This window comes from Camelina sativa, chromosome 9 (genome assembly GCF_000633955.1).
Source record: "Camelina sativa cultivar DH55 chromosome 9, Cs, whole genome shotgun sequence".
In the NCBI taxonomy this organism is placed as follows: domain Eukaryota; kingdom Viridiplantae; phylum Streptophyta; class Magnoliopsida; order Brassicales; family Brassicaceae; genus Camelina; species Camelina sativa.
The window spans coordinates 2,830,170-2,901,224 of NC_025693.1; the positions used below are offsets into that span (position 1 = coordinate 2,830,170).

General features: G+C 33.8%; 7 protein-coding genes, 2 long non-coding RNA genes and 1 other non-coding gene across 25 annotated transcripts in view; 7 read left to right on the top strand and 3 right to left on the bottom strand.

Moving 5' to 3' along the window:
* TRNAD-GUC lies at positions 418–489 on the bottom strand. The gene has a single exon. It is a non-coding gene; the product is annotated as a tRNA-Asp (tRNA).
* Positions 7,831–9,859, top strand: LOC104710305. The gene is made up of 2 exons (XR_754969.2): positions 7,831–8,251; positions 9,484–9,859. It is a non-coding gene; the product is annotated as an uncharacterized LOC104710305 (long non-coding RNA).
* LOC104710306 lies at positions 11,043–11,804 on the top strand. Its single transcript, XR_754970.1, has 2 exons — positions 11,043–11,178; positions 11,679–11,804. It is a non-coding gene; the product is annotated as an uncharacterized LOC104710306 (long non-coding RNA).
* On the top strand, positions 18,153–23,573 carry LOC104710307 (GDSL esterase/lipase At2g03980-like). The gene is made up of 6 exons (XM_010426886.2): positions 18,153–18,249; positions 18,379–18,441; positions 21,693–22,037; positions 22,233–22,363; positions 22,466–22,696; positions 22,980–23,573. Exons 3-6 carry the CDS (start codon positions 21,755–21,757, stop codon positions 23,445–23,447), a joined length of 1,113 nt encoding a protein of 370 aa, XP_010425188.1. The 5' UTR covers positions 18,153–18,249; positions 18,379–18,441; positions 21,693–21,754; the 3' UTR covers positions 23,448–23,573.
* On the top strand, positions 25,075–26,566 carry LOC104710308 (GDSL esterase/lipase At2g04020-like). The gene is given in 6 exon segments (XM_019230274.1): positions 25,075–25,354; positions 25,487–25,617; positions 25,709–25,735; positions 25,737–25,934; positions 26,104–26,187; positions 26,320–26,566. Coding segments are annotated over 6 exon segments (966 nt in total). The 3' UTR covers position 26,566.
* LOC104710309 (root meristem growth factor 3-like) lies at positions 26,835–28,024 on the bottom strand. Of its 2 annotated transcripts, none has more exons than XM_019230207.1 (3): positions 27,866–28,024; positions 27,535–27,578; positions 26,835–27,257 (listed from the first exon to the last, which is right to left on the bottom strand). In XM_019230207.1, exons 1-3 carry the CDS (start codon positions 27,939–27,941, stop codon positions 27,048–27,050), a joined length of 330 nt encoding a protein of 109 aa, XP_019085752.1. In that variant the 5' UTR covers positions 27,942–28,024; the 3' UTR covers positions 26,835–27,047. The 2 variants fall into 2 exon arrangements, with proteins under 2 accessions (XP_019085752.1, XP_010425189.1); XM_010426887.2 differs by having other exon boundaries at positions 26,836–27,257; positions 27,535–27,581.
* Positions 31,496–35,886, top strand: LOC104710310 (heat shock protein 90-5, chloroplastic). The gene is made up of 19 exons (XM_010426888.2): positions 31,496–31,944; positions 32,083–32,156; positions 32,267–32,392; positions 32,483–32,576; positions 32,669–32,752; positions 32,841–32,984; positions 33,075–33,191; positions 33,275–33,310; positions 33,416–33,496; positions 33,572–33,676; positions 33,767–33,907; positions 34,008–34,100; positions 34,194–34,271; positions 34,353–34,607; positions 34,710–34,812; positions 34,890–35,064; positions 35,142–35,247; positions 35,340–35,429; positions 35,523–35,886. Exons 1-19 carry the CDS (start codon positions 31,684–31,686, stop codon positions 35,709–35,711), a joined length of 2,352 nt encoding a protein of 783 aa, XP_010425190.1. The 5' UTR covers positions 31,496–31,683; the 3' UTR covers positions 35,712–35,886.
* On the top strand, positions 38,504–38,911 carry LOC109126576 (defensin-like protein 293). Its single transcript, XM_019230259.1, has 2 exons — positions 38,504–38,593; positions 38,685–38,911. The coding sequence occupies exons 1-2, from the start codon at positions 38,545–38,547 to the stop codon at positions 38,909–38,911; spliced, it is 276 nt and encodes a 91-aa protein (XP_019085804.1). The 5' UTR covers positions 38,504–38,544.
* LOC104714948 lies at positions 44,280–46,325 on the bottom strand. Its single transcript, XM_010432411.1, has one exon. The coding sequence runs from the start codon at positions 46,323–46,325 to the stop codon at positions 44,280–44,282; it is 2,046 nt and encodes a 681-aa protein (XP_010430713.1).
* LOC104710311 (defensin-like protein 295) overlaps positions 66,833–71,055 on the top strand; it is an 18,039-nt gene continuing 13,816 nt past the window's right edge. For 6 of the 15 annotated variants that reach the window (XR_002033538.1, XR_002033532.1, XR_002033546.1 and 3 more), the window contains exons 1-7: positions 66,833–67,198; positions 67,286–69,307; positions 69,399–69,468; positions 69,662–69,741; positions 69,871–70,574; positions 70,666–70,742; positions 70,881–71,055. The exon at positions 70,881–71,055 is cut by the window's right edge. The gene's annotated coding sequence lies outside the window, so the exon portion shown is untranslated. The remainder of the gene's footprint in view (positions 67,199–67,285; positions 69,308–69,398; positions 69,469–69,661; positions 69,742–69,870; positions 70,575–70,665; positions 70,743–70,880) is intronic. The other 9 variants (XR_002033536.1, XR_002033542.1, XR_002033540.1 and 6 more) reach the window with 7 other exon arrangements.

Sequence of the window (71,055 nt, forward strand, 5' to 3'; positions counted from 1 at the left end):
AAACCTGATTTTATTGCTGATTTATTACCTAGAATTTTACAAAGAGATTTGGATTTTCTGGTTTTAAATTTAGATATTATTTGCAGTGAGAACTGATTTAATTTACAAAAGTGTTTAGAGTTCTAGATCTGTTCTTAATTGTTTGAATCCTAATTTATTTATTTGTTGATTTAATAATTCATAATTACCTGAAAAATTCCCTAGACCTAGCTTTTTGATCTTCTGAATTTACAACAGCTTTTATTTAATATTTTGCATTGCTTTTCTTTATTTAAATCAATTTGTTTAGCATAATTGAAAAACTCTATAATTTATTGTGTAGTCTTGAGTCCTTGTGGAATTCGACCCCTAAGTACTGCAGTGATCTCTTAATTTGAGAGAGTAGCTCTAGGTAAATTTGAGCATATCAAATTTTGACGCCGTTGCCGGGGATCGAACCCGGGTCACCCGCGTGACAGGCGGGAATACTTACCACTATACTACAACGACAAGATATGTTATAAGATATGTTACCACTAATACTATAAGATATGTTATTCTTTATGTGTGTATTTTCAAAAAAAAAAAAAGATAACACCATAAATCTTAAACTTACGTGCCATCCAACTTCAATACTGTTAATATCGTTTGTCTCGTAACTTCCTGAAGAAATCCAAATTTGGGATAAGCTGAACTCGCCTTCTGTTTCTACAGTAGGGTTCCAAACGCTCAAGGTCGCCTTTGCTCCGTACAGTTTTGACGGGGTTTTTGTAGTTACAACGGCATGCTATTATTTTCCAAGTCACAAAAATATAAAGAAGTGAAAAACCCAAAAAAAAACTGAATAAATCAATAAACATATTATTGGCTGTGTGATGTTTCTAGAATAGATATGCTTCACAAATCGTCAAAACGCTAGCAAAAATAAATATATATATTACTAAATGATTTAAGGAAAAACCATAAATACAAAATCAAATTTTATCTTTCAACTTCATACTGTTATATTTACAAAAATAAGTGATTAATACATGAGATTAATACAAAATAACTTTGTATTTTAGGCATGATTAATACATTAATTTACAAAACGAATCTCATAAAATACATTAATCTCATGCCTAAAATACAAAACGAATCTCATGCCTAAAATACAAAATAACTTCATACTGTTATATTTACAAATTTTCGTTTTTTTATAGTAATTAATTTGTATTTTAGGCATGAGATTCAGGGGATAATTTCCAGAACGACATAAGAAGTATAAAATATTCTCAGGCCCAGTCTAAGTGTTAGCCAAAAGTGGCCAAGGCCGAGAAATATTTTAGGAAAGTCCACTAATATTTTCTTTAAAACAAGTCTCAAAACCGTTCCTAAATGGCCCTTTAGTATATTTCTCCATAGATATTGATAAGAGTATAAACGAAAGATTATAATAGTGTATGTATGAAAATAGATCTACTGATTACTTTGCATATTAGTTATTCCTAATTAGTAGGTGGGTAATTAAGTGTATAATCAAATGCTTTTTAAAAACGATAAAATTTGTGATTGAAAATTTTTATCAACTATGTAATGTATGATAATACCTCATGTGGATAAGATAAAACTGAAGTAGATGTAGAACTCGCCATTTCGTAATATCGAACTGGAACCGTATTTGCCGGACACCGAAAAGTGCTTACGTGGGCTTCAAGTGTTTTCCATTTGCTTTTCGTTTGTATTTGGATCGGTTTTGGAATTTCGGATGGTCGTTCCTAGAAAAAGAAATTGACAAAAAAGTTTATTAGCTGGTCTTTCAAAAAATATTATTAAAAGCTTAAATTAACATAATTTTAATAATATATAAAATAGATTACTAAATAAAATGATTTAAAAAATTAAATAAACCTGAATCTTGTGATTTTTTAAAAGATCATGATTAAACGCCGGTTGGTTATATACATCAACACAAACAACATCATCCTCAGCAGATGTCTGTTAAAAAAGAAAAAAAATTATTTTATATTTCATCCTCATATTCTTTTTTCCCTCAACTTCGGAATTTATTAAAAAAAATTAACAGCAGAAATATACGTAAAAGACTATAAATTAAGTTTACCTTAATGACGGCTAAGAAAAATATGATCCATCTAATCAACGACATCCTGATTTTGCTTTCTTCTATTCAACAGTACTGGAGAAATACTGGAAAAGAAAATAAACATTATATTTCCATTTAAGGCAATGCAAAATCAACTACATATCAAAGCCTATGAACACAAGTTACACAATGATACTTAGTTAAGTACTGAACCAATGAGACAAATCGGAAGACGAGTGTTTAAAGAATGTGGTCTTAAAAATTGACATCTTGGCAAAACTATATAGAAAACTCAAGAACACAATATCCAGTAAAAGTGGTTTCTTGCCGTATGGACACATTTTTACGAAAACAAGAATCATCTTTTCTATGAGTAAACGATGACTTAAAAGTTCAAATGCGAACTCTAAACTGAGAATCAAGATTCGTGGTGTTAACTAGTATAAAGACTCTCTAACGCTAAAATCGCAACTTGGTAGAATCGGATCTTGTTTCCACATCAAATTGTTAAAATTGGACTCTTTATATGAAAATATAAAAGTAAAATATTCTGACTCAAAATCAGAAACACTTGATCCTAATGATCCTAACTAATTTTCATCCTCACTTGGCAAAACCCATCTCAGATCAACTACACCAGATTTAACAAAAAAGAATTACCTTTTTAATCACACCATTACACGCAAATGTACTCTTAAATCCTTGTAGATCAATTTCTTCACCTCCTCTGAGAATCCCAAAACTCTCGGTATTTTCACACGCTAGATCCTGTCGATTCGAACCCTTTCCAAACGGAAAGCTATCGTCGGGAAGCAGAGCCGACGGTGTTACGGTGGCGCCTGCTGCATCGGTGGAAGGAGTGATGACGGAGGCGATGAAGCTGATTCAATCGGCGTCACCTACTTGGAAATCCGCACTGGCTAACAATTTTTGAATCGCATGCAAAAAAAGAAAAGAAAGAGGACTCACAGTTTGGTGATGTAGAGTTCACTGATGTGAAGAAGACATAAAATAGTCTTTGGCAACCAAAAAAACAAGAATGTTTTTCGAAATTTGTGACGTTTTTATTATGTTGAGTACACGTACTATAATAGAAATATTCATTCTTTTCATGATTTCGGAACGTATCCAAAAATAGAAACCTGCGGACACTCTGTCTGCAATTATTTGGTGGAGCCTTCATTTATGTGAAAACCATTATTTTATTTCCTTTAATTGAATAGGTTTAATTGGCAAATGCTAAGTTTTGCAAAATAGTAGTAGTATTGTTAGTGAACCTACGTAGCTAAATTAATGTTGCATACAAATATATACACTAGAACTTCTGTAAATTATTTAATATTCTTTAAATTAATAATCGCTATATATTAATAAATTCTTCCGGTCCCAAGTTGGGTCAATGTAAAAAATGACACATTTCGATAAAATAATAAAATAATATTTTTTTGGAAATCTAGTGTAAAAATATAGTTCCGTCAATCATAAATTAATAATCATATAAACTAATATATATATATATATATATATATATATATATATAAGAAAATCTAGTGAAATATATGATTATGTTGTTATTGGCTTATTATTGAATTTGTATTCTTCTTGGAGCTCATCTCTAATTTTTCTGACTGTATCAAAACTTATGGTGTTGTCTTTTAAATCACATCCAAAAATTATAAAGAGTTATGTACGCAATAATTACTTCCTTACGTATAATTAGTTCTAAATGTACGGTAATATCTTTTTGAACTTCATCATGTAGTAGCGATTCTTTCTAAACTACAAACTTTTACATGTATCGTTTTCACCTGAATAATCTAGTAAATTATTGACATCTATCATATTACAATATCCGAGATTATTAATCAAATCATGAAGTTCATGAATGTCAACTTCATAAATTATTAATTTATCGATAAATTAAAACCTCTATAAATTAATAAAAATTCATGGTCCCGACTTTATTAATTTATAGAGGTTTTACTGTATTGTTTTTTTTAAGTTGGTTAATGGTTATGGTACTAGGCATACAGATATTAGTCTGATATCGGTTCAATACTTTTGGTTTTTAAGTGTAATATCCATTCGTTATTTAGATTTTTGGTTCAGTTTTGGTTTGTTGTTTTCCAATTTTGATTTGGTTTTGGATCTTGAACGGAAAACCAATGTAGACCCAAAATATTTTCAGGTATATTTTGGTTTTGATTCTAATTGAAAGAATCAGATATTTCATAAGATTTTAGATATTTTTTTGTTACTTTAAATTGTTGGATACTTTCAGTTCGGTTATACATGTATTTTTTGGTGTTTTGGATATTTTCAAGTTTTTGATACGGTTAACCAGATATCCATTTGGTATTTGGTTCGGTAATTTGTTTTTGGTTCTTAAATTTACTATATATATATTAGTGCACCAATTTTGTTTCGGTGTCGATACCTCTTAGTTTTTCTATGATTTTTGGGAAGTTGATATGATTTATAATAAAATTCTTTTAAATCTCATAGAAATAAATTGACAAAAAAATATAATAATATGAGATTTAGATTTTTTATATAGTTAGCTAAATGCTTTCAAATCTTCTAGTCCTTTGAAACTATTAAAAGTTAAAATTTTAAAATATTTTCGATAACATAGAATTTAAAGTAGATGTTCAAAATCATTAATTCAATGACATTAGGTTTTATTAAAATTTTTAAATTAAATGATTAGATAACTTAAAAAGTTATGAATTTGACACTAATCATTTAAAATATTAATTAGATTCAATACACTCTCTAAAACTTTTCTACGATCCATTGCTAATGACTAAACTTTTCCATGAAAACTAAACATAAACAATGTGTTTATTTAAAATAGGTATCTTTATCAATGTTCGTCTGTATATCCGTAGGATGACACTCTTCCGTAAAAATAGAAAATAATTTTAAAAAACAATACTAAAAGAAATAGTGAGAGAAAAGGTTGAACGAAATGGGAAAAAGGTGGTCCAGAGACAGAGAGTAATTGGCACTGATTCAAAAAATGTGCGAAAAAAGATGGTAGCAACGAAATTAAAATTGAAAGAGACAAGTAACCAATATATTGTTATCTTTTTTCTCCAAAAAACACCTGATGCATAGTACTCCTTTTTTTAATGAGTATATCATTTTCACTTTTACACAATGCAAAGCGACGACCATCGAAACAATTTTAATATATGGTTTCTTTTCATGTGTAAGAAAATAATTGGCTCTTCACAAGGTCAGAAGAAGGAAAAAAGAACCTCCAAAGCATAGAAAGAGAAGAATCAGTAAGGTTAAATGAATGGGAACAGAGACATTGATGACGACTCTGCTAGTAAAAACCATTTGATTTTAATATCTCTCCCAAAATTTATGCAGTCACCAAACTTTTACATTCACATATATTGGTTTTGAGTGAGGCTGACTCGCATATACAACAATAACATTGAATGGTCCCAGACACATCAAACAATAAATATTTTTTATAAATATATAGGCAAAGAGTAGAGGTGAGTGGTCTACTAATAGATGATCAATAATACAAATTTAAGTCTGAAACTTGCAATGACAGCAGAAGAAACACAAACGTAAACGATATCCTGTTATATATAGTTTGAATTTCTTACTTGAATCATTAGCTTTTTGCACTCTTGTTCTTTTTTGAACCAAATTTTTTGAATTAAATGAATAGAATATATAGTTGATTGAGATACTAAAGAGTAAAGAATAGTTTTTACTGCTCTCTTTTACTCTATTCCTTCATAGATAACTAATTACATAAATCGTTATATGTATCACTCAATAGTCCATAGCCAATATATTAACTTTTTTTTTTGTGCAAACAAGTATTTTCATTACTTAAACCTTATGAGAGGGAAGTTCATACAACCAAATGGAAAAACACAGACAAGAAGGATAGATGTAATGGTTACATGAGTTTTCCAAATGGATACAATTTGAAAAATCTTTTGGGACCATTGTGGAATCGATTATGAAGCAGGACTTCGCGAATTCCTTGATCAGCTTGTGATCATTGAAGCCATGCGCAAAATGTGCGACCAGGCTTTTTGAAGGGTGCTCCATGAGGGAGAAAATGATGAGGATACTAGCCAGCATGAGAAGGATCATAAGCAAGAACTCAAGGATCTTTATACTTGTGGACTCATAACTCATGGCATTAGATGAAGCTACAATCAGGAGACGTAAGTAATAGGAAACAATCTGTAACATGGCAGGTGGGTCCTCCCTCACATGAAGCCAAAGGCCATGGAGGTTAAGGAGATCCACACAAAGCATGTAGTCGGTTGTGCCTTGGGAGGGAGATAATAACCCGAGCTTACATCCTTTTGGCGGCTTGGTATGGGTGGTAATGGGGAACTCAACAAGGGTGTAATGACATAGATATATACAACAATGTAACATAGCAGGTGGGTCCTCTCTCACATGAAACCAATGGTCATAGAGGTTAAGGAAATCCACACAAAGCTTGTAATCAGAGTTGCCAAGACATCGACGAACAAACCCAAGGTTCAAAGAGGGATAGATACGGTTCCAGCAAGAGATGTTATTCAAAGGTGATTCTATTGACCGGTTCTCATAAGTATTAATGACCCACAAAGCAACACAGTTTGACTAGATATCAATCGACGTCTTCTATCAACTGATTCTAGAAGAAACAATGTTACGCTAATATGAGGCAAAGGGATAATTCAGAACAGACCTGGTATTTTTGGACGTTTTAATTGTGCAACACCCTGAAGAGGTAATTGGGCCTAGGCCCATATGGCAAAAATTAGGGTCTAACCGAGGGACACCCAAAGCAATTAGGTTAGCACCGTCAATACTTCTCTTTTGTTTCATCGTCGCATCTGTTCGCCGGATTCTACATGCCATCATCGGAGCCATCGTACGCCGGACTTTCCCCATTTGGAGACATCTCGAGAACTTGTTACAAGAATTGGGGGGATTAACTTGGGGCATAGTTAAGAGGGTTCGTAACGCCGGCGTTGAGATACGAAGGTGAGGCGCTTTAGATGCGATCGAGAGCTTACCAGGTTTGTGAGATTTGGATGTGCTACAAGAGTCACTCCCAATTCCGTTAGAAAAAGTCCCGCTGGTAGAATACAGCTCCTTTGGGTTCAGATAGGGAAGGGGAAACGGAGGTAGGGATGGGATTTGTCGAGGGCTAACTCCGGTATGCTTCTCCGGACTCATCCAAGAGTTTTCGCCGTTGGTTAAGGGTACTGATAGAAGGAGGTGAGATGATTGAGTAGACAGCCAAAATAAAACTGAAACAAAACACGACAGATGCATAGACCAAGCAAAGGATTTAAATTCCCGACGGCATTGCCGGCACCGGAGAGGGGGTTTCGAAAGAGTGTCTCGATATTTGGACCTGAGAGAAAAGGGGTTTCTTTAATATTGAAAATTGGTTGGCTAGCACAGAGCCAATATATTAACTAAACAAATTTTTCTATTCTGTTTTAATTGGCATTCGACCAATTAAGTACTATTATACTGCCTTCTTCGTGTGTCTATTTTGATATTTTATAAATAGTTATAAACGGTCTCTTAAGACCATCTTTACTGAGGAGTACTCTTAGGAGTACTCTCACAATTGGGCCCCAAAATTTAATTTAAATACTCATTTCCGAGTCCAAAAATAAGAGTATCGATGCTTTGGGAAGAAATTAAGCAACTCCCTGTCCCTGAGTAACGCGACGTTGTGGATCCCCATTGGTCCATTCATAAATATAAAAGGTTTTTTTTCCTCATTTCTCTTTCATTCTTCCCCCGACTATCTCTCTCTTCTCTCTCGTTTGGAAAGGCGACGGAAACAAGAGAGACGACGGAAGAGACGATTCGTCTGAGAATCTGAAAATTCAACCGATTCACATTGAATCCGCTGAACTTTTAGTCTAAATATAGAGGGTTGATGGTCACCGGAGGCGATGGCTTTATTAATCGGCGTAACCCAAAGATTGACACTTCGGTTCTGTCGACACACGACGGCGGAGGTTTCAGATTGAGCAATGAACAGACGTTTAGGCTCAACTGGGCTCAGTCTGGTGTTGGAGAGAGACGCCCGAGTGAAGGTGCTGCCCGAGATGAATGGTCAATACTGCTCGACCAGGCCTATGCGTATTGGTCCGGCTGTCAATAAGAATCATCTTCCGATGCAACCAGGTATGTTTTTATATATAGGAATTGTGTGCATTGAATATGTTGACTGGTGATTTGAAGATTGCTTGTTTTTAACCTTCTTTGTTGAGCATTGTAATTGAGTGTCTTTTTGGTTGATGTATTTCTTTCTGTTTAGTCAAGTTTATACTCTCAGTTGGTGCTGAAGGATTAAGAGAATTTATCTGTTTGTTGCTGATATATTCTTAAGTTTTGATGCGAATGATTTTTGCAAACATTGTTTAAGTGAGCTTTTGTTGTTCTGCAATATAGGTTCCTTGTAGATATTTCACCATTTTGAATCGTATCGCGTTGGCTTAAGTAAATCTTGTGATTCTATCAGTTTATCTTGTGATTTAGTTAGTTTAGATTTGATCATCGTCTTTTCTGATTCTTGATCATATATATAATAGTTATTTTGATTTTATCATTTTCTTTTTGTGAGTCTTGATCATGTAAAGAAACTGTCGGTGAAATTTTTAGCAATAGGATCCAAAAAGACTCTTTTCAATATATATTTAAGGTCTTTGAGGGTTTTGTTGCTTTATCCGTGATGGGCTTGTGGTAAAATCCTTTACTAAGTAGGATGTATTCACCTTTTGGATTAGAGGGACGTTTCTATGAATCGGTTTTATGTTCACAAGGTTAGTACAATCACTCAATGTGGGCTGAAGTTAGTATACACAACTCTGATGTGTTAATATTTTTTGTATATCTATCAATGAAACTCTTGAATCTTGATGCAGTGCTATCAATGAAACTGATTTCAGCCCATGTTGAATCTTTTCTGATAATGTAATTTGGAAGTCTTGATGCAGTGTTGTCAACTAGATGAGTTAACGAGTAGTCAATGCCATTGCACGGTGTTCTACCTCAGTAGAGTATATACGAACAGTTGTCTATTTTCACACACTTCCATGAAACCAAGAGTCTACAATATGAATTTTATAGTAACAAAACAAAGTAGTATATGTTCTTCTCTTTGTATTTGAACAAGATGCCCAATTAGAATCTGTGAAACAGTTATGTAACACAGTATGGATGTTGTGTGGTGAAGAGGAGAACGAGTAGAGCTTGTTAACAACATGGGAAATATCTACTCTTGTTTTAGTTTTGTACAATTCCCATTCTAGTTTTTATTTTACCTTCACCATCTTCACTATGTTTAAGATTATGCTGTCGATGTTTGCATATCTACATGTAAATCATGTCAGCTTTTTTGTTTCTTGCTCATGCAGTTTGGTTTGGTGCACATATCAACGGAGGATCTCTTGAGGGCAGAGGTTTCAGCCATGACAGATATTGGAAAGAGAGCAAAAGAGGTAGTTTGGTTCCGGATTAGATTTGTTATAGCAGAGGTGAGAGAAAGAGATGCCATTGTTGAATCCTTGGCCGTTGCAGTTGGAGATGATCAATTACAAAAATGACTTGGTGTCTTTGTTATATGAGTCTAGTTTAAGACATGACTGAGAGAGATGGGAGTTTAATCGTTATTTGCTTTGTTTTCAATTTTCAGACATGTTTAAGATAATACTATTTTTATATGGCATTGTTTAGGATTTGAATGTCTGTGTTTTTTTTTATGGTTAATGCAAGTATTGAGAGAATGAACCAGGGATCTACAGTGTCATGGGGTGTGGCACGTGCCCCATACTAACTTAAATTTTATTTAAGGGATTAGTTGTTATTGTGATCCTGTAGCTCGTATGGTTACGTAGTGCCCCACTCTAAGTTTCGGGTGTCTTTTTCGATGCCCAGATTTAGAAATTTTGTCTGCTTTCTTCATTTTTTTATATTTTTTGTCAGATACTTTTATTGTTTTATTTTAGTTATTGTCTGATATTTTTTCTTGTTACATATCCTTTTTAGTGTCTTTTCTAAGTTCTAACATGTTTTTTCCTTTTTTTTTCTGATCGAATTTCCTTATTCCATTTATACTTTATAGTTTCTCAAATAGATGTTAGTTTTATACTTTTACTTTAACCATTGTAATTCCATTTTGGCTTTTGAAACAAAATTATTATTTTGAAACTGTAAAGATTAGATCTGAATTATAAATTTTTTACTAAAATAGGTAACTAAGTAAACATTTTATTATCTCTTTTGTAGTTTTTTCATAGAGTTTGGATTTATGTGATATTTTATAAATGTCGATTATAGTTTTTATAAAAAAAATTACATGTTTGTTATGATTTGTAACTTAGCAAATAAATTATATATACTATATGATATATGTAATTAAGTATATTTAGAAACCAAAATAATTTTGTCTCTCTTCTGATTTTATAATTTTAATATATTAAAAGTAATTAGAAATTATTTTTATTTAATATTTTTTATATAAATTTTAAAATTATTAATTAATAATATGTGCCCCATACCAATTTGTTTTCTGGATCCGCACTGGAATGAACACATAATTTTTTTTAACTTGCAAAGCAGTTTTAGTTTCATGGGTTTCTCTAGTAGAAGATGATTTTGGTTTAAGTTCTTCTTGGGTTACTTTAATTATTTTAATATTATTTATATGAATTAATATGAGAATAACTTAGGAGGGTTGCTCCAAATGATGCTCTAAGGTCATTTCCATCGGTGGTATTTAGATGGAGATAACAAAGTTGCTAAACAATAAAGTGGAATAATTATATATAAAAGTGACTGAAATGGTTAATGGTCGATGTTTACAGAAGGATTTTAAGAATTGTTTAGGAACCTTTGCGTGTCCATTTCTGATTGGGTGATGAAAAAATATATTTTTTTTTCTATTTTTTCTTCTGCCCAAATGGTTAAGGGTTGCTCCACTATTTTTTCTATTATTTTTGCGTCTTCCATTCTTCGTTCCTCTCTTTTGGAATCGGTTGATAAAATCAAATCGGAACAATTATGTTCACTCCAGATTTTTCTCTGATTCACATATTTTCCTCGAATGATCGGTAAGATTCTTCCTATTTCCCCCCCACTGTATCATTCTTNACGCGTCTTCCTTGTTTTTTTTTTTTTTTTTTTTTTTGGATTATTGTTGCCGTGTCGGTTTATTCTTCTCGCTTTGCCGGCAATTCCTAATTCAAAATCATGGGTCTTTCTTGAATTCGATTTTTGTTGAACGCGTTAAGCTGCGAGACCGTCTTTGTATACTTCTTAAAACTCGATTTGGGGGTGTTGGGTTAATTGGTAGTTATTTGGGCGATTCTGTGATACTTCTGTAGCTAGATTTCCCCAATTTCTTCTTTGCTTTGTGTATGAGTTCTTACTTCTTGCTGCTTTCTTGATGTTCACTCCATTGTTGTTAACTTGGCTTTGCTTTTAATATGATTTCAATTCGAGATTTTAATCGTGGGTCTGTTTTTTTAATGTGAAATTTGATTGCTTTTAGTAATTTCCTCACTGTTTTGGTTCCAGATGTTAATTGTATTGGTTCCTTTTTGGAAAGCAGGTTGAGAGAGAGAGAGAGAGAGAGAGAGAGAGGATGGTTTCAGAGACTTGGTTTCGTAATCTGTGGAGGTTTCAAAAAAAACATGATGGTGATAAAGATAAGGCGGTGCTCGAGGTATTAGCGTTTGAGGTTGCGAGTTTGCTGTCCAAGCTTGTTCATTTGTGGCAGTCACTAAGTGATAAGAATGTTGCAAGGCTTATGGAAGAGATTACACATTCCACTGGTATTAAGAAGCTAGTTTCTGAAGACGATGATTTCATCGTCAGGTTAATACGCGATGACTTGATGGAGAGCATTGAGAATGTCGCCAAAGCTGTTGCTAGGCTTGCTAGGAAATAAAATGATCCCAAGCTGAAGAGCTTTGAGACTTGTTTTAGTGAGATGATGAAGACTGGAGCTGACCCTTTATGGGTGGCAATTTGGCTGGAAGAAGATGGATAAAAAAGCAAAGAAAATGGAACGTTTCATCGCATCGATGAGCATCTTGTGGGAGAGATGGGATTGTCTGAAAGCTACGATCTTTTTGATCATGTTGAAGACTATGGCATGTCAGGCTGTTTCATACAAGCTGAGGAAACTTCTAATTATCAGAGAGATCAATGATATGGATTTGGTAGTCAGTCATAAGTAGAGAGATCAATGATGAGAATATATGACACCTATCAAGATTACAATTAATTGTTTTTGTAATGTGTTTTAAATATACTTTTATGTATTGTTTGTTTAAAATCTTATGAAATATATTCATTTTCAAGTTTTTATAAATATATAATATTAAAAATATTAAACAAAATTTATTAAACTTTAATAATTTCCAAAATAAAAATTTTGAATTAAGAACCCCAATTTTAGATACTACCAATGGACCCATAAAAACAGAAAGTTTTTTAAAAAGTTGTTAACTTCACTTTTATTCACTTCTATCCACTTTTATTCAAAATTATTGTTTTTAACAACTTTACTAAGACTCAACCAATGGAGTTGCCCTAAGGACACTAGAATGAGTTATGAATGATTGCGTCGTTTCAAATTATAAGATTTAAAAAAAGAGTAAAATACTCAGTTTCCGACGCCATTTATGAATGCAGAGCATTTCTGACGCCATTTATGCCAGTCGGATGTGTGTCAGGTTTGCAAAGGTGGGATCGAGACTATATTACACATTCTGCGGGATTGTCCAGCCATGTCTGGTGTTTGGGCCCGCATTGTTCCTACGAGGCGACGTAGTCATTTCTTCACCCAATCGTTACTAGAATGGGTGTTTAGCAACCTATCTGATGCGAGTGAATCAGAGGAGTCTTGCTGGGCTACGACTTTTGCAGTGGCAGTTTGGTGGGGATGGAAGTGGAGATGTGCTAATGTGTTCGCCAGTACTGCAAAATGCCGAGATAGAGTACGTTTTATTAAAGACTCAGCGAAGGAGATAACTGCAGTGCACTTAAAAAGTCAGTCGAACAGAGCGTTGCCGCCGAGGGTGGAAAGGATGGTAGGGTGGGGAGCTCCCCAAGACGACTGGGTTAAGTTGAATACTGATGGGGCTTCGAGGGGTAATCCGGGTTTGGCCACAGCAGGGGGAGTGTTACGTAATAGCATGGGTGAGTGTCAAGGAGGCTTTGTGCTTAATATTGGGAGGTGTACAGCGCCCCTAGCTGAACTTTGGGGGGGTGTACTATGGTCTTTGTATTGCTTGGGAGCGTCAAGTGCCTCGCTTGGAGGTGGAGGTGGATTCGCAGCTTGTAGTTGGGTTCCTTACGACAGGGATTAGATCCATTGTCTTCCCTGGTACGGTTGTGCCATGGCTTTCTATCAAAGGACTGGACAGTCCGTATTTCTCATGTGTATAGGGAGGCTACCGTCTTGCAGATGGGTTAGCTAACTATGCGTTCTCTTTGCCTGTTGGTTTCTATTTTTTCGATACAGTGCCGTCTATTGTTAGTTCTCTTTTGAGTGATGATGCGGCTGGGTCTGTCCGGCCACGTCAAGTACGATTGTAAGTTTTTTTTGTTTTAATTTAATAAATGGGAGACTTAGCTCTCCCGTCTTCTACCAAAAAAAAAAAAAATACTCAGTTTAAGTGTAGACAGTAGACACTAACATACTTCAAATGACATTAAGACGACGTCGTTATATGTATTATTTATATAATTAATTAATCTAAACTAGAATATAGATAATTATTTTACTTATGTAAACATGAGAGCATAAATTAATAAAAATATGTACCTTATTAAATAAACTCTTCACATGGTCATATAACCATATATAATACTCCCTCCGTTTCATAATATAGGATGTTTAGAGAAGTATTTTTGTTTCATAATATAGGATGTTTCTAATTTTCTATGCAACTTTTAGATTAAATCTATATTTTATATTATGCAGTCTTATTTCTGATTGGTTAAGCTGTTTAAAAGTAACTTTTTCTTAATATGTGTGTTTTAACTAAAACATTCTATATTTTGAAACGGAGGGAGTATATGTATAAACCATAAGGTCTATCAAATATCACAATAATAATTTATTGGTTAGGACTTGCAGCTAAAACCATGTATTGGATTGGAGCACAAGAAAGCGGATAGCATTACACAAATAGTTTTTTTTTTTTCTAAAATCTTGAAATTAATTTACAAGGGAGAGGCTAAACTTGGGAAATAAGGAAGAACGATACTGTCATTAGGCGGAGAATTATGAGAATAAGAAAAGATGCGATAGCGAATAGAAGTAGGGTTTAGGGATTGATGAACTAGAAGAAGGTTTTCAGAACAGGGTCTTGAGAGCATCACCTTGTCACCGTTCTTGGAAAGTGCCATTACTTCGAGGAGCAAAGAATATTGAGAATCAAACCAAGTGGAAGTAATCTCGTTCAAGTCAAAGGTGAACATCTTGCCCACTATCGATAATGTTCCTCCTGTGTTGTGGTTAGTGAGCTTCCAGACGTGTTGCAAGCCATCTCCATTTGTCTCTGAAATCCACACAAAACGACGCTCATCATCCACGCTCTCCATATGCACATCAACAGATGATGATGATGATGCCTCAATAATGGGGTTTGGAACTATTCGAAACACCTCCATGTGAAGATCAAAAGCAACCAACTTGGTCTTCTCTTGGCAGAACCAATAAAGCCATCCGTTTGTAAAATTTGGTGCTCGTTCCTGCTCTATCCGATTAGGAGGAGGAGGTGGAGTCACCGGCCTCCACAGCTTAGCACCGAAATCAAAAACCTCGCATGATGAGGTCTTGTTAATGTTTTGTAACCAGACTACTTTGTATGTTCCTGTGACGTAGTCTTTTCCAAATCCTGGGCGGTCTTTTCCAAATCCTGAGCGAGGGAAATCTACTTTGTTGTTGTCTGGAGAATGTTCTAGCTGAATCTTGGCAAGAGGGAGTGTCCAAGACCATCTTGTAGCTGGGTTTATCAGCTTAATTGGTCGTATGAAGTCCGTACCGCTACATAAGCAGAAAATACCATCCAGACTCTCGGAAACTAGCAAGATTCTCTCTTCGTGCTCATTACTAATATGATATTCTTCTTCTTCTTCGACCAGACAAGTCGAAGACCATTCCAAACTCATCGTCTTTAGGGCAAAGTTTAGCATAAACCAGCTTTTATCTTCATAGAGACAGAGAAATTTGGGTTCCTTGGTTTTCTGATGCAATGAGTATCTCTCTTTCAAAGACCTTGACGTTATCATACGTCTCCACTGTTTAGAGACGGTTTGGAATCTAATCAGAGTTTTCACGGGAAGCCTCACCATAATTTCTTCTAATATATCGTTGTTGAGTATTTCATTCACCTCTCTTCGTCTTTTCTTGCTTTCTCTTTCAGCTCCCTTCCATGATGCATCATCTCTCCTCTTCTTATTCAGACTNGGAGGAGGTGGAGTCACCGGCCTCCATAGCTTAGCACCGAAATCAAAAACCTCGCATGATGAGGTCTTGTTAATGTTTTGCAACCAGACTACTTTGTATGTTCCTGTGACGTAGTCTTTTCCAAATCCTGGGCGGTCTTTTCCAAATCCTGAGCGAGGGAAATCTACTTTGTTGTTGTCTGGAGAATGTTCTATCTGAATCTTGGCAAGAGGGAGTGTCCAAGACCATCTTGTAGCTGGGTTTATCAGCTTAATTGGTCGTATGAAGTCCGTACCGCTACATAAGCAGAAAATACCATCCAGACTCTCGGAAACTAGCAAGATTCTCTCTTCGTGCTCATTACTAATATGATATTCTTCTTCTTCTTCGACCAGACAAGTCGAAGACCATTCCAAACTCATCGTCTTTAGGGCAAAGTTTAGCATAAACCAGCTTTTATCTTCATAGAGACAGAGAAATTTGGGTTCCTTGGTTTTCTGATGCAATGAGTATCTCTCTTTCAAAGACCTTGACGTTATCATACGTCTCCACTGTTTAGAGACGGTTTGGAATCTAATCAGAGTTTTCACGGGAAGCCTCACCATAATTTCTTCTAATACGTCGTTGTTGAGTATTTCATTCACCTCTCTTCGTCTTTTCTTGCTTTCTCTTTCAGCTCCCTTCCATGATGCATCATCTCTCCTCTTCTTATTCAGACTTTGAAACATTGTCTTTTCCCTTCTTCTTGTTACTTTCTCTATAGAAGACGAAGCAATCTTGCCCTTTTCACTGCTCCTCTTCTCCTCCTCCATTGGTGAATGGATCAGTTATATCTGTGTCTACGTACGTTGGCTTTCGAGAAAGTACTATTGCTTCCTATTTATAGGAACGTTTTTCGAGTTTTGGCCTTTTTTTTAATTATTTAAAAAAGGAAGATTTGCTGTTATCTCCAAATCTCACTTTTATTTGAATAAGGATTTCGATATACATTTAGGCTTATTTTGCGAAATTACGTACGATGAAGGCTTTTTAGGACAGCATGTGTTTGTCAATTACAAACACGAAGCTTCTTATACGTGACGTGGATATAATACGGACCAAGTGAAGTGCCACGTGGAAAAATATTATAATTAAAAGTGTGGAACATGAACTGCATCAAATCTAGTTTGTTTTGTTCTCTAATCAGTTGTTTCTAGCTTTTAATTGGATGGATAACTTCGTATATATTGATACGTTCGTATACTATTAGGATAAGGACTCAAAGTTATGGTGTGTTATTGTTTAGGAGCCTATAGTTTAGGTGTTTGAGTTTATCTTAAATTATGACTCTTTTTGTATAAAATTGGGGATAAGTTCGTAATAATGTGATACGTTTATATATCTATTAGGATTAATGACAGTTCTGTTGTGATTACATTTTTTTACGGTTTCTTTTTTGCTTTTTCTGCTTATTTTCTGATAAGTTTTTAGTTAAAATTATATAGGATAACTGGGAAACAAGGCGTAATCAATAAAGAGAAACCGTAGTAAGACCTGAAGTTAAAAAATGTTATTTGTTCCCGAATACATCCCGTTTCGATATCCAAAATAGACACAACTAAATCGTACAACCAAGTCAAGCCATCGGTTATGTGATTATAGCTAAACAAAAGAGAAACTAAACAATATGCAAAAAGGTTAAGAGTATTGCAGAAGATAGCACTATAAACGATGTATGAGATTATTGTTTACATGAGTTATGGATGGAAGGTGGATTATGTGAAGACACTTGACAACAATCAAAGAGAGAAACTTTTTGGACTAGGTTTATGGAGTTTGCATGCATGGTTTGACAAGGCTTAAGTGGAGATAATTGTGACCATGTCAAATCTCATGGGTTTATCGGGTTGACCGGGTCTTTGCAGTGGTTTGGAAGAAGTTGCCTAAGACTTTTCTTTTTTAAGGGTCAATATAAGACCTTACACGAATAAACGTGAATCGATTGGGCCGAGTATGCATTAAAGCTATAAACGGCGAAAGAAAAAGTTCGGTCTTGTGTTATATAATACAGAGCTTCTCTGTCTATATATAAAAATTGTATAGAGATGTAAAATCGGATTAGCACTTTGGCATCCAAACAATTAAAAATTAAATAAAAATGTTTTAAGAATATCTTGATACATTCATCGAGTACTTGAGATGATGACCATTGACCAGTCGATCTAATGTAGTTGCATGCATTATATGGAACTACAGTGAATAGTTTCACGGGCGATTTACACGACGGCAGTTTTCTCTACAGCAACACAAATCTACCGACAATTTCACATGCATTACATTTATGATAGGTAATTCTTTTTGTGACACAAAATCACGACGGACGATTCTTTTAAAAAAAATTAATGGAAAATTTTAATAAATTATGCATAAAAACACTACAAAAAGTATTAAATAAATTCCAAATTTGATATGTAAGTCTTTAAACATTTTTTTACAAAAAAAAAAACGTCTTTCAACATTTTGATTTTTTGGTCAAGAGGTTCAATTTTTTTTTTATATATCCAAACAAGAGTTGCTTGATTTATTCAATTATGTTTTTTTTATACCATTGTCCTCTCAAACTCATTTATTACTCTTAAATCATTTAATGCTATAAATAGCTCCATCTTCTTTTCTTTCTTTTTATGCATCTCCATCAAAGGTTTTGGCTAGCTTCTTCATTTTTTTTTTTGTTCCATCGGTACTTCCTTATACTTTCTTGTTTCCATGTTCTTAGTGTTCTTCTTAGTTCTTACATCACATTTCTTTTACTAAATACTTTCATGATTCATCATTGTTGTTCATCTACTGCTCTCATTTCCTCACGCAGCTCCTAATCCAACACAAGTGCTTTGTCTTGGACTCTCTTATTTCTACGGGTTCTTGCGATAAGGTAAACATTACTGATTATATTGCTTACAATTCATAAATCTCCCTAAGATTTAATTAGGATTATATTAATCGATTATGAAAAGCTTAATCAATATAGAGGGAAGTAAGTGGGAAGTCAAAAGTTTGTCTAGTTGATGAAAAGTAAATCACATTTAATGTATCACCCATGAAACTACATAACATAACTATATCTCAAATTGACTTTTCTTGTTGCATTTAAATTTTACATCATTAGACAGCGACAAAGAATTAATACTCCCTCTATTTCATGTTAAGTGTCAATTTAGACTGAAAATTTTATTACAAAATAAGTATCATGTTAATGTATTGTCCAATAGAAAAAAAAATAATATATTAATAAGGGGTAAAATAGATAATTTAATGATTTTTCTTAATCTGTGTGAAAAATCCTAAAATAACACTTAATATGAAAGAGAGAGAGTATTAAAGGACCATTAGACCATTTTATTATAGCCCCTATGAACATTCATATCTCAAATACTCCCTCCGATCCCATATAAGTGTCGTTCTGGGACTTTTTTTTTTATTAAGTATCGTTGGTTTTGGAAAATGGAATAACACAACCAAAATTACTAATATACCCTTAATTAAACTAACACAGATTACTAAACGTATATATCTCTTTATTTGTTTCCAGATGTTAAAACAGTCAAATTATTTGTTTTCTTAATCTACTAAAAAAAGTCCAGAACGACACTTATATGAAATCGGAGGGAGTAGTAGATAAGAAGCATTGAATAACTACCTTATATAAAAAAGAATGTATAGCTAAGCACGCAAACTGATAAAACTATACAACAGTCCATTTCTTATTTGTTTGTTTAGATAACGTAAAAATCGTATCCTAAATTTCTTCTATCTGTGTTTTCTAGTAAATGCAAAGAAACCTTTCAGGGGATATATTTTCCACTTTCAAGGTATAAGATTACTTTCACGACTATTTTCACAATCTATACTTGCTTGTCTTGGTGAAGTAATTTAAAGATATTCATCTATATATACATTATTGAAGTACATTTTGGATTCTACCCTTTTATTTGTATTTATTTACAAAGTTAATCCCTACCAAATTTCCAAAAATAACATTACTTCAGATTTTATTTCCTAAATATTTTATATTTTATTCCAACTAAAAAAATTACAGCAAAATTAATATGGAAACATAAATTATGATATATGTAACTACATCTTCTATTGTGTTTTGAAAATATTCTATCTTTGAATCATTTACAAATAAAGAAAACAACAATTTGATTCTCATTTTGTTTTCCAATACATATGAGCTTTGATTCTTAAAGTAAGAAGAACTTCAATTCACATTTATTTAAATATTATAATTAATATATATATATATACTTAATAAATTTTTAAAATATTACAAATATGTAAACTTAAAAAAATTTAAAATGCTATATTGCTATATAATATGGTTATATAATAGATGAGCTATAAAGAGAGCATGTTGAAATTAATAAAATATCATTAAATTTGTGCTAACACGGGTTAAATCTTTATTGTATTATTTTTCAACACTAATAATATTAGAATATTTGACATATAAAATCAAGTTGATTTAAATTGTTTAAAATAATTAAATAATTAGGAACAGTGTGACTTAATCATAGTGTATAAATGACTTCTATGTATTTAGATCCCTTATTTTTTTGTTATAATAATTAAAAATCAAAATAGAATCTCAAACTCTAAACAAAACAAACTAAATATAACAAACAAATGGTTATGAAGTATATTGCGGGTTAAAAAATTAATATAAACATTTAGCTGTACAAACAGCCGGAAAATTTAGCTATTCCTTTATTTACAAAACATTCAATATTTAACAAACTAATACAATATAAAATGTAAAAAATAATAAAAAAACTATATGCATGCGGTATACGCGGGTTAAAATCTATATATACATTTTTGAAGTACATTTTAGGTTCTACCTTTTTATTTGTACTTATTTACAAAGTTAATCCCTACCAAATTTCCAAAAATAACATTACTTCAGATTTTGTTTCCTAAATATTTTATATTTCATTCCAACTAAAAAAATTACAGCAAAATCAATATGGAAACATAAATTATGATATATGTAACTACATCTTCTATTGTGTTTTGAAGATATTCTATCTTTGAATCATTTACAAATAAAGAAAACAACAATTTGATTCTCATTTTGTTTTCCAATACCTGTGAGCTTTGATTCTTAAATTAAGAAGAACTTCAATTCACTTTTATTTAAATATTATAATTAATATATATATATATATACTTAATAAATTTTTTAAATATTACAAATATGTAAACTTAAAAAAATTTAAAATGCTATGTTGCTATATAATATGGTTATATAATAGATGAGTTATAAAGAGGACATGTTGGAATTAATAAAATATCATTAAATTTGTGCTAACACGGTAAGTATTATTTTATTATTTTATTAGAATATTTGACATATAAAATCAAGTTGATTTAACTTAAATTGTATAAAATAATTAAATAATTAGGAACAGTGTGACTTAATCATAATGTATAAATGACTTCTATGTATTTAGATCCCTTATTTTTTTTGTTATAATAATTAAAAATCAAAATAGAATCTCAAACAATAAACAGAACAAACTAAATATAACAAACAAATGGTTATGAAGTATATTGCGGGTTTAAAAATTAATATAAACATTTAGCCGTACAAACAGCCGGAAAATTTAGCTATTCCTTTACTTACAAAATATTAAATATTTAACAAACTAATACAATATAAAATATAAAAAATAATAAAACTTATATGCACGCGGTGTACCGCGGGTTAAAGTCTAGTTATATATTAATATATTATAGTTTAAAAAATGCCATTTGAAAAAACGAATATGTGTTCTTTTTTAAATAGAAAATTCACCAATGGTCATATTATCCAAGTTGTTATTTATGGACAATAGAGTTAACTATTTTTATTACGTATCTCTCCAACACCGAATATTTAGATTTTAGGATTTTAGTAGTAGAGTTTTACAACGCAATGTTGGGTAACAAACTACTAGAATAAACTCATAAACACTTTCTTTATACAAAAACCGTTGTCAAATTTTTTTTATAGGTTAGGTTACAATAATTAGTTTTTCTGCATGGGGTATTATTAGTATTTTAGTATGTGTGAAAGCTGTGTGATGCTTTCCAAATCGATTATAATTGACTTTTCCATCACCGTGATTTTTCAATTCGCAGGGTAGCTTCTTCATTTCTCTTTTTTTTTCTCTAAACCGGAAAAACATAGAGAAAAAAAGAGAATGGGGTTCCCTTCGTTTCCAAACTCATGCTTTCTCTTGATTCTCCTCTGTCTTGTCAACATTTCCACCATTTGCTCAACGGAACCATTGAAACAGGAAGCAGTGCTTTTTGGAGGGAACTTCCCGGCTTTGTATGTTATTGGAGATTCATTGGTAGATGCAGGAAACAATAACAATCTTGAGACGAGTGTCAAATCGAATTATCCACCTTATGGCTCTGATTTTGAAGGTGGCAAAGCCACCGGACGTTTTAGCAATGGCAAAACAATTGCTGATTACATTGGTAAGACCAAATATAATTATATTTCTAACTTTAATTTATGCTGTATGTCGTGTGATATTAAATATATGAGAACATGATGATATTGGAATAGAGTTTGTTTATATACTTTTCTTATGAATGTTTAAATATAACTAAATTTAAATTAAGTTATTGAAAGTTCTCACTGTTGTCTTGTTATGTTTTTATTTGATTCAGCTATGTATTACGGGCTTCCTCTGGTTCCTGCTTATATGGGATTATCTGAAGAACAAAAGAATAATATCTCAACTGGTATTAACTATGCTTCTGCTAGCTGTGGGATTCTTTTAAACACAGGAAAGATAGCGGTAAGTCTATAAGTAATATTCTACACAAAAAAAACAAAGAATTTGCCATTTCCGTTTCGAAAAATACCTAATGGGTTTTATTTGTTTCTTTTGTATGAACAGGGAAAATGTCTCCCGTTAAGTGTCCAAGTCGATCTATTTCAGGAGACTATCGAGAAGAACCTGAAGACGAAGTTCAAGAACCCATCAGAGCTCAGTGAACACTTGGCTCAATCGTTGTTTATGATCGCGATTGGGGCTAACGATTATGCATTCATTTTTAGAGTGAACCCCAATTTTAATGCGACTGAGTATGCCGACAAGCTTCTTCAAGATTACTTGATACAAATAGAGGTAAAAGAGTTATCATTTTTTTTTCTTTGCTCACCACAATATTTTTTATGTTGGTAATAACGTTTAATCGAATGCTTGTTAAATGCTAAAAGAATTATTTGTATAAAAGTAAATATATAAGCTACGCTAACAATCATAATGGGAAAAACCTAAGGAAAAAATATGATTGAATGCTTCTAATTTTATCGATTATAGTCTCAGTATATTGTAATGTTAATCATGACATTTTACATAAGATTTTGGGTTTTTTTTTTTTTTTTTTTTTTTTTTTTTTTTTTTGCAGAGATTGCACACGCTAGGAGCAAAAAAGTTCTTCATCAACAACGTTAAACCATTAGGATGTTACCCAAATATGATAGTTACGTCCGAGCCACGTGGAAGCTGCAAGGAACCATTAAACCTTGCCATTGGCCTTTTCAACACTAAGCTCAGAAACAGCCTGTCTCAGATGAAGCAGAAATTCACCGACACGGCCTTTTTATACTCCGATTACTACAACTTCATGTTGGGACTAAGAGGAGGAACTTCAAGCAATCAAGCTGGTTCGAGTCCATTGAACTCGACAGCCCCATGTTGTCCTGAAGTTTATGATGGAGCTCCAACCACAACTTGCTCACCCAGTTCGATCGCGTGTAAGGAACCAGACACTCATATTTTCTTTGACCCGTATCATCCCACTCAATTGGCGAATTACAAGTACTCGATTGCGTGTTTCAACGAGAGAAGTATCTGCCATGTTGTGAATAATTAAGTCATTTTACTTTTGTGAGCAACAATCTCTTTTTTTTCAAAGACATCAATTTAGTTGTTGTTTCTTTCCTTCATCACCAGATCTTTCTATAAAAAATTTCCGATATAAACTTTTACATTTTCCACTTTGGCCTACTCAGGGATTAATCGTTCCATTTCTTTTTTGCTTGTTCTGTTGTATTTTCTTATTCCATACTCTTCCTTTGTATCAGAAAAAAACCCTCACAAGTGTAAATTCAAAGCTAAATAACTGGAAACCATGATAAAAAATGCATTTGACTAGTTTGTTCCATGTCTCTACCCGAACATCGTCATGGCGCTATCTTCATGGTGGCCCTATAAGGCTCTAACGGGACGAAATTAGAAAACCTGACCATAAATATATTAGGCGAACCAAAAGTTAGAAAAAAATCTTAAACCTTGGTAGTATAGTGCTATATCCTCGTTTATATACGCGGATTGTAAATTTGGCTCCTAGCTAGTTCTATACTATATGAAAGACCATGTGTCCAATGGTATGTAGGTATTTGTAACTCAATCACTCTCTTGTTTGGTATCCAAAACAAGAGTTGTTGAAATATTCAGACACACTAACTATTCGGCTCCGGGTTCTATCAAGATCCAAGGTATGTGGTATTGAACTCGGTCACTAATTCTACTTTTTTGTTAATGCTATAAATAGCTTTTATCTTCTCCATCTTTCTTTTATTTAAAGATTTTGGGTTTTTACTTTTGCTTTCACTTCTATTCCACTGGTAACTCCTTAGTCTTTATTGCTTTCATTTTCTATTATTTTTCTTTGTTTTTAGTGTTCTTTCATTAGATTTCTGTTTGATACTCTCATAATATATTCATCTTTGTTGTTTATCTAGCTATCATTTCCTCACGTAGCGCCAAATTCAAACACAAGTGCTTTCTCTTAGTAGACTGTATCGATCGTGCGATAAGGTAACGTTACAGAATATTTTGAAACATAAATTTCTATAAGATTCTTTTCGGCGGACTAAAACCTTAAATGATACTCTCTTTGTATCAAAATAGATGATTTTTTAGGAGTTTCACACAAATTAAGAAAAACATTGAATGTTTAGGTACAAATGTATTTTTATTTATAAAAATATATTGTTATAACTATCAACCAATAGTAATTCATTAAAATTTAAATGCTCAATCAATGATTCTTGAAAACTACAATTTCTTAGCATTAATTAATAAAAAATTACAGAAAATCAATCTTTGTGATACAAATTTTTTTTCTAGAAAATTATCTATTATGATACAGAGAAAATACTACTAGAAGTATGTATGTTAAAAAATTTGTTGTCCTTTGTAATTTTCAATGCATATGTTTGGTAAAAATACAAATTTTATTCCAACTGTTTTACTGTCTTAACCAATAAAAAATTAAAAAATATATTAAAGAATGGTCAAATATAAAATTTAGTTAGTTGTTTTCTTAATCTGACAACTAATTTAAACTGGAGGGAGTAGTTAATTTTTGCATGATGTATTTCTGTTATTTAGTTTGTTTGATGCTTTATAAATCCTTCACAACTAACTTTTCATCGTCGTGATTTTCATTTCGCAGGGTTTGTTTCTTTTAAACTTGGGAGAAAAAAAATAAAGAAATGGGTTTGCCTTCTTCTCAAAAGTCATATATTCTTTTGCTCCTCCTCTCTTTTCTCAATGTCTCCACCATTTACTCACGGAAGCAATCAAAAGAAGACGTGCTTTTTGGCGGGAACTTTCCGGCTATTTATGTTATTGGAGATTCATTGGTCGATCCAGGAAACAATAACCATCTTCCGACGTTGATCAAAGCGAATTATCCACCTTACGGTTCTGACTTTGAAGGAGGCATAGCTACCGGACGTTTTAGCAATGGCAAAACAATTGCTGACTACATTGGTATAATTAAGAACAAAATGTTTTGTATCTCTAATTCTTTCTTTTAGGAGGATTATATTTTATAAAATTTGAACTATCTAAAGTTTTATAATTTTTTTTGTTATTTATTTATTTTTTATTTTTTGTATACAGCTATTTATTATAAGCTTCCTTTGGTTCCTGCTATTTTGGGATTATCTGACAGCCGGAAAGACATTATCTCAACTGGTTTTAATTATGCTTCTGCTGGCTGTGGGATTCTTCATTTCACAGGAAAGATTGCGGTAAGTTTTAATATTCTACAAAAAGATATTCGCAGTTTCGGTTTCAAAAATTATAACTAATGGATTTTATTTTGATTCATTACATGAACAGGGAAGATGTCTCTCGTTGAGAACCCAAAGTTGATATGTTCGACGAGACCATCGAAAATAATCTGAAGACGAATTTTAAAGCGCCATTTGCGCTGAGAGAACACTTGGAGCAATCTTTGTTCTTGATCGTGATTGGGGTTAACGACTATGCAAACTTCTATACTAGGTTAACCGATGCAAATGATTTCGCGGACAAGCTTCTACATAAGTTCTTGGAACAAATAGAGGTAAAAGGGTGTTCACATTCCTTGAGCATTACATTATTTGGTTAATAATAATTTAATCTAATTCAGTTCAAGCGAAATAAACGGATCCGAACCATACATATAAACCAATATTCCAACCGAGAAAAAGTTAATACATTAATTCTACTAAATATTTTAGTTATTGTTGCAGAAATTGCATGAATTAGGAGCAAGAAAGTTCTTCGTCAACAACATTAAACCATTAGGATGTTACCCGAATATGATAGCAAAGACCGTGCCACGTGGAAGCTGCAACGAACGTGTAAACCTTGCGATCAACATTTACAACGAGAAGCTTAGAAATAGCCTGCTTGTTATGAAGAAAAAATTAAACAACACTTCTTTTTTGTACTCCGATTACTTCAAGTTCATGTTGGGGTTAAGAGGACCGTCAAAAAACCAAGTTAGTTCGAATCTATTGAACACGACAGGCCCGTGTTGTCCTTTAGATTACGATGGAAGTTTAACCTCAAGTTGCAAGCGCAGTTCGGTTTCGTGTAAGGCACCAGACACTACTCATATTTTCTTTGATCCGCGTCATCCGACTCAGTTGGCGAATCTCATGTACTCCATTGCGTGTTTCGACGAGAGAACTATTTGCCATGTGGTGTGATTGAGCAATCTTTAGAACATCACCAATGTTGGTTGTTGTTTATTTCTTTTATCATCAATTCTTGAAACATTTTGTTACCAAGTCTTGACGTGTTTCTCAATATTCAACTCAACGTAATTACTTTTTAATTGATTTCTAGGATCGAGGTGATCCTATCAATGTTCTAAAGAATCCGGACCCTCCGATTTTAACCCGGTTTGGAAATCGATCAAGGTTACGTTCTATATATTTATTTAATTCGTTTCGATAAGAACAAAAAAAAGTCATAATTCATATACATACGAAAGCTTAAAAGGTTCAAAATTTTGGTTTACATGTAAACCATTAAGTAAGCCGTTACAACGTACGTAAGGACAAAAAAATACAAAAGCAAATTAAACACACCATAAAACAAACATATTGACTTTAAACTATAAGGTTATATATCTAGAAAGATATTTTTATATGTAGAAGCCGGCATGTTTATTATTATTATTCTAGAATTAGTTGTTCTTGGGAGGATGATGCTTAGCTCTCCAATAATCAGCAGTGTAAGCAACGAGACCATCCTCTTCAACACTTTTGCTCGAGTTTCTCTCTGTCTCTCCAGCTCCTCTCTTCAGTGTTGTTTCTTCCTCTTCTTCTCCATTTGTCATCATCATCAGTTTTCTTCCTCCTATAATCTTCTTCATTACATCACCATATTCTGTCGCCTGCTTTAATAGTTATCCAACGGGTTTAGGGAATAACTTGTTTGTTTATAGGAAGAAAACAACATAGAAACTTACTTTGATAATGCGAGAAATAGTAAAAGTGTAAAATTTATCGAATGAAAGTTTTTTTTTAAGATGCGTTATGGAATGGAAGATATGATCATAGAAAGAAAACAAAATTAACGGCGTAATAAAAATAATATATTAATTTTCAATGGAAAAATAAAATTGCATGATTGATAAGAAAAACATTCGATATGAAACTACTATTATATACCTTAGCAGTTGAAACGAAGTCACCGCTTGATTGTTGATTCCCATCTTCTAATGATGAAGAAAACAAAGAACAAATTAGGTTACTATTTGAATTTGACTAAGTGATTCTAGCTAGCAAGACTACAATTTTCATGCATGCATGTGTATATAATTATGCATGCAAAGTAAAAGTAAAATAAATCTTAACGAAATTTGTTTTCCTTTTTTTGTGATGCTTTATTGGTTTGAGTAACGAAAGTAAAAGGCTATATATATAGGCTTTACGATTTTTGTTCTATTATGCAAATTCGAGAAGATAGTGTGAGGAGAGAGAGAGAGAGAGAGACACTAACCATGAAGTGAATATCGAAAGGAGAAACATAAAAGAAGAATGATCAACACACATAGAATCTTTGACAAAGTAGTCATGAGTCTTTTCTATTCGCTCTTCACCTCCCTTCAAAACTAGGTATCTTCCTTTAGTTTTCTGATAATATATCCTTTTAATTTAATTTAAGCAGGAGGTCGAATTATAAAAAGAAAGAGATGAGTCTCTATATATAGGAGATTGTTGACCATGTGTTTTAAGTTCGTGTCCATAACCATGTGTCTCAATTAACGTGTAAAGTATAGATTCCTACGATAAAAATTGTACTTGTACATATTTACGATGTCTGCCATAACGTCCATATTCAAACCACTTGAATTTTTATATATTGACACACACACATTACACGTACGTACATATATCTTAGTACATAGTTTTTAAATAAACTTGTATCGGTAATAAAGTCAAAGAATATTAATTTTCAAAAGTTTTTAGAGTTTTTTTTCTACCGTTTAATTTCTATTTTGATCAAATAAATCTTATAATATAGACTGTATAGTAATATTTGTAAATGTTAGGACCTAGGAGGTCAATAGGACTCAAAACCTATGTCAAAAAATATATTCTTTCCCCACGTCAAATATAAATATACTCTCGCAAATTTAGACAAACAAAGGGACGAGTCTGCATGAATGCTCGAGTCTGCACATGCTTTTCTATTTAGTGAAAAGCAATTTCTCAATCTCAATGCCTTAACTTCTATTCATGCTTGATAGTTCATAGTAGTATCTCATCATTTCTTTATCCGAAAGAAAACTGAAATAAATGGTAATTATTGTACGGACAACATAGAAGAATAATAAACTGAAATAAATTCCCTTTTTCTCTGACACTATGAACTTATACATGCATGTATACAAAACAATAAAAACATATATTCATCTCTCATATTTTTTACCAGAAACTATTACATCTAGTTTGTAAGAGTTCCATCTTTAGAAAGATGGCCGTGTTACATACACTATCAGAATTAATTTTAATGTTACTTCTAATAAACATTGAATTCTAATTAGTAACACTGAATTCTAAATATTCATCAACATATTTTTTTAGAAAATAGTGAAATAAACTTGTTTATAAGTAGATATATATAACAACTTAACAAGTACGTACCAAAGCTATTCATGTTGTTATACGAACTTAATTACCATTACCACCAAGAAAAACTTTCATGGCCAATATATAATTTACATAAAGGTTATAAATACAGATAATCAATAATTTAAAAAGAACCTTCCCTATTTTCTTATTATAAGAAGACATATTAAAAAAAATATAGAAAAACTTCGATAAACAAGAAGTTGCTTTGAAAAGTCCCTATTAAACATCGAAGAACGGAGAGTAAAAATTGTGGTCCGTTGAATTAAGATTTGAAACAAGAAAACAACATTGGCGTAAACTGTAATTCATGAATTTGCGTGCTTTGTGCTTGTTGTCTACCTCTATATCGGTTTACGATGAACCACTAAAAACATTCAAGATTTATACTCATTTCTATATTTATATTTTTGTGTTACTAAACTTACTATATATAGATATTATATATTATACACAATACAAAGCCCATAGAGTTATCTAAATAAAGTGGTTTTTCATTTACCAATATAAAATTTGTAGATATCTTACATGGTTTTATTTTCAAACAATTCCAAAACTTTTACACCTTGTTCTGATAATACTTTTGACCAATAGACCATTCATAAATTCCAAATTTGGATACAAAAATAAGACAAATTAGCACCATTTACATAATTTTGTCATTCTTAAAAGAAAATCGCAATTTTTGTTTTTTTTTTCTTTCTTTTATATGCAGAACCACATATTATAGTCAGGAAAAAGGTAAGAATTGCAAAATAAGTAGAGGACGGTGAGAAGTCGGTAACTATATATGTTTTAGTTAAATTAGCTAATTGGTATGGAGTGTATATAACCTATGATTTGGATTTTTCCAATAATTGGCAATCGTGTAGCTTCATTAGACTTAGGCCTGGACAAAATATCCGAGATATCTGTATTGGAACCAAACCGAAAAATTCTGGTTCGGATCGGATATGGATTCTTACAAATATATTAGTTGGATCTTAATTGTAAATACTTTTGGGTATCGGGTATTATCCGATCCGAACCGATACCCAATTGGTACTCATGTATATCCGAACCTATGTTTAGAGCCAGCCCCAAGCACAGGCTGATGAAGCATGTGCTTGCGGCCGTGAAATAATATTTTGTTTTTCGGCCCTTAATTTGCTATAAATCTAGAGTTTGTCTTCCAGAGTTTGATGGTGAAATTAACTCAAGCTAGATTCATAATCAGATATAAGGTAATTTCATGGTCTTTTGTTGCTTGTTACTTGTTACTTGTTAGTAACAATCTGATCTGCTTTTGAAACAGGGAAACAGTGAAGACGCCTACAATGCTTCACCACATTGAAGATGCCTACAATGCTTTACCATATGCAATCGATCTCGTCTTTGATTCTTGTTGTTTCTTTCAGATTTTTCAATACCTACTTCTAGCTTTTATAAGACTTTTGAATTTGATTTTGGATGTTACTACTCTACTACTTGTTTATGTTTTGGATTAGACTTTTGGATTATGTTTTCTCTTGCTTGTTTGCTTGTCTTTAGTTTCTAACTTTTGTTTAGTTATTTTGGTAAAAAAATTTTAGTTATAATTTCATGAAATTTGATATAATTATTCAATATATATAGGGTATTTTAGTTATATATGGGTATTTTGGTTCTAAATGGGTAAAAAATATTTATACCGAACCGAATCCAAAACATATCAGATATATTTCGGTATTCCAAAAAACTACTCAAACCGATCTGAACCCGAAAAAGTCCAAACCGAAATTTCCATAATACCTATATGATTCTATAAATTATAAACACGAATTATCCAAAATCTAAATTACCCGAACCGAACCCAAACCGATACCCGAATGCCCACCACTAGTTAGACTCAACATTGTAGTAGTTTATTTAGTCCACATGAGACCCCTTCCACCAAAAGACCTTCACATCACTTCAAAATTCTAAACAGTTTTATTTTGTCTTGGTGTATGCATCTGAGTTTAATATATGGTATCTTGAACCCAATTATTGTTCACGCTCAGTATAGGCCTCTTTCATCCTCAAATCTCTAGTTAAATTATTACGGGCCGTAACATATAGGCCCAATAAGCTTATACGTATGAATTTTTTGAGTAATTAAATAAATTCGCACCCCTGAGCGCGTGAGTTCAGACATATATGTTTTTTAGGTGTGATTTCTGTAAACAACCAGTTGAAAAGCCTTTGGTTTTGGTTTTGGTTTTGTTAATGTACCATAAATTTGAAACTAATTAAAGTTAAAGCTATCTGTAATTACGGTTTATTTTCGTAATTTTTTAAAATATAAAGTTGTAATTGTAATTGATTCCGATTTCAATTGACGTCATTACATTGACTGACTCTTAACAAAAACCAATCGGTTTAGAGTTGTTTGGTTTGGTATTGTTTTAATTTTTCCGTCCACCCTGAAAGAGGCGCGTGTGAAACAAACGGATAATCCTACGGTTTTGATGAAATGGCTTATCGTAGACCTCAAAAACATCTCTTCCTCTCTACGACGCCTTCTTCTAGAAACCTCTACTACTACTCTGCCCACTCTCCTTAAACCTTTTAATAGGGTTTTTAGGTTACTCTTTGTTCAACTACTCACTCTTTTTCTTATTCTCTCTTTTAAGAGATAGAGAGAGGATTCTGAAATCTCAAATCTTTTTCCCTGTTTCGAATCTAATGGCTCCTGCTTTGAGTAGAAGTCTATACACGAATCCTTTGACTTCAGTTCCAATCACTCCTCTCTCTTCTTCTTCTTCTCGTCTCTCTCATCTCAGAACCTCGTTTCTTCCTCGTGGCGGCGCTCTTAGAACCGGCGTTTCCTGTTCCTGGAATCTCGAGAAGAGATGTGAACGATTCGCTGTGAAGTGTGACGCCGCCGTGGCTGAGAAAGAGACGACTGAAGAAGGCTCCGGTGAGAAGTTTGAGTACCAAGCTGAGGTTGGCTTCTCTCTGTTCATTTCTATAAAGTTTCAATCTTTATTTTGTGGGCATCTCTCAGTTTAATTGTACAAATCGAATTCTCCCGAATTGAATATAAAGATTTAAGATTTGATTGTTGAAATCTCAATTTTGCAGGTTAGTAGATTGTTGGATTTGATTGTTCATAGCTTATACAGTCACAAGGAGGTGTTTCTCAGGGAACTTGTAAGGTGAGTTCAATTTTGTGATATACTAATGGATTTGTTTTTTTGAATTGATTTGTGTGTGTGTTTTGAATTAGAATTGAATCTGATTTTGGATGTGTTTTGTATGTACCCAGTAATGCAAGTGATGCTTTGGATAAGTTGAGGTTCATGAGTGTAACAGAGCCTGCTTTGCTTGGAGATGGTGGAGAGCTTGAGATTAGGATTAAGCCTGATCCTGATAACGGCACCATTACCATAACGTATGGAGTGAATTCTTATCTTTTATTTTCATTTTGTGTTTTAGTATTAACAATTATATTGAACTGAGGAGGTTTGATGCGAATATGCAGTGATACTGGTATTGGTATGACAAAGGAAGAGCTTATAGACTGCCTTGGAACTATTGCTCAAAGTGGTACTTCGAAATTCTTGAAGGCTCTTAAGGTTATATATAATATCCATCTCTTTGAATATTTGTTGCTAGCAATTTCAGAGTTTTATTGACTCGTTATACTAATATTTCTATCTTTATTCAGGAAAACAAGGACCTCGGTGCTGACAATGGTTTGATAGGACAGTTTGGTGTTGGATTTTACTCTGCTTTCTTAGTTGCGGAAAGGGTGAAGACTTTAAACTTTTGTTTTGTTAGTGTCTTCTGGTTAGTGTATTTGTTATGAGGAGTGGGCTTATAGTTGTCTCTTCTTTCAGATTGTTGTGTCCACCAAAAGCCCCAAATCTGACAAGCAATATGTTTGGGAATCGGTAGCTGATAGTAGCTCATATGTGATCAGAGAAGAAACAGACCCTGAAAACATTCTACGACGTGGAACGCAGATCACCTTGTATCTGAGGGTACTATTCTCTATTCAATCATTCTTCCCATTGATGTGTTGGATATTGAGATCGCTTATAGTTTATTTGACTGTTTATTCCTGGCTGCAGGACGATGACAAGTACGAATTTGCGGAGTCTACGAGAATCAAGAACCTTGTGAAGAATTACTCTCAGTTCGTTGGGTTTCCCATCTATACATGGCAGGAAAAATCTAGGACTATAGAGGTGAGGATGGTAGTTTTGTTTTCATAACTGTAACAGTGTTTTCACGTTACTAATGTGTATTGAAAAATTGTAACTTGGTGTAGGTGGAAGAGGAAGAACCAGTGAAGGAAGGCGAAGAGGTAAAAAATCATTATGTTTTTGATTGTCTGTATAAGCTGTCCATAACCAGGTACTGTCCTAGACTTTTGTTTGCTGAGTTGATTTTGTTACTTGTTTGTTTCCAGGGTGAGCCAAAGAAGAAGAAGACAACTAAAACTGAGAAGTACTGGGATTGGGAACTAGCCAACGAGACAAAACCGCTATGGGTAAGCCTGGTAGCTTTAACATGTGTTTTGTTTTCGTTTAAAATGTTTGCTGATTAGTTTGTGTCTTTTAAATAGATGCGCAATTCAAAGGAAGTGGAAAAGGAAGAGTACAATGAGTTCTACAAAAAGGCTTTCAATGAGTTCTTGGATCCACTTGCTAACACACACTTCACAACTGAGGTCCTTGTCCTTAATAGACTATTTACATATATGTCAATTTATGAATTCAACGACTGGTGCTTACTAATTATATTCTCTTGATTCTCAAAGGGTGAGGTTGAGTTCAGGAGCATTTTGTACATTCCTGGGATGGGTCCTCTTAACAACGAGGATGTGACAAACCCTAAGACAAAGAACATTCGTCTCTACGTGAAGCGTGTGTTTATCTCTGACGATTTTGATGGAGAACTTGTGAGTCTTATGTATATATTAGTTCTTTCTTTTCTAGAACTCTCTTCAGATTTCCCCTGGTTTCATTTTTGTCTGACCATTTTTCGTAATCTGTTTGCAGTTCCCGAGATATTTGAGCTTTGTGAAGGGTGTGGTGGACTCAGATGATCTTCCTCTTAACGTTTCCCGTGAAATTCTCCAAGAAAGCAGGATTGTAAGTAATCAACAGTTAGTAATACAAATGTTGATTAGATTATATTAAGAATCTCACCTCGTAACTAAACTATTTTCTTGATAATATTCACAGGTAAGAATCATGAGAAAGAGGCTCATTAGGAAAACATTTGACATGATACAAGAAATCTCAGAAAGTGAAAACAAAGAGGTACATATCTTTCTAATCCAATTTTGTTCACTTAAGCTCTTTCGAAGATCAGAGATATGAATGTGGTACAAATGATTCCAGGATTACAAGAAATTCTGGGAGAACTTCGGTAGATTCCTTAAATTGGGTTGTATCGAAGACACTGGTAACCACAAGCGTATTACACCGCTTCTTAGATTCTTCAGTTCCAAAAATGAAGAGGAATTGACAAGCTTGGATGAATATATCGAGAACATGGGAGAGAACCAGAAGGCCATCTACTACCTTGCAACCGATAGTCTTAAGAGTGCCAAGTCCGCCCCTTTCTTGGAGAAACTAATCCAAAAAGACATTGAGGTATATATGCTTCAAGCTTAGGTTTTCATCTTCCAAAGATATTGTCTTGGTGCATGATTCTGGTTTGATTTGCTTTCTTACCGCTGGTTTTTTTAATGATAGGTTTTGTACTTGGTTGAACCAATTGATGAGGTTGCAATTCAGAATTTACAAACCTACAAAGAAAAGAAATTTGTTGATATCAGCAAAGAAGATTTGGAACTCGGTAATTATTGTTTTCATCAAATCTCGTGCATTTCTCTTGAACATTTGTTTGTAACAAAATTCTGTCTATTCTCGCAGGAGATGAAGATGAAGTAAAGGAGAGGGAAGCTAAACAAGAGTTTAATCTTCTCTGTGACTGGATTAAACAGCAGCTCGGTGAAAAAGTTGCTAAAGTCCAAGTCTCAAATCGTTTGAGCTCTTCTCCTTGTGTGCTTGTCTCAGGCAAATTCGGATGGTCAGCGAATATGGAAAGGTTAGTACTTTAGCAAAGGCTATATTAAAAACGAAAATTGACATCATCAAACTTATTGTGGCTGTTTATGGTGACAGATTAATGAAGGCACAAGCTCTTGGAGACACTTCAAGCTTGGAGTTCATGAGAGGTAGGAGAATCCTAGAGATCAATCCAGATCATCCCATCATCAAAGACTTGAATGTAAGTGCATGCTATATATTCATTCCTTAAGGAATCTCTCGTCTCAGAGATCTCTAAAAATGCGATTAATATTTGTAAATCTTTTGGTGTAGGCTGCTTGTAAGAATGCACCAGAGAGCGCTGAAGCAACAAGAGTGGTTGACCTCTTATATGACACTGCTATAATCTCAAGTGGATTTACTGTAAGAAATCCAATAGCTCTTTAGCTTTGATGTGTTTCCAAGTATAATCTGAAGTGGATCTTTTGACTCACTTTTGATGTGTTTGTTGAACAGCCTGATAGCCCGGCTGAGCTAGGGAACAAGATATATGAGATGATGGCAATGGCGGTTGGAGGAAGATGGGGTAGAGTTGAAGAAGAAGAAGAAAGCTCGACTGTGAATGAAGGAGACGACAAAAGTGGAGAAGCAGAAGTAATTGAACCATCTGAAGTTAGGGCAGAGAGTGATCCTTGGCAAGATTGATCCTCTTTATTATTTACCTTCTCTTGTCTGCCGGTGAAATTTTTGACACAACGCTTTATTTTTCCATTAGCAGTATCATGGGCCTATGAAAGCCCATTACTAAATCAAACGTGAACAAGATCTATCCAGTATTTGTAGTTTGTTTTTTTTAATAGCTAAAATAATTTGGGAGGAATTACCGAATTACACATAAAGAAGTTTCTCAACAAAGTATCATCTTAGTCTTACTCTGAATTTTGTGTAAAACTACAAATGTCACATATTTACAAATCCAACAATAGGTCATCATCAGCATATGTATCTTTAGATATGGTCGGTAGTAGCATTATTTTCCTCTTCTAGATATTACGCAGCGTTAATACTAATGTTAATTATGTTGTAAACAATCTCCTCTGTTGATGTCCGTATCGCACATCAGCAAAACGTTCTGATTAACCCCCGACCGGCGACGGTGCATAAGAAATTGATTTTCTTAGAAAATTTATTTCTCTCTTTGTATTATTAATTGAAAAGGAGTTTTACCCCCTCTATTTCTATCTTTTCTTAACATTCGTAGGTTTGATGAATTAATTGAATTAAAGACTGGTTTGAAATATGTTTTAGAAAATATGTTTTAGAAAATATGTTTTAGAAAATATGTTTTACTTGAATGGTGCTGAATCTTTTACCTATAGTAAATTGGAATAAAATACATAATTATTTATAAGGAAAAATGAGTTTTAAAAGTTCCAAAATTTTGCTATCTGGAAATGCTTTTATCCTCAAAAATTTTACAATCTTAAAAATAAATTCACATTTTTAAAAGTCTCCAATGTTTGCTTTCGACGTTACCATCAATGGTTTATTTCCACCCAAACCTCATATCATACCTTTTTTGTTTTTGTCATTACTGAATCGATCAACCCCGATCTATATCCAATCCTTGCTACGGAGGATAACGCGACTTAGTGGAATCGAATTCTGATAGAATCAGTTGCAGATCTGATGCTATAACTACTTGACTAAAGACAATTCCAATATCATACTTTTTAATATGGAAGATTGTAAGAAAAAAATATGACTCATCAATTTAGTGAGGAACAATCAGAGCAAATATATTTACAAAATATAAAGAAAATATCTATAAAATTAATTTCAAAATCTAAATATTTTCTGAACAATAAGTTGTATAAATAATAATCTATTATATTTATATAAATTTCTTAAGAAGGTTATAAACAAAATTTTATTTTAAAATAAAATTAAAATAGATACTATAATTTCATTATGAATGAAATTAATAAAAAATTTAATTTTTTAAATATATTTCTATATGAAATAAAATTTAGGAGTTTTAAGTGATATAATTACATAAGTATTGCATATTGATTTAAATTAAATACTATACATTTCTATTTGAATAATTTTTATAAAAAGGTAAACTATAATATCCAAATTAGTATGAAATCGTTTTAGATGCCATTCTCATATTTTATTATAATCTAGAAAAGAAATTCATTACCATTCTTACTGTTCATTCCTAACTAAATTTTATTTTATTCCTTTTATTCCTTAATTAAATAATTTATATATGTTTCCTTTCAAAATTTTTATATTTTCACTCATATTTATTAGTCTTATCTTGTTAAACCATCAATTACCCTCACCAAATCAAATGGCATCTAAAACGATTTCACTCATGCTCGTTTCGCTAATTCTTACATGTAAGTCTATATTATTTCATGAAACTTTGATTCACATGCTAAATGTACTGAATAAATTTGGTTTGCAATCACTAATGAAATCGATGTCTCAATATTAGGCATCATCTTAGTGACCATACCTGTAGCTGAAGCTCAAGTCAAATATCATAGCTGCTCGACCGTAGATGATTGCCAAGATGTTCATTGTTTAATCGCATCGGTAAAATGTATAGATTCTCATTGTAAATGTTTGCCAATTTCACCACCTTCAAGCAGAAAAAATCTTAATCTACTACCAGCTGAGACTCCATTACCGTGCAAGATAGCAAGTGATTGTGAGGATAAGCTTACTTGTGTTTTTGGAAAATTTATTTGCAAAAATTCACAATGTCATTGCTTAGATAAATGGTTAGTGAACTTACAAAACTGAAAAATCTATGTTATTGTGTGATGTTTTTGATAATAAATAAAATAAATTTAATAGAGAAGGTTTTTTTTGGTTTTGGATTTGTATGAAACTGCCAATATTTTTTTTCCAATATAGTAATAGTAATTAAAAACTTATGAAATTGAGGGAGTATTATAAGTTAAGGATTTTCACCGTCAACATGTATTCTTTACGAAAAAACTTAAATAATCATCACCATATTCAAATTATTTCATAAGTATAAATCTTGAGAAATATATATCTATATTTGGTGGAAAAATAAATATCTACCATAAATGAAACATATATCTATATTTGGTTGAAAAATTAATATCTACCATAAATGAAACATGAGACTTATCCATCCTATTGCTTGATAAGTAACTTTCAATTTGATTTCTAAGTGAAAGGAAAAAAATTTCTTAGAATAATTTTGTTCTGATTCACTTCAAAAAGTGGTGTTGCCACTAGTCACCTTTGCATGACTTTCATTTTTTTCTGCTAATATTTAAAACTTGGAAGGACATGTTGACCAAAACAATAATCAATGAGAAAACAATAAAAACATTTCAAAGACCACAATAAATGTTTGAACAGTCAAACACTGAAAATACGCTTCAAAGAACACAATAAAAAAGTTACAATATATAGTCATCTAAATCATTCCTCTAAACATACAAAATCTGAAGAGAAAAACAAAACTTTTCCATCTTCTATTCTATCAATGGCGTCTAGACTAACATCACTTTTCCTCTTCTTCTTTCTCATCTCTTGTAAGTTTCCCTCTTTAAATTTCTATTACATGCATCTATAACAACATCAATTTTGCAACATGTTTAAAAAATTCGTTTGAATATCATGTAGGTACATTTTTGTTACATGAAACCAATGCATTAAGAAAAATGGGTAGAAGCTATATTCCACTGTGCGGATCAAGAAATGATTGTGATGGCATATGGTGTAAAGGAAAAGCAGGAAAGACTGGACAGTGTAACATGTGGACTTGTGACTTTGATGAATATTGTCGTAAGATTGTTCGTTGCGAAAACTTGCCAGGACCATATTGTATGGAAGGAATATGTACTTGTTAAAAAAATGCTTTGTTTTAAAAAATGCATAGTGCATTACTAAAATAAAGTAGTTTATTAGGTAATTCGTTTTCCTGCTGTTACGTTGTAGTCACTATATAAACACAATAACAACCAAAATTTTGTTGCAATAAAGATTCAAACATAGAAGCATCATATTTACTATTAATCTATTATATATGTTAGCAATTTTTGCTGATTTTAATTTAGAGGGGTTTTATGAAATTTACTACTTGTGAGCAGTCAAGAATTTTAAACGTCTTCTCTTATGTGACGATAATCGTTATTTATATAACCAAGTCTTTAGATATCATGCATTCACCTTTTGATAAGGTAATAGTGATTTATGTTTTATTTTATTTTATTTTATCTTGTTTTGATGCTTGGTCCATTGCAATCGCTAGACACATTTATATAATCATCAAAATGTAAGGACCACGTTTTGTCAAAATGTAAGGATAACCAATTAATCTTTTATTAATATCCTTTATCATAAAAAGCATAAGTCACATGACTAGTCAAAATCTGACACATAGATTTTTATTTTATAAATTAATTTTTAAAAAACATATTAAACAAAATAAGGGATTGTGTAAAAAAAGTAGGAAAAAAAACAAACAAAAAATTATGTCCTATTTTAACGGAGACAAAAAGATAGAAACGGCAATTGTAACCATATTATCAAGCCCATAAATGAATAATCCTAGACCAAATATTTATTTATTGTTTTTATTGTCTTCTTGCTCATCGAGAATTCAAATATTTATTTATCGTTCAATCTGACTTATAACTGATTCATCTTTTATTTAATTCAGGAGAATTTGTTAAAAATGCTCCTTTTGATATACCCCTTTTTAAAAATACCCTATTTTTTGGCCATTTTTATTTTTGCTCTCTTTTAATTTTTAATGATCATTTTACCCTTAGATGAAAATTATTTTATTCGAATAAAAAGAAAAACAAAATTTTCCCGCCAAAAAATTTCCGACATATTTTCCCGCCAAAAATTTTTCGAAAAAATTTTCCCGCCAAAAAATTTTTGATAAAAAATTTCGACAAAAAAATTTTCCTGCCAAAATTTTTCCCGCCAAAAAAAATTTACAAGGTTTTATAAGGTTTCTACCTTATAAAAGCTATAAACACCTTGTAAAGGCTTTTACAAGATTTTTTAAAGAGTTTTAAAAGGTTTTTTAAACAACTTGTAAACGCTTTTACAAGATTTTTAAAAGGTTTTTAAAAGTTTTTCAAATGGTTTTTAAAAAGATTTTAAAAGGTTTTTAAACACATTGTAAACGCTTTTACAATGTTTTTAAAAACCTTGTAAAATTTTTTATAAGATTTTTAAAAGGGTTTTAAAAGGTTTTTAAGCACCTTGTAAATGCTTTTAAAAAGTTTTTAAAAGCGTTTACAAGGTGTTTAAAAACCTTTTAAAAGCATTTACAAGCTTTTTAAAAGCATTCACAAGGTTTTTAAAAGCGTTTACAATGTGTTTAAAAACATTTTAAAAACATTGTAAACGCTTTTTAAATTTTTAAAAGCGTTTACAATGTTTTTAAAATGTACAAATTTCAATATTTTTGGCGGGAAAAATTTTCGATTTTGGCGGGAAAAAATAATTTTTCGGGAAAAATTTTCGATTTTGGCGGGAAATTTTTTTGGCAGGAAAATATTTTTGATTTTGATGACTGTACATTCTTGCTGTCACTCAAAAAGGGTATTTTGGTCATTTTGTATATAAAGAGGGGTAGTTTTAAAAATAGTCAACATGAAGGGGTATTTTTAAAAAGGGATATGGAAAAAGGGGCATTTTTGAGAATGCCCCTTAATTCAAATTAGTTCGATTTCTTTTCTGTTTCTCTATTTTTTTATTCTCCATTTCTTTATAAACCTACAGTTAAAATTCTCAGAAAGATAAATGTTTAATTTTTTTTCTTCATATTCATTCATTTTCTCTACTCATATTAATTCGAATGATCTCATGTTTCACATCTAAATTCTTTAGAAAAAGAATGGAATATCACATATCTAATATCCCTGACAATGATATGTATTGTTTTAGTCAAAAGGTCAACCTGGAATAATTCTCGGCATCGAATTTATTATTGCAGATGAAAGGTACATAAACATTTGGGTGTGTTTACATTTGTTTCCCGCACATTTTCATTGGTATGTTTTATTTCTGTATTTTTACATTTCATTTTACACTGAAATTATTTATAAAGGATAACTGAAGGGGTAATGTGTAATTTTTTTTTTTGTTCAGATATTATTGGAGAAATTGTTGGTGTGAGTGAGACTACTGAAAAAGATTGTTCAGGAAATATGTCGAAGTTGTTGGTATTCAACTTAAAGGTCTCAGGTTAGTCATATTATAACTATTATGATAAAATAGTTATCTCAAATTACTAAATATTTTATTCTTTAATTTCTCTCGCAGTCGAACTATCCTTGAACTTGTTAAGGTCGAACCCTTAACCTGATTTAGAACAGTGAAGAAAGAGAGTGAGAAGAGAGTAATGCGCCTATTACGGCGGAGAGTTAAGAGAGAAGATAGAAATGTTATTTGATTATTAATGTCATAAGGATAACCTAACTAAGCCTCCTGTATTTATTACAAATCCCTTACTAGGGCTACTGATAAAACGACGCAGCATTGGTTAAACAATACCAAGCTCTTTTATTTGAATAATAAACCTTCTACTGGATTCCAAATGTTTGACCTCTCTAGCCACTTTTGACCTTCTCCATTTGTCTTGCTCTTCTCCCTTTTGTCCTCAATTTCCTCTTCATGAAAGCTACTGGAACTCTTAGTCTATCAATACTCCCCCGCAGAAGACTGATCTTGTCCTCAAGATCAAAATCAGGAAACTGCTCCATTAAAGTTGTAAGTGATTCCCAAGTAGCTTCTATCACTGGCAACCCTTTCCATTGTACCAAGACCTCCGTTTCTGTACCTTGAGCTGACCTGCGAATGTCCAACAATGTAACTGGTTCTGTAGCCCACTCGAGGTCAGGTGTTAAGATCGGTGGCAACGCTTGAGCTTGATACGGAGCTGGAATTGCCGACTTCAGTTGAGAAACATGGAAGACTGGGTGGATATTGCTGTGAGCAGGTAGATCCAGCTTATAAGCTACTCGCCCAATTTTCTGCAATATCTTATAAGGACCAAAGAATCTCTGAGACAGCTTCTCATTCCTCCTTTGTACCAGAGAACTCTGTCTGTAGGGTCTTAGCTTCAGATAAACCCAGTCACCCACTGCCAACTCTACTGACCTGCGATGCTTATTTGCTTCTTTCTGCATACGAGTCTGAGCCAGTTCCATGTTCTCTCGCAACTCGACCAGAAGACTGTCACGATCCTTCAGCAACTCTTCGACATTTGCATTCGGAGTAGGGGTGTCACCATAACGAATGAGCCTTGGTGGTTCACGGCCGTAAACTGCAAAGAAGGGTGTGTTCTGAATAGCAGAGTGGTACGAGGTATTGTACCAGAATTCTGCCCACGGTAGCCACTGAGCCCAACCTGAAGGTCGCCTACTTGTGAAACAACGCAGGTAAGTCTCTAGGCATCGATTGACTACTTCAGTCTGGCCATCAGACTGAGGGTGGTACGCAGTGCTGTGGTTCAGAGAAACTCCTTGCAGTTTGAACAATTCGGACCAGAAACTACTGAGAAAAATACGATCCCTATCCGACACCAACCTCTCAGGGAACCCGTGCAGTTTCACCACTTCTCGTATGAAGGCCTCGGCTACTGTCTTCGCAGTAAATGGATGCTTTAAGGAAATGAAGTGTCCATATTTGCTTAAGCGGTCCACTACCACCAATATTGAGTTAAACCTTTTTGACTTTGGCAAACCTTCCACAAAATCAAGGCTCACGTCTGTCCAAATTTGTGTAGGCACTGGTAGAGGAGAGAGTAACCCTGCCGGCGACAAGGTCGAGTACTTTTTTTCTTGGCAAGTCTGGCATTTTCGAATATAGTTCACTACATCCTTCCTCATACCCCTCCAGTGAACTTCCTGAGTGAGCCGCTTGAATGTTTTTAAAGCTCCCTCATGTCCCCCTATCGAACTCGCATGGAACTGCTCCAACAATTTTGGAATGAAGGGAGATCCCGCTGGAATGACCAGACAACCATTCTTGTACAACATACCTCTCTCTCGAGACTGTATCTTGGATGATCTAGTGATTTGTTTTCCAGTGCTGCGAATATGGTTCCCAGTTCTTGGTCTTGTTTAATTTCTTTCAACAGTTCCTCCTTATCCAAGTTTAAAGGAGAGTTCAGGGTTAGCTGTTGTAGTTTCTCCAACACTGGAATCCTCGACAAAGCATCTGCAACTCTGTTTTCCACACCCGGCTTATATTCTATGCGGTAGTTGAGTCCAATGAGTTTGGCTGTCAACCTTTGCTGAACAGAAGAAACTGCTTTCTGTTCAAGCAGATGCTTGAGGCTTCGCTGATCTGTCTTAATCACAAATTCTGGTCCCGTCAAGTAATGTTTCCATTTACTGACTGCTATCACGATTGCTAACAGCTCCCGCTCATACACAGATTTGACTCTTCCCTTTGACGAGAATGCTTGGCTGAGGAAAGAGATGGGTCTCTTATTTTGTGAGAGCACGGCACCAATTCCAATACTCGAAGCATCTGTTTCGATTGTGAACTCCTGACTGAAATCCGGTAAAGCTAGAACCGGTAAACTGGTGACCGCCTGTTTCAAGCTATGGAAAGCCCTTGTTGCCTCTTCAGACCACTCAAAACCTCCCTTCTTGAGTAGTTCAGTTAAGGGGCGTGCCATTAGTCCGTAGCTCCTGACGAAACGACGGTAGTACCCTGTCAAACCCAAAAATCCCCTCAATTCCGTGATGTTCTTGGGAGTGGGCCATTGCAGCATTGCCTCCACTTTGTCAGGATCCACAGCTACTCCTTCAGCTGAGATCTTGTGACCCAGATACGAGACCTCTGCATTCCCAAAAGAACACTTCTTGGAATTCGCATAAAACTTATTCTGCTGCATCAAGTCGAGAACCACCTTGAGATGTTGCAGATGCTCTTGAAGGCTGGCGCTATACACGAGGATGTCGTCGAAAAAGACTAAAACAAACCGTCGTAGATAGGGCCGGAAGAGATCATTCATTATGCTTTAGAATGTAGAAGGGGCATTTGTCAAACCAAAAGGCATGACCAAGAACTCATAATGCCCTTGGTGAGTTTTGAAAGCCGTTTTCTCCACATCACTGCTTCTCATACGGATTTGATGGTATCCGGACTTAAGGTCGAGTTTAGAAAACACCTTCGCTCCTTGCAACTCGTCTAGAAGCTCTTCTATCACAGGAATGGGGTACCTATCCGGTATAGTTGCTTTGTTTAGTGCTCGGTAATCAACACAAACCGCCATCCCCCGTCCTTCTTCTTCACCAACAGGACATGACTTGAGTAAGGACTAACGCTTGGCCTGATCACTTGAGCGTCGAGCATTTCCTGCACCAGTTTTTCAATTTTATTCTTCTGAACAAATGAATAGCGATAAGGGCGCAGGTTGATTGGGGAGGTCCCGGTTTGTAAGTTGATTGCATGCTCTCTGTTTCGCGGTGGGGGAAAGGTAAGAGGCATCTTGAAGACCGACTGGTACTCCTTGATCAACGTCTGTACTGCTGCAACTTCAGGGATCTTTTTGTCCAATGGCTTCTTTCCATCGAACATAGTGGTAAGCTCTAGCAAGTACGCTTCTCCTTCATGATGAATAACCCTCTCCATGGAACGTAATGATATTGGTTCCTTGCTGAGAGCTGGATCACCCACAATTGTCACCCAACGAGGACCAATCTTCCAACTTAAGGTTCTGTTGAGCCAGTTAATTTTAGTATCCCCCAATGTAGCTAACCAGGAATATCCCAGCACTACATCCGTACTCCCGAGCTCTATCACCAGCAACTCTTCCATGATCTCTACACCTTGTATGCCCAACAGTGTACCTGATACGCAACCTTTTCCTTTCAGTATCCGGCCACCTCCCACTGGAACACCAAAGGGTCTTGTAGTTGATATGGTTAACCCTAACTCTTGTACCAGACCATAATCTACGAAACTTCTTGTCGCGCCGGAATCTATCAGGACTACCACATCCCTATCCACAAGCTTACCCATCATGCGCATAGACTTCTCATCAGTGAGTCCTGAGATGGAGCTAAGGGACAGAACCTCATACTCCTGTAGTTCCTCAGCCTCATCCTCTAACACTTCTTGTTGCTGCTGAACTTCAACCGCATCACAGTATTGTTTCTCCTCCTCAGCCACTTCCAGACACTTTAGCTTCGGCTGAGTTTTACAGCGATGACCAGGAAACCATCTGTCACCACAATGCCTACACGGATTGGAGTTTCGACCTTCTTGACCCCCTTGGTTTTTCCTGAACTCTCTATTGTTCTCCACAGGACGCTTGCCCTGGGAATGATCCACTGGTCGAGAAGAGCTCACTACCTGACCATGTGTAGGTGAGTAAAAAGATCTCACTGTCTGTCTCGGTTGCAGACTAGTGTTCTCACTCTCCTGGTGCTCAATTAGCTTCGCCGTATCAACAATCTCCGCCAAATCAAAAGGTCTGCAACGAACCACTTGGTCCCTGATACTCTTCCTCAAACCCTGCAGAAAAGCAGACTCCAAAACATCATCAGAGACGTGAGGCAACTCCACTGCTAACTCCTCAAACTGCTCACGATACTCCTCGACACTTCCTCTTTGGTGAATACTCATCAGTTGATCCAAAACCGATAACCCTCTACTTGGTTTGAATCGTACCTTGAACCTTTCCATAAAATCTTTCCAACTACCAATCCGTTGTCTACCATAAGCCATTCTCCACCAAGTAACAGATGACCCAGTAAGACAAGAGATTGCCAGATCTATCTTAGCATATTCCGGTGTTCCTCTACTCGCAAAGCATTTCTCTAACCGAAAAAGCCAATCTTCAGGACTCTTACCTTCGAACATAGGCAGCTCCATGGGACGGTTAGGGTATTCCGACACACAACCTTGAGTGACCGCTTGCTGCTCTGGCGGTGGAGCCGAAAATCTCAAAGTCGACGGCTTGAGGTGAGATTCTTGTTCCAGGTTTGGTAGAATCCCCACTGTCGGTTGACTAGTTGACCCATTCATCGGCGTCGTAACCAGCTGAGTCTGAACCGCCGGTGGTGGGCTGTTAAACCCTGGAGGAATAGACGACTCAGTGATAACCCCAAGCGTTTGGTTGCGAAGGATCTTGTGGAGCATATCCTTGATGAACTCGATGTCAGCATCGTGTTTGTTGACTCGTTGTTCAAGCGAAGGAGACGACGGTGAGGTTTGGGAGGATAACTCGAGCTCGCTAGTTTCGATTGAAATGTTTTTCCCGGTATCCTTTTGTTGAGGAGCCATGGAAATCTCTCAATGAAAGCACCACTTGTTAAGGTCGAACCCTTAACCTGATTTAGAACAGTGAAGAAAGAGAGTGAGAAGAGAGTAATGCGCCTATTACGGCGGAGAGTTAAGAGAGAAGATAGAAATGTTATTTGATTATTAATGTCATAAGGATAACCTAACTAAGGCTCCTGTATTTATTACAAATCCCTTACTAGGGCTACTGATAAAACGACGCAGCATTGGTTAAACAATACCAAGCTCTTTTATTTGAATAATAAACCTTCTACTGGATTCCAAATGTTTGACCTCTCTAGCCACTTTTGACCTTCTCCATTTGTCTTGCTCTTCTCCCTTTTGTCCTCAATTTCCTCTTCATGAAAGCTACTGGAACTTTTAGTCTATCAGAATGTTGTACCTTTTTCATGATGAAGATGTCTTATGTATATAAAAATAATAGTGCAGGGCCAATAATTTTCTTAGGATTCTTATGAAGACCAAGAAATATAATGGTAACAAAGTCCATCGTATAACTAATTTATCATATCTCTTTTGTTTGTCACCATGTAACAAAACATCTTTTTTTATAGGTAAATTATCTGTGCAAAAACTCCAATGGTAACAAAGTCCATCGTATAACTAATTTATCATATCTCTTTTGTTTGTCACCATGTAACAAAACATCTTTTTTTATAGGTAAATTATCTGTGCAAAAACTCCATATTTATGAAATTAAAAAGCAGTGAGCATATTCTTTGTTAGATAACTATAATTGTTATGAATATATTTACTTACTCTTAAAATGTTGCAGGATGCTCCATAGTGATTCTAACGATGCTTTTTGAGTTTCTCAATATATGACACCTAATCTGAGCCAAAAAGTAAAAGATTCATTCCCATTAAGCAGCTGGAAATCTATTGATCAGATTACTACAATCTGAGGTATTAATTTGTATATATATTCATCTCTGTTTTATATAAAGGGGCGATATACTTATCTTATTTTTATTTCACAACACTAGGAAAGTACTTGCCTTACTTTTGCAAGAAATTTGACACATAGTGTTTCATGCGACACTTGCAACAATCAAGAAACATCGACAAGTAAGCTATCATTCGCCTTAACAATTTTATCAAGCTAAGTATGAGACTTTAAGAATGATGTTTCTTTCTCTTGATCAACATGTACAAAATACATGTTAAAGTAGTTGATCATACAATAGATAAAAAAGTTGGAAGACCAAAGTCTGGCTGGTGCCTGGTGAGTCCGTTGTTTTTTTTTTCTTTTTCCTTTTTGCAACAATAAACATGGAAAAATTAGTTATTTTATACAGTCTAATGGCATCGGCTTAATTATAAATATATTTATCTTTGTTAATAAAATTATAATATTTTACTTCATCTAAGTTTATAGTAGATATTTTAAATTTTAAATTAATGCCAACAGTAACCATGCGTAGTAACAAAAAAAAATGATTGAAGTTTAACTGCAAAATTTTGCTTGCTATGTCACAAATGTGTCAAAGAATTTACTATATAGTAAAATAGCACACAATTAAGAATTTATTATATAAGTTCAGCAGTTTAAATTTCGTGCTTATGCACGGGTCAAATACTAGTATTGTATAACTAAACACACGTTTTTAGTGAATAAAATAAAATTAGATTATGTAACCGAATGAGTTTGATGTCAAATGAATTCGGTATCTTCACAATATATGAGTGATAAGAACAAAATATCAAAATATATGAATGTCTAACAGTTATGGTATTATAATCAGCCAGAAAAAGAGTAATATAATAAATTAAGTTTAAGTAATATGTTTATATGTGTTATAAGAAACACCTTAATCATTAAATCTTGATAAATGCTAGATGGATATAGTTACTCTTTTTAATAACCCATATGATAATTAAGGTCCATCCAGTATTAAAGAAAAAAAATCAGTGTTCTTTTACCCAAAAAGATGTACAATATAAATTGCAAGACCCAAGTCATAAATCTTTTAAAAATATTATGATATTATACTCAAATCATAAAAAAAATGACATCAAAAGTAGTATTTCTCTTCCTCCTTTTACTGTTGACACCTTCTAAGTCTCTAAATCTCTCACAAGTCTTTTAGCTAAATATTTGTTGGATTTTTACATATAGCATATCTTATTGTGGACTGATACATTTCACAGTTGCTCAAACATTTGCCCCTTGCAAGACCAGGGAAGAATGCAATGCTGCCGCCAATTGCACAAGCAGGAAAGCTCTATGCATAAGGGAAAAATGCCATTGTATGAGTTCATCAACTCATTTTGGGAAGCTTAACAAACTTAAGATGATGAAAGATTTAAAGCCGTACAAGGCGAAAAACTGATAGTGATTATCTATATGATATCAAATGTGTTCGGGCTAGCTAGCCTCTCGATCATTTGTGTTTTGATAAAAAATTTTATTCATAATAGAACATATGTAAAGCTTGGTGCAATTATAGAAAATTCCAATTGCAAATGCGTTTTGTTTTGACGGGTGAAAGACTTTGCATAATTAATAATTGATCTTTCTTTTATTAAACCAAGTGATTTATATGCTCAATGACAACGTCATCATGTAATAGTAGTTAATTAATAAAAGTGGATATACAATATGATTGTAGGGAATGTTTATAACTTAACTATACTTATAAACATTTTTAATATGTTTAATTTACCTTAAACTTAGATCTTTTGGATTTCCAACAACAAAGATTGTACTTTTCTTATTGCTTAGATGATTTCACAACCTTTTTTTCTTGCAAATATCTAGATAATTCTATGTGTTTATTTTTATATATAGCAAAATTCTGAATAATTGCATAATAACTAAATTTTTTAATTGAAACGAAATATGTTTTATCCAAAAAAAAGGAGGTGGGCGTAATATAATAACTCCTATTGTGGCTAACGTTGTCGTTTAATGTCTTTTTATTATAGCCGTTGGATTAAGATTCTAAGAATTAGAAAGAAAGTTAACGGTTTTTGAATTTGGGTTTAATGGAAGACATTGTTTTTTGAGTAAAAAAATAGAGCCTAGTTTACCTTGGTTAGATAACGAACTGATGCAACAGATATATCACTATTCGAAAACTGAAAACCTTGAATGCATCGGTTGTTCTCTAAAGTAGCTGACTCAACATTCCTAGAATCAATAGGCAGCTACATAAAAAAAAAAACATCAAATATAGGAAAGACATACTAATGCAGTAAGAAAACTACAGTGTATTCACTTACTGTTACACATAAACGATTCAACTCAGGGTCATCTTGAAACCTCCTGAAAAACGTCTCTACTTGACGATCATTTCGCAAATACATTGGTGGAGAATCTTCTACCATCAAATTCATCCTTGAAGAAAGCCTACAGCTAAGTTTGATATTATTCACTAAACAATCAAGTCCAAAATCTTCAATTATCATCTCAGCTAAAACTTTATATGTGATATTCTCATCTACTTCACTAAGAGATCCTCCTTTTTTAGAATCAATTGCAAAATCCCAGACTCCTCTATCGTTTTGTTTCCACTCTCCACAAACAGAGTATAACTCAATCATAGTCACTAATCAGGTTAGAGATCACCTTGCGATCGAGGCTAGATCTCGATCTGAATCGAGAAGAACCACTACCAAATTAAACTTGTGAATCGAGAGGAACCACTACAAAATTGAGCAGGATCGATCACTAAACTGACATCAGAGCTAGACAAATTGACACATATAGCCGGAAATGATGAAACACAACAACGGAGCTAATCGTTACCGTAAGATCTCAATGGAAAAGTTGGTGCCATCGTATATTGTTGTAAGATTGTTCGTTGCGAAAACTTGTCAGGACCATATTGTATGGAAGGAATATGTACTTGTTAAAATATACTTTGTTTTAAAAAATGCATAGTGCATTACTAAAATAGAGTAGTTTATTAGGTAATGCGTTTTCCTGCTGTTACGTTGTAGTCACTATATAAACACAATAACAACCAAAATTTTGTCGCAATAGGGATTCAAACATAGAAGCACCATGTTTAGTATTATATATGTTAGCAAATTTTGCTGATTTTAATTTAGAGGGGTTTTATGAACTTTGCTACTTGTGAGCAGTCAAGAATTTTAAACGTCTTCTCTTATGTGACGATAATCGTTATTTATATAACCAAGTCTTTAGATATCATGCATTCACCTTTTGATAAGGTAATAGTGATTTATGTTTTATTTTATTTTGTTTCGATGCTTGGTCCATTGCAATCGCTATGACACATTAATATAATCATCAAAATGTAAGGATAACCAATTAACCTTTTATTAATAAATTGTATAACTAAACACACGTTTTTAGTGAATAAAATAAAATTAGATCATGTAAGCGAGTGAGTTTGATGTCAAATGAATTCGGTATCTTCACAATATATGAGCGAAAAGAATAAAATATCAAAATATATGAATGTCTAACAGTTGAGGTATTATAATCAGCCAGAAAAAGAGTAATATAATAAATTGAGTTTAAGTAAAATTTTTATATGTGTTATAAAAAATATCTTAATCATTAAATTTTGATAAATGTTAGATGGATATAGTTACTCTTTTTAATAACCCATATGATAATTAAGGTCCATCCAGTATTAAAGAAAAAAAATCAATGTTCTTTTACCCAAAAAGATGTACAATATAAATTGCAAGACCGAAGTCATAATTCTTTTAAAAATATTATGATATTATACTCAAATCATAAAAAAATGACATCAAAAGTAGTATTTTTCTTCCTCCTCTTACTCTTGATACCTTGTAAGTTTCTAAATCTCTCACAAGTTTTTTAGCTAAATATTTGTTAGATTTTTACATATAGCATATCTTAGTGTGGACTGATATATTTCACAGTTGCTCAAACGTTTGCCCCTTGCAAGACCAGAGAAGAATGCAATGCTGCCGCCAATTGCAGAAGTAGGGAAGCTCTATGCAAAAGGGGAAAATGCCATTGTATGAGTTCATCAACTCATTTTGGGAAGCTTAACAAACTTAAGATGGTGAAAGATTTAAAGTCTTCTTATATGATATCAAAATGTGTCCGGGCTAGCTAGCCTCTCGATCATTTGTGTTTTGATAGAATTTGTTCTTCATAATATAACATACGTAAAAGCTTGGTGCAGTTATAAAAAATAGTTTCAATTGCAAATGCGTTTTGTTTTGATGGATGAAAGACTTTGCATCTATAATAATTGATCTTTATTTATTAAACCAAGTGATTTATATGCTCAATAACAATGTCATCATGTAATACTAGTTAATTAATAAAAGTGGATATACAATATGATTGTAGTGAAATGTTTATAACTTAACTATATTAAACATGTTTAACATGTTTAATTTACCTTAAATTTAAACCTTTTGGATTTCCAACAACAAATATTGTACTTTCCGTATTACGATGATTTTACAACCTTTGTTTCTTGCAAATATCTAGATAATTCCATGTTTTTTTTTGTATAGCAAAATTCTGAATAATTGCACAACAGCTAGATTTTTTAATTTAAACGAAATATGTTTTATCCAAGAAAAAGGAAAAGGAGGAGGTGGGCGTAATCTAATGTTGGCTAACGTTGTTGTTTAGTGTCGTCTTTTTATTATAGCCGTTGGATTAAGATTCTAAGAATTAGAAAGAAAGTTAACGGTTTTGAATTTGGGTTTAATGGAAGACTGGTGTGGTTAAAAAATGTAAGTTTTGTTGTATAGTTGAATTGACCGACACGTCACTCTTCTAAACGGTCACAAATTGTGGACGTGAAACTTCATTTAAATCTGAAAAAGTAATCAATTTCGAAGCAAATGGAGAAAGAGAGAGATTAAGCAATTTTGTGACCGTTGTTTGGGTTCTCAATTGATAAACTCAGAAGAGACTTCTCAATCAATCTTGTGACCGTTGTTTGGGTTCTCAATTGATAAACCCAGAAGAGACTTCTCAATCAATCTTGTGACCGTTGTTTGGATTCTCGTCTTCCTTCTCTAAAAGTCCGAGAGAGAGAGAGAGAGAGAGAGAGAGAGCCATCTCCGATCAGGTCCTATGTTATCATCTCTCTGAATCCTTCAATTTTACCAATCTCTCTGTCACTCTATGATTCTCATATATATTTCTCCTATTCTAGGGCTCCGTCATCGAAATTGTCAGCGCGATCAGGTTATGTTATCTTCTTCTCTCTCTCTCTCTCTCTCTCTCTCTCTCTCTCTTTCAATTTCATCTCTCTCACGCTCCGCCATTGATGATTCTCATATATGTTGGTACAACAAGATCGATCGTTTGTGTGACTACTGTTTTTGTGTCATAGGTAATCAAGGACGACGATTCTCCTAAAGAACGAAGATGATTGTCGTATCCTTCAATTTAAATTGTTTTGAGATTTGATTCTGATTTGTTGGCTCTTCGGCTCTGTTTTGATGAAAGGATTTGCTTGTTTTGTTTCCAACGGGACTTTGATGGCACATCGCACAAAGACACGCATAGTAGTAGTCTCGTCTCTTCTATGGTATTATTGTATCTTCTTTTATATTTCTTCAACTTGATCGAATTTGATCGCATACTGTCTTGTTTTGTCTACTGGATCGTATACCTTTGGGTCCTTGGTTATAATACCGGATTGTTTCTTTTTTAATATCTCAGGTTTCTCACGGGTCGAAATTTAAGGGGAGCACTATGTCTCAGGTTCCCTTTTTACTTTCATGTTAAATGATTTTGAATTTTTTTGATGGTTAACTTCCTGTGATCCCTGTGATGCTGTGCATATTTGATTAAGATTCTATCTCTGCTATGGCACGTGTATAAGGTCTCTGTCACTTGAGTACATCAGAGAATTGTTTTACCATAACTGCAATTATGGACACAATTTGGTCTTAATCTCCAGGTAAAACTTTGTTTCTATGTCTATATGCTGCTGCTGGTTGCCAGCAAGTTTAACAAATGATCCATTCTTCCTTAGAAGAATATCTCATGGCTAAGTGAGTTTGTCGATATTTTGACTTTCTTATATCCAAAACAATAATTATGGTTTGTCATTTTATGATGCATATGAGCTGATGGAATAGTACTTTTATGCGGTTATTTATCTTCACTTAATTTACTCTCATAACTGACTCATCCTTGTTTTTCGCAGCAAAGTTAAGATGCGTTTTCGGGAGATGAGACTGCATATGGTTTTTTTGTGTGGAATATACGCCTTGCAGGATTCAAGTTAGGAACTACAATGAATCTGCTGCGTTCCTGCAAAATAGCCAAGTCTCCATCTCTTTATATAGGTCATGGTGTTTTTTCATCTGTAGTATCTCATTTAGATTCCAAGCTACATAAATTAACTTGGTCAATCATTGGGTATTTGTCAGGTCGAAAGTGAGTGAAGATTCAAACAAAATTGCAAAAACCGGAATGAAGAAAGCTTGTTTCATGCCAGGATTATAGGTAATACATATATATTATATTAGGTTCGTGTATCTCTTTCTTTATTTTGATTAGGAGTCTTTCAGTAACATTGTTAAGTTCGTGATTTATCTCGACAGAGTAGTTTGTAAGTTTCTGTTCTTCTCTTGCAAGATCCCTTTGCAAGTTTCAAGCTCCGCTCTTATGTTTAAAATTTTGAGCTATATAGAGCCAGATTAAACAGAAACCTTAATTTTGTTAAATTTTCAGCAGAGAACGACATGATTTAGTTAGAGAAATGTGAGTGAATAATGGTATTATAAATTTGATGCCCTTGTGTTTTTGGTTTGCAGTTTTTCGCAGACTATAGAGGAAAAACTGCTCTTCAGGAAAACGCCAAAGTTCTGGTTAGAGTTTACAGAGACCTCGAGACTCGAGCTGAGATGATAATGTCCACATAAATTTGTAATATATCTATCTTTTTCACTCGCGAACTGTTTTTATAGTGTGAATAAGCAAGAAAACTGACAGCATTCTCATTTTTTAGGAAACTAAAGGATCCCTTGAAGCCTACAAAACACATATCTGCCTACATAATTACGAGAGGAGTGCTGCTTTACGAGAATTTGAGATAAGTAATGTAAAATGCAAGTATTATAGTCGTGTTGTTTTTACTGTGTTCTTTAAGTTCTTAAAGCTAAGTTGTGCGGATGAATTGCAGAGATGAATCAAAGAAGAGTGGAAGAACTTGTCTACAAAACGAAAGGGTCTCTAAGAAAAGGTATTCTCCCATTTTTTGTGTGAAATGTTCAAAGAAACAAAATTTCTTGACCTATTTGTCTATTATTGAACAAGGAGATGTATATGGAAGAAGCATGAGCGAGAAGAAAAGGATAAAGAAGCTTTCCAAATTCTCAAGGAATGGAAACCAACAATGCCACTAAGGTTAGTTACTTATTCCACGTGCTGGCAAGGGCTTCTGCCAGTCAATAACAACAAGACATGTCTATAGACAAAGGTAGAGCTCAATATCTGATGGAATTGATGACAATCTTGGTAAAACGTGTTTCTAGTCATGTAGGTTTGCACATGGACATGATTTCTTGTCATGTAGGTTTGCACATGGACATGAACAAATTAATGTCATTTTGGTTTTCAGGTAAAATTACTATCCAATGTTTGTGTCTTGGTTTTGATGGTTTATTGTGTTCTCTAATCAACATCATATAATATAATGACGCATTCCTCTTAGACACTGTTATCCTTATTTCAGGTCTATTGCAACGGACCTCTCCAATGGTTGTGCTTTTTATCTTCTCCCCAAGTATGTTATCTTCTCCTTTCTTCTTATGCAGTAGAAGATTAAATACTCTTAAGTGATCGTGTGAATCTAAAAGTGAAAAATGGTTTTTATGGCGAAGGGTCAATTTATGAAACATCATTTGGCTTGTTTCACTTTTAGTGGTTCTGCCTAGTGATGTTTGCTTTCTTTTTTTGTTCTAACTTAGTAGCTGGAGAAGGATAAAAGTACTAGTCTTTAAGCATTTTGCATTAATTTTTTCACTTTTAATTTTTTGTTGGTAAAGATTCTTTTTACCAACAAACAAGGTAGTGTTTTTGTAATTCTTTGTTCTAGATTATGTTAATCGCTCTCTATGGTATAATATTTATCACTTTTCTTTGTCAGGCTGGAAACATTTTAGGTTTTCTTGTCTCCACTAGAAGCAGATTACAAGAGATGATTTCTTCAGGCTCAGTGAAAGAGCAATGTTCGTAGTGTGATAATTTTACCACTAGAAAATGTGATAAATCCAAATGGCAAGTGCTGCAGGTTTGGCGATTATTAAGTTCAGGACAAGCAGTGGAGTATAGAATCTTGGTGATGAGCTATAAAGGGAAACTTGTAAGTATTGAGTGTTGGTGTCTATGTTTTCAGCTATCATATAACTTTATTCCTTTTGTTTTGGTAAGGTTATTTATCTTTACTTAATTTACACTCTTAATTTGGCTCATCCTTGTTATCTCATATGTAGTATCCCATTTAGATTACATATATTAACTTGGTGAAAGGGTAATTAATGATCATTGGATTTTGTTCAAGCTACTCATAACATAAGTCTCGTATATTCTATATCCTTAACTTTTTTGGTTGCTTATATTCTTTCTTATTTCCTTGATGACCTTCTAGCTTCCTTGCATACATGTTTAATTTCTTTCTTAATTCCTTAATGACCTTCTTAATTCCTTCTGTTTTGATGAAAGAATTTGTTTCCAACGGGACTTGATGGTACATCGCACGAAGACACGCATAGTAGTCTCATCTCTTCTATGGTATCATATCTTCTTTTATGTTTCTTTTGTGTTCTGAATCTTTGTCCGGGATCGAATTTGATCGCATACTGTTCTGTTTTGCCTACTGATTCGTATACCTTTGGTCCTTGGTTATAATACCGGATTGTTTCTTTGTTAATATCTCAGGTTTCTCACGGGTCAAAATTTAAGGGGAGCAATATGTCTCAGATTCCTTTGTTACTTACATATTCATGATTTTAGTCTGCAGATTCAGTTTTCTGCCCAAGAAATGAAATAAACTCCATAGTTCTAATGGTCCATAAGATATAGAATAGAGAGGCATGTATGTAACGGTTCCTTTGGTCTGTCATCTTTCACTTTTAACATCAGTAGTGTTGGGTGTCAACAAAATATTCTATCACTAGTAAAGCTGGATATCATCAAAACTGTTGAAGATTAGTTACTACTTGGCAGACACTATTTCCAAGTTAAGAGGACAAGGAGAGACTCTATATGCGATTGGAACAACTAAGTAAGGTAACAAAATCCCTCACTGTTAATAAGATGGCAACATGACTCAACTTGACACCTTCCTTTTGTAATATAACATGTACGGAAAAGGAGAAGACAATGATATCAGGGGAGGTTCTACACAGAAGAGCTTTCTCCATGAGAATAATAACTGGAAAAAAAGGCAGGTAAGTAATAGCCTTTCTTTCAACATTACTCAACTTGGCTAGTTTCACTTTCGCTGGTTCTAACTAGAGTTTTTTGCTTTTTTTTTTTGTTGTTGCAGCCATTCGAGTCCGACGTCAAAAGCTAGTTGCACTTAAAAAAATGCGTTCTAAATACAACATTTTCACAAAATAAATCTTCTGTTTTTTTTTTCCTTGAAACTGCAAAAGTGAGAATGTAGTCGAATATATTTCTTGCCCCCTCTGACCGCGAAATTTTTATTTTGAAGGTCTAGTCATTTCCAATCTCTTTCACCCTCTCACAATCCAAGAGAAGAATATCTATGGTTCCCGCTTTTGGAACAATTTTCACCGTCCAGGTTTCCACTTTCAACTTTATCATTCTTAGAAATCTTTGTGTTACTATAAGATGATGAATTTCTGTTGTTTCCATTAAATTTTGTTAGTAAGTGTTCATGGTTTGGCAACCAATACAACATTTTCAGTAGAGAACGACATGATTTAGTAAGAGAAATATGAGTGAATGAAGGTATTGTAATTTTGATGCTCTTGTTTTTTATAGTATCAGATATTATCTGTGTCTTGACTTTAGTTGATAAATGTGCATTTTCAACAGGGGAACTATAGAAGAGAGTTTTCATCAAGTTCATGATCATTGATCAGAACATATGGAAGGAAATAAAAGGCGGAAGGTAGAAGAAGCCATGAGCGAGGGAACAGAACAAAAAAGCTCTCAATAAAGGGAAAATCGTAAATGTCACCGAGGTTAGTATCTTTCACATGTTTTTAGCGAGTAGTAGAAGATCATATTGGGGTCAGCCAGTCAATAACAAAGACACATCTTTCTTGCATAAGAATGTGACGAGATAGGCAAAGGTAGCTCAATATCAGATCCAATGACGAATCAATCTAAATCTTTTGCAGTTCTTTGTTTTTGGGTATAAAAATACGTCAACGTTACATGATCTGTTGTCTGTTCTTTGTTGCTTTTTCAGTTCAGAGATATAGACAATCTGTCTTGGAGACTGAGGACGTGAATAAACATGCCTAACCTTATCAGAAACTTGATGCACTTATATCACTCCCTCTTATGAAAAGCCTTTCTCTTGGCACAGGGAGAGAGATTGACAACCATTCAGAGACATGAATATAACTAGCAGTGGAAGTTGTGGAGCATGAATTGAAGGTCTAGTAATTTCCAATCTCTTTCACCCTCTCACAATCCAAGAGAAGAATATCTATGGTTCTCGCTTTTGGAACAATTTTCACCGTCCAGGTTTCCACTTTCAACTTGATTATTCTTAGAAATCTTTATGCTACTATAAGATGATGAATTTCTTATTTTCCGTTAAATTTTGTTAGTAAGTGTGCATGGTTAGGCAACCCATACAACATGTCAGCAGAGAACGACATGATTTGGTAGTGAATGAATCAAGGTATTGTAAATTTAAATGTGCATTTTCAACAGTGGAACAATATAAGAGAGTTTTCAACAAGTTCATGACCATTTGATCATAACATATGCAGTTTCAGGTATTTTTTCCACTGCAGTTGTAGAATTGATGGTCACGACATGAACATATTAATGTCATTTTGGTTTTCATATTAAGTGCAGGACAAGAAGTGGAGCATAGTGTCGGTGATGAGACTATAAAGGGATACTTGTAATTAAGTGTTGGTGTCTATGTTTTTTTTTTTGTTGACTTGCAGGGTTCAATTAAGGAACTACAATGAGTCTGATGCGTTCCTTGTTGAGAGAGATTATCATTTGGTAGTGGTATCTTTCTAGAGGTCATGGTCTTTTCTTCTCTGTAGTATCTCATTCAGATTTCAATGTAAGATAGAAACCGCGAACTGGATGTGAGTCAAAAGAAAGGATAGGGCCTTCGTTTCGATCTCCTGAGTTATCTTTTAGTTTTTAAATGTAATTATCCTCCCAGTCCCAGGTATGTTTCATTTTTCTCTTCAGTTTAGAATTTTAAACTCGAAATTACCTTCTCTTTTGTTCTTATGTAGTAACATATTTTATAGCTAACATACTTTCAGAATTCTATAAAGATTGAACAGGTTATAGACGGAAACACGGAGAATAATAATGTTATGGTCCTTGGTTCCTCTAATAACATGATCTAGGTCGATCTCTTATATCTCTTAGCACATAGCATACATTTATGTTTAGTTTCTTGCATTCATGCATTTTTGCTTCCTTGATTTACAGCTTGATTCTTTACTTGCATCACAAACCGTCACTTCCTTGCTTAACTTCTGTTTGATTGTTTCTTTCACTAGTTGCATTCATGCATGGGTTGCTTCCTTTGATTCATTGCTTGGTTATTTACTTGCATCATTCATCGTCACTTCCTTGCTTAACTTGCGTTTGCTTGTTTCTTTCACTAGTTGCATTTATACATGGTTACTTCCTTGATTCTTTACTTGCATGATTAACTGTCACTTCCTTGCTTAACTTGCGTTTGCTTGTTTCTTTCACTAGTTGCTTTCATGCTAGCTTAACTCATTTACTTGATGCTTTCTTTGTTTCTTGGTTGCTCATTTTCTCAGTTCATTTATTAACTTGTTTGCGTGCTTGCCTTTTGATTATTTGTTTCCTTACTTCCTCCTTTCGTTATTTCGCTACATGCTTATCCTGTGGAATGTATGCCTTGCAGGATTCAAGTTAGGAACTACAATGCATCTGCTGCGTTCCTGCAAAATGGCCAAGTCTCCATCTCTTTATAGAGGTCATGGTAATTTTTCATATGTAGTATCTCATTTAGATTCCAAGATACTTAAATTAATTTGGTGAATCATTAGGTATTTTGTCATGTCGAAAGTGAGGATTCAAACAAAATTGCAAAACCCATAATGAAGAAAGCTTGTTTCATGCCAGGATTATAGGTAATACATATATATTATATTAGGTTCATGTATCTCTTTCTTTATTTCGTTTAGGAGTCTTTCAGTAACATTGTTAACTTCGTGATTTTATCTCGATAGAGTAGTTTGTAAGTTTCTGTTCTTTTCTTGCAGGAAACCTTTGCAAGTTTCAAACTCCTCTCTTAAGTTATGTTGATCTCTCGAATTACTTTGTTGATCTCAAAAAGTGGAGTATAGAAAGGGTAATTAATGATCATTGGGTATTTGTCAGGTCGAAAGTGAGGATTACTCATTCAAACAAAAGCACAAAAACCGTTATGAATAAAGCTTGTTTCATGTCAGGATGATAGGTAAGCTTATTATACTAGGTTCTTTAATTTCTTTCTTTATTTTGATTAGGAGGCTTTCAGTAACATTGTTGAGTTCATGATTATACCTTGATAGAGAAGTTTGTTTTGCTGGTCTCCTCTCGCAGGTTGCAAAAATGAATGAAGAAGAATAGAAGAACTTGTCTGTAGAACAAAAGGATCGCCGTAAGAAGTTGCTGGCAAAAACCTGAATAGAGGCATGTATGTAACGATATATTTCTCTTCGTCTATATATACAGTTCTGATTGATTTTGTTCTCAAAAAGTGGAGTATAGAGAGTACTGGTGATGATGAGAGTACAAATGGAAACTTTGATTTATTAAGTGGTGGTGCCTAATTGCTTCTTATAAAAAGTGCTGCCTTGCGAGAGGTTAAACGATTTTTGAGGTAAGTAACGTAAAATACAATTATTATGGTCTCTTTTCTTATTGTTATTTAAACTCTTAAAGCTAATTTGTGCGGATAAATTGTTAGTGCAGGTTGCAGAGATGAATCGGAGAAGAGTGGAAGAACTTTTCTGCTGAACAAAAGAAAAGGTCTTGTCCCATATCAACTGTGTGAATCAATGAAATGTTCAAAAAAAAACAAAAATTCTAACCTGTTTGCATATTATTGAACAAGGAGATATACACGGAAGGCAATGAAAGGCTGAAGGTAGAAGAAGCCTTGAGCGAGACGAAGAGAACAAAGAAGAGACGAGATAGGCAAAGGTAGCTCAATATCAGATCTCAATATCAGATTCAGTGACGAGTCCATCTAAAATCTTTTGCAGTTCTTTGTTTTTTTTTTATAAAAATAATTAAGTCAACGTTACATGATCTTTTGTTATCGTTTGCTTTAGTTCAGAGATATAGACAATGTGGGTTGCTAATATAATTATCTTTGATTCAGATATGTCCGGGTGCCTTATCAGAAACTTGATGCTTCTAGTATGTACATCACTCCCTCTCATGAAAGCCTTTCTCTTGGGACAGAGAGAGAGATTGACAACTGTTCAGAGTCATGAATCTAACTAGCAGTCGAAGTTGTGGAGTCAGAACAGTTGAGAGAAGCTTGTTACTGATCAAAAATTAAGAATGAAAGGTTGTTGCAGGGTGAGTGTAATGGGAGAAGGATGCCAACAACTTCTAGCTTCCTTGCATACATGTTAAATTTATTTCTTAATTCCTTAATGACCTTACTTCCTTACATACATGTTTAATTTCTCTACTTATTTACGGAGTTTTTTATTATTTGCTCCTTACTTTCTATCCTTAACTTGCTTGCTAGAATCAATTTACATGCAGACCAATCGACCTCAGCTGAAGAACGGTATTTTATAGAACCAGAGGATTTAGATCTTAAATCTTTTGTTATCTCTGTCTATTTCTATTATTAAGTTCTTGTATCGACTAGTATGATTTTGGCTATTATTGTTCTTCAGAGAGAAAATTATTTGAGGATTGTGAGCACATTTCTGGTTACGAACTGCATGGTTCTCATGCTCCCTGATTTTTTGTTCAGTCTTTGTTTAGCTTTTTGGGAGTCTATTCACTGAGGTAAACTCAAAGATCCATGAGTTGAAGTTAAAACTTGAGAAAGAAAAGTTGGCTATGTTGCTTGAATGGATTTCTGATCTCCCATGCTTAGTAGTCAGTAAATGGTTTTCTCACAAGATAAGATACAAGACTATAAGGAGCTGACATGATCCATTTCTGCAGTGTGAGAATATCTTGAAGAATGAAGGTTCCATGTTTGACGAGCTTCATCAAAATCCATGAAAGATAAGTTTAAAAGGTATTCTTTTGAATGCCCTTTGGTTTTGTCATCTTTCACTTTTAATATCAGTAGTGTTGGGTGTCAACAAAATATTATATCATCAAAACTGTTGAAGATTAATTACTACTTTTCAGACACTATTTCCAAGTTAGGAGGACAAGGAGAGAAGTAAGGAACAAAATCCCTTATGAGACCACTGTTAATAATATGGCAACATGACTCAACTTGACACCTTCCTTTTGTAATATAACAGGTACGGAAAAGGAGAAGACAATGATATCAGGGAAGGTTCTACACAGAAGAGCTTTCTCCATGAGAATAACACTGGAAAAAATAGGCAGGTAAGTAATAGCCTTTCTTTCAACATTACTCAACGTGGCTAGTTTCACTTTCGCTGGTTCTAACTAGAGATTTTTGCTTTTTTTTTTTTTTTTTTTGCAGGCATTTGAGTCCGACGTCAAAAGCTAGTTGCAGCACTAAAAAAACGCGTTCTAAAACAACATTTTCACAAAATAATATCTTCTGTTTTTTTTTTGTTTCTTGAAACTGCAAAAGTGAGAATATACTCGAATATATTTCTTGCCCTCTCTGACCGCGAAATTTTTATTTTGAAGGTCTAGTCATTTCCAATCTCTTTCACCCTCTCACAAGAATATCTATGGTTCCCGCTTTTGGAATAATTTTCACCGTCCAGGTTTCCACTTTCAACTTTATCATTCTTAGAAATCTTTGTGATACTATAAGACGATGAATTTCTGTTCCATTAAATTTTGTTAGTAAGTGTTCATGGTTTGGCAACCAATACAACATTTCAGTAGAGAACGACATGATTTAGTAAGAGAAATATGAGTGAATGAAGGTATTGTAATTTTGATGCTCTTGTTTTTTATAGTATCAGATATTATCTGTGTCTCGACTTTAGTTGATAAATGTGCATTTTCAACAGGGGAACTATAGAAGAGAGTTTTCATCTTCATGATCATTGATCAGAACATATGGAAGGAAATGAAAGGCTGAAGGTAGAAGAAGCCATGAGCGAGGGGAAGAGAACAAAGAAGCTATCAATAAAGGGAGAACAAAGAAGCTCTCAATAAAGGGAAAATCGTAAATGTCACCGAGGTTAGTATCTACCTCACATGTATTTAGCGAGTAGTAGAAAATCATATTGGGGTCAGCCAGTCCATAACGAAGACACATCTTTCATGCATAAGAATGAGACGAGATAGGCAAAGGTAGCTCAATATCAGATCCAATGACGAATCAATCTAAAATCTTTTGCAGTTCTTTGTTTTTGGGTATTAAAATAAGTCAACGTTACATGATCTTTTGTCAAGTCTTTGTTACTTTTTTAGTTGTCTTGGATACTGAGCACGTGAATAGACATGCCTAACCTTATCAGAAACTTGATGCCTCTAGTGCTTATATCACTCCCTCTTATGAAAAGCCTTTCTCTTGGGACAGGGAGAAAAATTGACAACCGTTCAGAGACATGAATCTAACTAGCAGTCGAAGCAGGGATTAATTAAAACAGCTGGGAGAAGGATGTCAACAACTTGATAATAAGATAAGCTTGAGTGACACTCAAATCACGGATGCTGCTCCAGAAAATTGTAAAGCTTCAATAAGCGAGTAAAACAGACAAGCAAGTTTATCGCTAAGTAAGTTTTAATTTACTCAATTCAACCAGAATAAGGTTTTAATTTACTCAATTCAACCAGAATATGCTTAGGTAAATCACCTAATACAAGACTACTTAAACACAATCTCGCCTTAATCTCCAGGTAAATTTTCATTGTAAGCTTAAGTTCATTATGGTTCATGCTCTGAAACACTTGTGTTTTCGGTTTGCAGTTTTTCGCAGACTATAGATGAAGAACTGCTCTTCAGGACAACGCCAAAGTTCTGGTTAGAGTTTACAGAGACCTCGAGACACGAGCTGAGATGATGATGTCCACATCAATTTGTAATATATGTATATTTTTCACTCGCGAACTGTTTTTATAGTCTGAATAAGCAAGAAAACTGACAACATTCTCATTTTTTAGGAAACTAAAGGATCCCTTGAAGCCTAAACAACATATATCTGCCTACATAATTACGAGAGGAGTGCTGCTTTACGAGAATTTGAGATAAGTAATGTAATATGCAAGTATTATAGTCGTGTTTTTTACTATTCTTTAAGCTCTTAAAGCTAAGTTGTGCGGTTGAATTGCAGAGATGAATCAAAGAAGAGTGGAAGAACTTGTCTGCAAAACGAAAGGGTCTCTAAGAAAAGGTATTCTCCCATATTAATTGTGTGAAATGTTCAAAGAAACAAAATTTCTTGACCTGTTTGTCTATTATTGAACAAGGAGATATATATGGAAGAAGCATGAGCGAGAAGAAAAGGATAAAGAAGCTTTCCAAATTCTCAAGGAAGGGAAACCAACAATACCACTAAGGTTAGTTACTTATTCCACGTGCTGGCAAGGGCTTCTGCCAGTCAATAACAACAAGACATGTCTATAGACAAAGGTAGAGCTCAATATCTGATGGAATTGATGACAATCTTGGTAAAACGTGTTTCTAGTCATGTAGGTTTGCACATGGACATGATTTCTAGTCATGTAGGTTTGCACATGAACATGAACATCTTAATGTCATTTTGGTTTTCAGGTAAAATTAATATTTATATCCAAAGTTTGTGTCTTTGTTTTGAAGGTTTATTGTGTTCTCTAATCAGAATCATATAATATTATGACGCATATCTCTTAGACACTGTTATCCTTATTTCAGGTCTATTGCAACGGACCTCTCCAATGGTTGTGCTTTTTATCTTCTCCCCAAGTATGTTATCTTCTCCTTTCTTCTTATGCAGTAGAAGATTAAATACTCTTAAGTGATCGTGTGAATCTAAAAGTGAAAAATGGTTTATATGGCGAAGGGTCAATTTATGAAACATCATTTGGCTTGTTTCACTTTTAGTGGTTCTGCCTAGTGATGTTTGCTTTCTTTTTTTGCTCTAACTTAGTAGCTGGAGAAGGATAAAAGTACTAGTCTCTAAGCATTTTGCATTAATTTTTTTCGTGTCAACGGGATTGTTTTTATTAACAAACAAGGTAGTGTTTCTGTAATTCTTTGTTCTAGATTATGTTAATCGCTCTCTATGGTATAATATTTATCACTTTTCTTTGTCAGACTGGAAACATTTTTAGGTTTTCTTGTCTCCACTAGAAGCAGTTTACTAGAGATGATTTCTTCAGGCTCAGTGAAAGAGCAATGTTCGTAGTGTGATAATTTTACCACTAGAAAATGTGATAAATCCAAATGGCAAGTGCTGCAGGTTTGGCGATTATTAAGTGCAGGACAAGCAGTGGAGTATAGAATGTTGGTGATGAGGCTATAAAGGGAAACTTGTAAGTATTGAGTGTTGGTGTCTATGTTTTTCAGCTATCATATAACTTTATTCCTTTTGTTTTGACAAGGTTATATATCTTTACTTAATTTACACTCTTAGTTTCGCTCATCCTTGTTATCTCATCTGTAGTATCCCATTTAGATTACATAAATTAACTTGGTGAAAGGGTAATTAATGATCATTGGATTTTGTTCAAGCTACTCATAACGTAAGTCTCGTATATTCTATATCCTTAACTTTTTTGGTTGCTTATATTCTTTCTTAATTCCTTGATGACCTTCTAGCTTCCTTGCATACATGTTTAATTTCTTTCTTAATTCCTTAATGAACTTCTTAATTCCTTCTGTTTTGATGAAAGGATTTTCTTGTTTTGTTTTCAACGAGACTTGATGGTATATCGCACGAAGACACGCATAGTAGTCTCGTCTCTTCTATGGTATCATATCTTCTTTTATGTTTCTTTTGTGTTCTGAATCTTTGTCCGGAATCGAATTTGATCGCATACTGTTCTGTTTTGTCTACTGATTCGTATACCTTTGGTCCTTTGTTATAATACCGGATTGTTTCTTTGTTAATATCTCAGGTTTCTCACGGGTCAAAATTTAAGGGGAGCAATACGTCCCAGGTTCCTTTGTTACTTACATATTCATGATTTTAATCTGCAGATTCAGTTTTCTGCCCAAGAAATGAAATAAACTCCATAGTTCTAATGCTCCATAGGATATAGAATAGAGAGGCATGTATGTAACGGTTCCTTTGGTTTGTCATCTTTCACTTTTAACATCAGTTAGGTAACAAAATCCCTTATGAGACCACTGTTAATAAGATGGCAATATGACTCAACTTGACACCTTCCTTTTGTAATATAACATGTACGGAAAAGGAGAAGACAATGATATCAGGGAAGGTTCTACACAGAAGAGCTTTCTCCATGAGAATTACAGTGGAAAAAAAGGCAGGTAAGTAATAGCCTTTCTTTCAACATTACTCAACTTGGTTAGTTTCACTTCCGCTGGTTCTAACTAGAGATTTTTGCTTCTTTTTTTTTTGTTTTGTTGCAGCCATTTGAGTCGGACGTCAAAAGCTAGTTTCAGCACTAAAAAATGCGTTCTAAAAATAATATCTTCTGTTTTTTTTTTTGTTTCTTGCAACTGCAAAAGTGAGAATATACTTAATAATTTTCTTGCCTTCTTTGACCGTGAAATTTTTATTTTGAAGGTCTAGTCATTTCCTCTCATAATCCAAGAGAAGAATATCTATGGTTCCCGCTTTTGGAACAATTTTCACCGTCCAGGTTTCCACTTTCAACTTTATCATTCTTAGAAATCTTTGTGCTACTATAAGATGATGAATTTCTGCTTTTTCCATTAAATTTTGTTAGTAAGTGTTCATGGTTTGGCAACCAATACAACATTTTCAGTAGAGAACGACATGATTTAGTAAGAGAAATATGAGTGGACAAGGTATTGTAAATTTGATGCTCTTGTTTTTTATATTATCAGATATTATCTCTGTCTCGACTTTAGTTGATAAATGTGCATTTTCAACAGGGGAACTATAGAAGAGAGTTTTCAACAAGTTTATGATCATTGATCTGAACATATGCAGTTTCAGGTATTTTTTATGGTAAAACATGGTTTTTGTCATGTAGGTTTGCACATGGACATGAATATATTAATGTCATTTTGGTTTTCAGGAAAAATTAATGCAGGACAAGAAGTTGAGAATAGATAGTATTGGTGATGAGGCTTACAAAGAGAACTTTGATTTATTAAGTGTTGGTGCCTAATAAGAAATGCTGCCTTGCGAGAGGTTAAACAATTTTTGAGGTCTTAAAGCTAATTTGTGCGGATAAATTGTTAGTACAGGTGGAAGAACTTTTCTGCTGATAATCGGAGAAGAGTGGAAGAACTTTTCTGCTGAACAAAAGAAAAGGTCTTGTCCCATATCAACTGTGTGAATCAATGAAACATTTAAAAAAATTGTAACCTATTTGCATATTATTGAACAAGGAGATATATATGGAAAGCAATGAAAGGCTGAAGGTAAAAGAAAAGCTTGCTCAACTGAAAGAATCACTCAAGGTAAGTAATACATACTTTATCTTTTCTTTGTATTCAAATTTTCGGGGCGTAGGATCCACTACAAGTTAGCTAATATCTATTTTCTAGATCATGTGAGCAGTGGTAGAAGTTTATGGAAGAACTTAATCTTGGAGTAAAATAAGACGATCAACCAGCCACGCACGAAATCCACTTGTAAGTTGTCTTTAGTTTTTAAATGTAACTATCCTCCCATTCCCAGGTATGTTTCATCTTTCTCTTCAGTTTAGAATTTCAAATTTTTTTCTCTTATAACTCGAAATTACCATCTCTTTTGTTTTTATGTAGTAACATATTTTATAGCTAATATACTTTCAGAATTCTATAGAGATTGAACAGGTGATAGACGGAAACACGGAGAATAATAATGTTATGGTCCTTGGTTCCTATAATAACATGATCTAGGTCGATCTCTTATATCTCTTAGCACATAGCATACATTTATGTTTAGTTTCTTGCATTCATGCATTTTTGCTTCCTTGATTTACAGCTTGATTCTTTACTTGCATCACTAACCGTGACTTCCTTGCTTAACTTGTGTTTGATTGTTTCTTTCACTAGTTGCATTTATGCATGGGTTGCTTCCTTTGATTCATTGCTTGGTTATTTACTTGCATCATTAATCGTCACTTCCTTGCTTAACTTGCGTTTGCTTGTTTCTTTCACTAGCTGCATTCATACATGGTTGCTTCCTTGATTCTTTACTTGCATGATTAACTGTCACTTCCTTGCTTAACTTGCGTTTGCTTGTTTCTTTCACTAGCTGCATTCATACATGGTTGCTTCCTTGATTCTTTACTTGCATGATTAACTGTCACTTCCTTGCTTAACTTGCGTTTGCTTGTTTCTTTCACTAGCTGCATTCATACATGGTTGCTTCCTTGATTCTTTACTTGCATGATTAACTGTCACTTCCTTGCTTAACTTGCGTTTGCTTGTTTCTTTCACTAGCTGCATTCATACATGGTTGCTTCCTTGATTCTTTACTTGCATGATTAACTGTCACTTCCTTGCTTAACTTGCGTTTGCTTGTTTCTTTCACTAGTTGCATTCATACATGGTTGCTTCCTTGATTCTTTACTTGCATGATTAACAGTCACTTCCTTGCTTAACTTGTGTTTGCTTGTTTCTTTCACTAGTTGCTTTCATGCTAGTTTAACTCATTTACTTAATGCTTTCTTTGTTTCTTGCTTTCTCATTTTCTCTGTTCATTTATTAACTTGTTTGCGTGCTTGCCTTTTGATTCTTTGTTTCCTTACTTCTTCCTTTCGTTATTTGGCTACATGATTATCTTGCTTCCATCTCTGTTTCTTTGATCTTTGTTTACTATATATATCATTCGTTGCTTAACTTGTTTGGATGTTTCCTTACTTAATTCTTTCATATTTTGCTTGCATGCTTGACTTATTTTCCCACTTTCCTCTTTGCTTGCTTCCACATGAGCTATTTTGCTCTTTTCATTGCGTGCTTCATTCCTTATTTCCCTTGTGCGTGCTTTCTTGTTTCCTTCTTACTCGCATACATACATTCATGGATATATGCATACATTCATAGACGAAAATATGTATGTATACTTGCATACTTCCTTGTTTACGTACATAATTGATTCGCTGTTTTTTTTTCTTATTTGATTCCTTGATTTCTTAATGTATGCTGCATCTCTCCGATGTAAATTGGTACCATAGGAAATCAATGTTATAAAATTTGATTATATATAAGTTAGATCTTTAGTCTTTTGTTATCTCTGTCTATTTCTATCATTAAGTTCTTGTATCGACTAGTATGATTTTGGCTATTATTGTTCTTGAGAGAGAAAATTATTTAAACTGAAAGATGGAAACGAACTGCAGGGTTCTCATGCTCCCTGATTCTTTGTTTAGCTTTTTGGGAGTCTATTCACTGAGGTAAACTCAAAGATCCATGAGTTGAAGTTAAAACTTGAGAAAGAAAAGTTGGCTATGTTGCTTGAATGGATTTCTGATCTCCCATGCTTAGTAGTCAGTAAATGGTTTTCTTACAAGATAAGATATAGATGGAAGCATGCCAATTAATTCTGCCCTTGACTTACAAACTGCAAACAAAACTTTGGAGGTCAGTACAAATGTCCCCAAGATGATATTTAACCCTTTATTGCTTACAAAGGTACAAGACTATAAGGAGCTGACATGATCCATATCTGCAGTGTGAGAATATCTTGAAGCTTCCAAGTTTGACGAGCTTCATCACAATCCATGAAAGATAAAGTTTAGAAGGTATTCTTTTGATTGCCCTTTGGTTCGGTGTCAACAAAATATTCTATCACTAGTAAAGTTGGAAATCATCATAACCGTTAAAGTATAATTACTACTTGGCAGACACTATATCCCTTATGAGATCACTGTTAATAAGATGGCAACATTACTTAACTTGACATCTTCCCTTTGTAATAACACATGTACGGAAAAGGAGAAAACAATGATATCAGGAGAGGTTCTACACAGAAGAGCTTGCTCAATTAGAAGAATCACTGGAAAAAAAGAAGGCAGGTAAGTAACAATATTGTTTGTAATTAAAGCTAATCATTCATTTTCTAAAATCTATAAGCATTAAAATGCAGAAGGTAATTTCACTGATGGTACACAATTTCATTTGTAAACTATTTTTGGATTTTGCAGCTTAAAGCACTGCAATCCGTAGCTAAGAAATATGAAGTTTTGGATAAAAGCTAAAAACTGGAGCAATAAACAAATTTGTTGAACATCATAGCTTTTTCATGGTCACATGTTCCTGTCTTGGTTTTAATGGTTTATGGATGTATGTCATCTTCTTGGTTTTTATGGTTTATTTTCAGGGATTGAGACTTTGTCGTTTACTTGCAACCAGATTCGGGATTACCTCATAGCACAAGGTTTGAGTACCAGGTTCCTAACTAGGCTTAGAAGCAAATATAAAGCCAGACCAATTGACATAAGCTAGACAAACGTAATCTAGAAATGAAGCTTTTTAAGTTTAGTTATTCTATTTTTTGTTCCTCAACTCTGAAGCACTCATGGATTTTCATAATTTAGCTTTGGCATGTAGTAGTATGAATTTACTAATTGTTCAAGGAAGTCATCTAAGGATTGTGACCATATTCCTGCTTTTGATCTGCAGATTCAGTTTTATGCCTAAGAAGATGAAATAAACTCCATGGTTCTAATGCTCTGTAAGTGTAGTTAGTTTGGCAGCTGAATCTTACCTCAATCCTTGTATATCTTTCTGGCAGTGTGTCCACTGAGGTAAAGGCAAAGATCTATGAGTTGAAATCAACACTTGAGAAAGATCTATGTTACTGCCTTGCTGGGATTGTTATTGTTGAAAGTCGAAGAGTTCAAAGGAGGTCTGAAAAAAAATCCCAAGGTGATATCTAAATATTTAGAAAGGAACAAGCAGCTGACATGATCCATATTTGCAATGGGAGTATCTTGTAGGTATGAAGTTGCCAAGTTTGAGGAGCTTCATCACAAATTTATGAAAGACAAACCAGATCATCTAGAGGGTCTAAAAGGTATCTTTTGATTGCCCTTGTCCTTTGGTTTTGTCCTCTCACCCTTACGATCAGTAGTGTAGGGTGCCACAAAGTTTTCATTCATTAGCTAAGTGGGATATTACTAGAAACTAATGAACATGTGTTTATGTTTAGCAGAAACTATTTCGAAAGTTACGTTTGAGGTGGACGAGGAGAAGCTCTATATGAGAACCTAAGTAAGCCAACAAAATCCTTATGAGACCACTGTTAGTAAGATGGCAACAGTTACTCACTTCCCCCTGTACAATCACATGTCTGGCAAAGAAAGGAGACCATGATATATGAATAGGAG

What these genes read in the sequence shown, in the direction of transcription:
- LOC104710307 (XM_010426886.2), top strand. Translation starts at nt 21,755, where the DNA reads ATGGGGTTCCCTTCGTTTCCAAACTCATGCTTTCTCTTGATTCTCCTC. An exon ending in TAAACACAGGAAAGATAGCG is followed by an intron (nt 22,364 to 22,465) that starts GTAAGTCTATAA and finishes TTGTATGAACAG; the next exon opens with GGAAAATGTCTCCCGTTAAG. An exon ending in ATTACTTGATACAAATAGAG is followed by an intron (nt 22,697 to 22,979) that starts GTAAAAGAGTTA and finishes TTTTTTTTGCAG; the next exon opens with AGATTGCACACGCTAGGAGC.
- LOC109126576 (XM_019230259.1), top strand. Translation starts at nt 38,545, where the DNA reads ATGGCGTCTAGACTAACATCACTTTTCCTCTTCTTCTTTCTCATCTCT. An exon ending in CTTCTTCTTTCTCATCTCTT is followed by an intron (nt 38,594 to 38,684) that starts GTAAGTTTCCCT and finishes AATATCATGTAG; the next exon opens with GTACATTTTTGTTACATGAA.
- LOC104710310 (XM_010426888.2), top strand. Translation starts at nt 31,684, where the DNA reads ATGGCTCCTGCTTTGAGTAGAAGTCTATACACGAATCCTTTGACTTCA. An exon ending in AACGGCACCATTACCATAAC is followed by an intron (nt 32,393 to 32,482) that starts GTATGGAGTGAA and finishes GCGAATATGCAG; the next exon opens with TGATACTGGTATTGGTATGA. An exon ending in TTCTCCAAGAAAGCAGGATT is followed by an intron (nt 34,101 to 34,193) that starts GTAAGTAATCAA and finishes TAATATTCACAG; the next exon opens with GTAAGAATCATGAGAAAGAG.
- LOC104714948 (XM_010432411.1), bottom strand. Translation starts at nt 46,325, where the DNA reads ATGGCTCCTCAACAAAAGGATACCGGGAAAAACATTTCAATCGAAACT.
- LOC104710309 (XM_010426887.2), bottom strand. Translation starts at nt 27,941, where the DNA reads ATGACTACTTTGTCAAAGATTCTATGTGTGTTGATCATTCTTCTTTTA. An exon ending in CTTTCGATATTCACTTCATG is followed by an intron (nt 27,582 to 27,865) that starts GTTAGTGTCTCT and finishes CTTCATCATTAG; the next exon opens with AAGATGGGAATCAACAATCA. An exon ending in ACTTCGTTTCAACTGCTAAG is followed by an intron (nt 27,258 to 27,534) that starts GTATATAATAGT and finishes CTATTAAAGCAG; the next exon opens with GCGACAGAATATGGTGATGT.